This window comes from Mytilus edulis, chromosome 2 (assembly GCF_963676685.1).
Source record: "Mytilus edulis chromosome 2, xbMytEdul2.2, whole genome shotgun sequence".
Lineage (NCBI taxonomy): Eukaryota > Metazoa > Mollusca > Bivalvia > Mytilida > Mytilidae > Mytilus > Mytilus edulis.
In genome coordinates, this window is record NC_092345.1 from 67,421,833 (window position 1) to 67,493,921 (window position 72,089).

The window sequence follows — 72,089 nt, forward strand, 5'->3', positions numbered from 1 at the left end:
TGCATAAAGATGATAACTCTAACTTTAAAAAAAAACGTTCAGAAATATGAAAAGGAAAAGATGGACTTCTTTCTTGACCAAAATACAAAACTAGTAAACGGTGAATGTATATGTACTACTGTAGACTTTGTTATGATGACCTTTAACTTAATAAATATTTATTTTTTTATTATTTCAATCAACAGGTATACCTTAATTAAATTTTTTCCGGAATAGTAATTTCTTTTTCTGGAAAAGTAATACCAATTTGCGGAAACGTAAAAACGCCGCTACTTATTTCGGAAAAGTAATGCACGAAAATGCGGAAACGTGAAATTGGACTTTTGGAAAAAAATTTAACTACTAAAGGACAGTTAGCGCCGACATGAGTTGTAAGAAAAGATTTCCAAAACAACCATATCATTAAGAAGGAATGTTTACATGCTATACTCTCGTACTAGTATTACAGGGTTCTTGTGGCGTTCACCTTAGACACACATCTTTTTAACGATGTTTAACAAGAAAATCCCTATTTAGCGGACAAGCAATTTTTTTTCTTTCTGTTATTGAATATCGAGAAAGAAAATAAATCCCGAAATTAATTTTGAACTTTGATACTCAATAGTTTCCCATCAAAATATTCACAATTAGTGTTCGTCCAGTGGCATACATAACAATCTTATTTCTATATGCAATCAACAATGAGCAAAACCCTAACCTTGTAGTCATTTATAAAAGACCCGAAATGATAAATGTAAAAACAATTCAAACGAGAAAACTAACGGCCTGATTTATGTACAAAATGTGAAAATTCCTTGATAACCTGAATTGTCTTAATTATTTGCCTACAATATATAAGTCACTGTTTAAGAAAAATAAAAAATAAAATTCTGGGACTATTATATTAACGTTAGTATAATAGTCCAAGAATTAAAGTGTTGATAAAATAAGAGCCTCACATTTGAAAGTTTTAAAACATTTCGAAGATAAAAAAAAAAAGTAAAAAATATACAAAACAGACTTTTTCGTTCATTTTGTAACATGAATGAGGCAGTTAGTTTTCTCGACTGAATTGTTTTACATTGTCATTTCGGGGCCTTGTAAAACAGACTATGCGGTATGGACTTTGCTCATTGTTGAAGGCCGTACAGTGACCTATAGTTGTTTATTTTTGTGACAATTTGGTCTCTTGTGAAATGTGGTCTCATTGGCAATCATACCACATCTTTTTTATATATTAAAAGACATCAAATTGTTATTTTGTGTTACTGTTGCAGACAATTCTTTTCAAATATTAAAAATTATTTTAATTAAATGGAATTTTGCATTTGCACCCGCTTGAAAAAAATAAAAACATATAAAGAAGCAACATCGAAATTCTCTGTACTTTAAGCGGTATTTTCACATGAGTAAAATATAAGGTCAACGTTTGAAACTTTTTCAGTCTTGTTCCGTCTTGTTCCATAACTTTCAGTCTTGTTCCGTCTTGTTCCGTATTTTTCAGTCTTGTTCCGTAACTTTCTACCCAGTCGTATAAACGAATCGTCGACAAGTGCGTACATTTTTTGGAACAACGTCAAAATCGTTGTTTTATTAGGAACGTCGTGTAACGCTTAAGTGGCACCAATACCGTGCGTAACGTCAATATAAATCTGTGATTTTACTATGTCCACAACTTCGATGAACCAAAGCAAGTTAAACATCGACCTGTATCTAAATCAAATTGGTTCTCTTCTTCTTCTTCGTCTTCTTCTTTTGGTATACAATAGTCTATCGACATTCGATGATTACATACTGTTGGCATACGTGGACTAGTCTATTTACAAAACTTTTACCCCAATTTATTCAAAATATATGTTTTTTTCTTATGTTTAATGTATACATGTATATATTTTAAATTGCGCTATAGTTCCGTAACTTTCTACCCAGTCGTATAGACGAATCATCGACAAGTGCGTACATTTTTTTAAATCAATATTTCTGGTATGTTCCCATCTGTCCTTCACTATTGACATCGAGTATATATATAACATTTTCCCAAAGTCAACCTTGGAAAAAATATTTAAATAGATTGTAATTTCATCAAATCTTATTTTTTGGGTATTATTTATATTTTTATTTTACACCAGAAATGTTATTCATAAACAAGCGTATGAGTTTAGTTATGACAAGTAAGACAGAGTTGTATATTATACATCTGATAGTTCAAAAGTTATCGGCCGTGTACACTGAATATTACCGGCAGAAGTGAAACGATGCATGAACTTGCAAGTCCGACAGGAAATCGCTTAAATACCTGGAAGTGTCACCTCACACCCCTTACAATACCTTTGGAAGTAATGGGCAGAATCAATTTGCGCCAATTGCAGTTTTGAAAAGGTATTAATTGCGCCACTCTCTTTTATTTTGATAGTATTAATTGCGCCAATAAATGAAATGAAATTGCGCCACATTTACCTGTTAATATTTTTTACCTATATCATACCTGTACATGTTTTACCTATCAAGACAAGACAAGACAAGACAAATACTCTCACCACCGTGACTTGTTACATGTACATATGAAATATACAGCTTTTTAAAACACAAGTTAACAACAAGAGCCGCTCAATAAAGAGTTTTGAGAGACTATAAAACAATTTTTCTTAAAATTATAATACAAATACAAGTCAACTATCATGAGTATAAAATACATTTTCGCTTTATTAAAATTTCATAGCATATTTTGGCAGTATAAAATACCATATTTTCATTTGTAAAAAGAAAGAAAGAACTTCGTGCAAAACAAAAGCAACCGATATGTTGTCAGGGCGACCTTCAAAAATAATAAATTCAGAGCTCTTCAAAATTAAAAAAGAAAATTTAGAAAAGAAAGATTTAAAATATGTGCGTCAGTCAATGTATATATAGAGAGAAGAAAACTGATTCCGGCTCAACCTAAAAATCAAGAAGAATTTCACACAATATTGGATGATATTGGTGTTGTTACAAACAAAGATGATGACTTTGTATTATGTAACGATCCAGAAAGCGGGATGATTTTATTAGGATGCGAGGCTAATTTAAAATTTCTTTGTACAATGTAAGAGGATTGTTTGCTGATGGTACCTAGTCAATCATTTAGTTGTTATATATGAATAAAAGTAAATAGAATTGGCGCAATAAGATGATTATTTTATTGGCGCAAATGATACCTATGGTTTTGAAAATTAGTTGGCGCAAAAGAAGTATTGGCGCAAATAAGTTGTGGCGCAAATGAGTTACTTTTTGGCGCAAAAAGATATCGCCCGAAGTAATACCTTAAGCCATGCTGGTGATCAGATGAGGGAAGATCAGAATTTATTTGAAAAAAGTTTATTACTTTAAAGAATTATGAACAAATTATATTTTCGAAAACAATTTTCACGGAACACTTATTCATGATTTCAACTTTGACTCTTTACTTAATTCCAATATTAACAGTTTAAAAACAACAGACCATGGTAATTTAAAAAAAATGCAAAAATTTTCAGTATAAAGTTAGTTAGTCGAATAAAACAACAGTACGATTGACAAGATAACGACACGCAATTACGACTACATCCTTATTCTTTCAAAAAGAGATTCCCAGGCAACCTCAGAATATAAAGTTTCAGGTTTTGTAAATATTAGTAGACCTGTTACTATTCTTGCGGCCTCTAATTTGCAAGTTTTAGTTACGAATGATATTCTGGGTGTGTCTAAACACTGCTAAGGAGTCCTTAGTGCACTAAGGACTGATAACATGCCACTAAGAACTAGATGGAGAGCTGTTACATGCAATTTCTTTTTATATTATGGTAGAAATTGATATTTAATGCATAAATTTCAAATTTTATAGAAAAATAATAATAAATTAAGGAGATATTCAACATTATTTAGACACGTTCCTGTTTTTCTTTGATATGCCGAAAATCCATGAACCGTTTGACACGTGTCAAATTACATATTAATTGATTACACGGGAATCCTTTTGGTAAAGTTGGATACTAATAAATGAATAGTTGTTGAAATTTTATTAACAAAATAATCTGAATGAAGAAGTATTTTCTCAAGTGTATATTTCTTGTAAATAATAAATTTGTCACCAGAGAAATATATCTAATGTCGGATTTTTATTTGATGTTCATATTAATAAGTGACTGAAATACAAATTTTTATAGATATTTAATTTACATTTATATATATATTTTTTAAAGTACATGTTGAAGTTTGGATAACCGGTAGATGCTTGTTGCGTTTTCATAAAATTCATCTTGTTATTGGGCTGTGATAAGCCCGGTAGTACCGAAAAATTAATCTAATATTTCGTAGCGTTCTTTGTCTCTTGAACCAATTTTATTTTTCAGGTGGTCGGACACATTATCTATAATGTGTTTTGTACCCGTATCTCTATTCTGTTTATTTTTTCTTGCAAGCGTGCTTTAATGTGGTGACAGGCGACGACGGACATGCGTTTGAACAATAGACTGGTTTGGAGCTGGAACACTTTAGTTTGTTTCTTATGGTGCACTGTTCAAAATTTATTTTCATATATGAAGACATTTTAAGAAATGTATAACTGGACAAAACGAAACCAATAAGATAATGCATTTTTACTACATGCAACACACTAAGTTCATATATGACCCGTTTGAGTAATATATTTCGGGCCTTCAACAGTGAGTAAAACGCATAGCACATAGTCATTATTTCATAAATTATTTCGTACGATATGTTAAGCAGACAATTTGTTAAAAACAATACAAATCGGATTTCCTTCTGACATACTTGCCACAGGCATTTGTCTCAGAAAAAAATTTCCTATATACCTTTTCTGAGACAAGTGCCTGTGATACTTGTTCTTCTTTAAGAAAAGTAGATTTAAAGAAATTATAGCTGAAAATATTTCTGTCGGCTTTTTCTTTTTTTCGCGTGATATATTTAGGTTTAAATATTCTGATTATATTGCATTACAAAAAATTATTATTTACACATCATGTGGTAAAGGCATATTTTCAAGGCATTCATACGAAGCATTCTCTTTCTCTGTCAGAATTATATCTTTAGCTCTAAATTTACACATACTGAAAAAAAATTCGTGAATACTGTACTAAAAAATGTGGAACATTTTTAAAACATTTGTCTCTTTTATATATTTGAAAATGAAACTTAATCTGACTTAAAATCGGGAAATGATTTTTTTAACTTCTTTTACTTTTAGAAGAATAATAAAATGTCGAAATATACAAACAAATAAGTACCGTATGAAGCCTTTGTAAACAAATATCAAGCTGGTTGAAAACTAGTGGTTTGAATAAACCCCAAGAACGACACATAATTTTCTCTCTCTCAATTCCATCGTATTGTTTTAGTGAAACCATTTGTATATATACACGCATCTTTGTCGAAATTAAAATAAAAACAAAACACTTATCAATATATATATTTATTTTGTCTTCATATCTCTTACATAACAAGCTGACCACACTCTAACTTATTAGTCATTTAGTAGGCGCACATCAAAGTCGTGCACCTGTGGCAAATAACTTTGTCGGGAAAGAAGTAAAACAAAAACAAAATTATTTGTTCTGTAATAATTTTTCATAAGAACAACACATTTAATTATAAATATTAAGCATACATTTTTTTAGATACAATTGTTCATTACCTAAAATAAAAAGATTATGATTGTTTAATGAATTATTTTGTCATTTGGCACGTGTCAAACGGTTCATTGATTTTCGGCATATCAAAGAAAAACGGGCACGTGCCTAAATAATGTTGAATATCTTGTTTATTTATGATTATTTTTCTATAAAATAATTTGAAATTTATGCATAAAATATCAATCTCTAACATAATATGTAAAAATAATACACACAACAGCACTCCTTCTAGTCCTTAGTGGCATTGTATAGTCCTTAGTGCACTAAGGAGTCCTTAGCAGTGTTTAGACGTACCGTGATATTCTAGCCTAACGTGTTGATGTGTCTGTTGTCAGAGATGCACATAGACCTAGGTGAACAATACTGTCTTTAGTTACATCTAGTGTTTAGTTCCATAAAATTTCAGTTATTATCAAATTTTGTTGAAGAATTTATTTGTGAAAGTTAATGTAAATGTTCAGTTGCAAATACTACATGCATATTGAGAACACAATAGAAGAAGTATGGTTACTGGCAAATCTATCCAGGCATCTCCACAATAAAAATATCTTCACGGAAAGCAAGCTATACTAAATAAAAAAATAAAAAACACTTATGTACGATTTTCAAAGTTGTTTATGGAGCTACCATTTGATTTTTATGGGGGGGCTAGGATGAAAAATTTTGTCCTGCATTTTTTTTTAGTTGTAATCTCTGTCCTGCCTTTTTATTTTTCACTCTATTCGGTCCTGCTTTTTTTTTTTTAGTTTATCCTGACTTTTTTTTTACATAAATTGTCATCCTGACTTTTTTTTTTGCAAGTGTCTCATCCTGCCTTTTTTTTTTACTCAAAACTCCTGTCTTGCCTATTTTTTTCAAATTTCATCCTAGCCCCCCCCCCCCCCCCCATAAAAATCAAATGGTAGCTCCCTTAAGTAATTGTAGTGTATTGGATATACCCGTTGGACGCATGTTTCTGTCTTGTCATTACTTTCAATGAAAAGCTGGTGGTATTCTTAGCCCCAACACCATGTGTTGTTTTAAAATTGCTTCTGATTTTATTCACAGTTTTTGTTCAGATGGTGTCACAGTCATGTCTCAGTACCCAACAAGTCGGTTGAGTACAGGAACTCTGATGAGTTCAAAATGATGAGTCCTCTATGCAGAAAGAAAATTCCGCACATAGAGGTGGGCCTCTTTTGGTCACTAAACAATAATGAATAATAGTTCAGAGAAATGGTTGCTACACTAAACACTAAAATGCACTTTTGAACTTAAATTGAAATAAACAGCTGCGCCATGAGCGCATGATACGCCCGACGTCTTGTGTGGAAGTTTTATGCAATAATCATAAATAGTTTCTGAGAAAGTTTTAAGCAATAACCATATACTGTTTTTGAGACACGGCGGGACATGTGAAACCCCCAACCCTGTTTTTTTTTTACAAAAAACTAAATATCACTAAAATAAAATTTTGAATCAAAACCAAAAAGTATACAGATCTTTAGATTAATATAACAAAGAAGTGTGTATAGTTTTAAGCAATAATCATAAATTATTTTTGAGATACGGCGCAACATGTAAAAAAAACCCTCCCCTATTTAACAAAATACTCAATAACTCCAAAATAACGTTTTGAATCATCACCAAAAAGTATACAGATCTTTAGATTAATATAACAAAGAAGTGTGTAAAGTTTTAAGCAATAATCATAAATTGTTTTTGAGATACGGCACAACATGTAAAAAAAAAACCCTCCCCCTTTTTTACAAAATACTCAATAACTCAAAAATGAAATTTTGAATCATCACCAAAAAGTATACAGATCTTCAGATTAATATAACAAAGACTTGTGTAAAGTTTTAAGCAATAATCATAAATCGTTTTTGAGATATGGTGCGACATGTAAAAAAACCCTCCCCCTTTTTTACAAAATACTCAATAACTCAAAAATGAAATTTTGAATCATCACCAAAAAGTATACAGATATTAATATTAATATAACTAAGAAGTGTTTAAAGTTTTAAGCCATAATCAAGAATCGTTTTTGAGATACGGTGCGACATGTGAAAAAAACACACCCCTGTTTTAGTTACAAAGTGCCGTAACTCGAAAAGTTTTAATCTTATTTTCACCAAAAAGTATACAGATCATTTGACCATCATAAGTAACAACTATGTTAAGTTTCATGAAATTTGGATAAGTCGTTCTCAAGTTACGGTGCGACATGTTTACGCCGGACAGACAGACGGACGGACGGACAGACAGACGGACGGACACCGGACATTTGTATACCATAATACGTCCCGTCAAAATTTTGACGGGCGTATAAAAAAGCACATGAGATTACCAAAGGATAAAGGTTTCTGCTTTGAGACAGGCGATGGATGTATACTCATGACTTTTGATATCTCAACCGGCCCCTATTCCTTTAGCAAATGAGGAATAAACAACCACAATGCATTAAACAAGAGAAAACTCGATTTAAAAGAAGCCAGAGTCAAATGTAGAAATAGGTAACAGAAGAAACTACGCAAATGGCAATAATAAACATAAAATAACAAACGGACCAGTAGCAGTAACTCAATGCAAGCTCCATGTTTGAAGTACACTTATCGGTAATTTGTGTCATTGGTAGAAAAATTAACAATTCTTAAACAATAATATCTGGGAATATTTGGTCTGCTCCAATAAAATAATATCCTTACCTACTACAAAAACATATAAAACTATTCTCTGTTCTTTGGTTGAGTTCACAAATAGGTTTTTTCTCTAAGATATTTCATTCTCCCATAGGATATTTGTTTCTCCTATAGGATATTTATTTCTCCTATAGGATATTTCTTTCTCCCATAGGATTTTTTTCTCTCTTATGAGTTGCTTTGATCTCCCATAGGATTTTTAATCTCCCTTAGGATTTTTAATCTCCCTTAGGATTTATTTATTACCCTTAGGATTTATTTATTACCCTTAGGATTCTTTTTTATCCCACAGGATATTTTTTCTGTTATGAAATCCCTTAGGATATTTATTAATCCTATCGGATATTTTTAATCCCATGGGATTATTTTATTAGACTAATATCCTGTAGGATAAAAAATATCCTATAGGAAATGCTTTTATTTTTCCTAAGGGATTTTTTTTAATCCTAAGGGCGAAACTATATCCTATAGGATATTTTTATTCTCCTAAGGGATTATAAATCCCTTAGGATTTAAATATCCTGTAGGATATAAAAAATATCCTATGGGATTATGACTTTATCCTATAGGATTTCTCAAAATCCTGTAGGATTTTTAAAAATCCTATGGGAGAAAAAAATATCCTACAGGATTTTGTCACTATTTTCACTCCAGTTGCCGAACCGGGCGAGCCACACCAATTTTTTTTTTGTATTGTGTTATTTATCCCTAGAGGTACATTATTGCCACATTTGATGATTCTACGACAAACAAAAGTGTGGTTCCAATTTGCACTTATGAGAAGTGCAAATTAATCCAAGAACATGTTTAAAGTATCCCAACGTGCATAAAAATTTATGTGGGATATGATGCAAAATGGAAAGCCTTCATACATCTTAAATTCTATGGTATAAAAAAATCAAGAAAAGTAGTCTAACGTAACGGTACCCAAATTGCAACGAGTACCCAAATTACACCTATTCAGCAAAAATAGCAGCGGAAATCTTACAAGATCTCCTAGAGACTAAACAATTTATATTTTTATGATTTGATACTATACATGTCTTTCAAAATAGGTAAATATATTTAGATATACACAAAACGTTCATAGTATTTATCAACAGATGAAGTGTTTACTGAAAAAGCAAAATGTACTGAAACGTCGCCATGCGACGTCATCAAAACGTCATCTTTTTAAAATTAGAAAATACAATATGTTTCAAGTATTCATTTCTTTTAAAAAAAAGAAGAGTAAGCATGGACAAATATCCAATTGTTCAAAATATTTGAAAAAAATAAACAAAAGCTCTGTTATTCGACTTTTGACGATGCGAATTTAAGCATGGATGCAATTTGGGTACCCCTCATTACAGAATCATTGATGGTTTGGAGGTTAGTTCAGACCAATTTTTCTATGATTCCATATGAATTGAAAATCAAATTGGTGTACCAATATAGTAAGGAAGGATACGGCTACAAAATTAACACAAAATTGAAACTTTTGTCTTAATCATAAAAAAACGTAGTTGAAAAAACTGTCAAAATAGGTGCAATTTGGGTACCGTCACGTTACATAAAAAAAAATATTAATCACAGTTTAAAAATCGTTCGTAATTGTGTCCGGTGAGGGTAATACATAACCCATTATCATGCAAACATGCAACGTGAATGTGATTGGTTATCAAATAATACAGAAATAATGCATGTACAGTTTATGAAGAAATTAGTTCATCAAATAGATCGATTTTCACTTTTGACACGAATAGGTCGGGTTGACATTTCTGTCATCGGGGATAATATTGAGATAAATGGGATAAAACTGACCGTCAAAAAGGTCTAGAGAAGCACATCAGTAGAACCTTAACATTAATAAGTAATACTTACCAAAATTTCTCTAATTAATAAACTATATAACTGAAATTTTGATGGTGGTGGTGATGCTGGTGAAATTGGCGCGAAATAATATTCTTACTCCTATTGCTTTACGTAAAAAAAATGTATAGAATTGAATTTGACTAATTAAAAGTTGAACATAAAAAAACGTGAATATGCAAAAGCCTGGTAATAATTATATTAATGATAAAAGTGTGTATAAATTTCTGTAAACGAATTTACCCGTATACTTCACTTAGAATTACATTTGAGCGCAAGGAGATCTTTATTGTGAATCGGTTTATTAACTCAGGGTCGAAGTTTAACATGTAATTAAAATTAACGGATTTTTTTTGCTTTTAAATCATTGAGGCCATATCTATTTTTATTACGGGTTTCCACATCTTTAAATCGAAATTATAGAAAAAATGGAATGTTGTTAGCAGAATCAAAACAGAAATGACGGAACACTGCAACATTTTCAGCAAAACATAAATAGGATGGAGGATCTGTGTATTCACATTATTTGTAAAACTCTCCTTATTCCTGTGAAGCGTGTGCTTTACATCGAGGCTTTCTGTGCTTATCATCGACGCCACAGTACTTCAACCAATCATACAACGTTTATTTGGGGCATTCGACCTATTTTAACTCAGATTTTGGAATTTTTTAATCGAAATTATAGAAAAATGGAATGTTGTTAGTACATATAAAATAGAAAAAGATGAATACTATTAGTTAAAGCAAGTTTAGATGGGGTTCTGTGTATTTACATTGTTTGTACAACTCTCCTTACTGATGCCATATTTTTGAATTTCGTGACCTAAATGGTTCGCGAAAATTAATATTTTTATATATAGTATAGTAAAAAATCGTCATTTTTTAATATTAATAAATAGGTTTTATTTTTTTATATTAAAAAAAATCATTTTTAATATTAAATATTCGATTTATTAATATTAAAAAATAATATTTAATATTAAAAAATAGATCCTATTTATTCATATTAATAAATCATTTTTTAATATTAATAGAATGAAATTCAAAACAGTGTGGCTGTGGCCATTGATTGACACATTAAATTCATCCATTGACTGGGACAATTTAGGTGAACGTTTGTATGTAACGACCATTGCTCACTGTGTACTTTTTAAAGACACTTAAACTATGGGGTCACCAAAGGTTCTCACACCTTAATAAAGTAATTCGAAAAAATTAATCAGAAATAACACGATGTTTTGATTTATATCAATTATATAAATCAAAACATAAAGGTTATTCCTGATTAATTTTTCGAATTATTTTATAATTAAAGGCGTTAAGAAACCTTGGTGACCCCACAGTTTAAATGCCTATCGTAGGTACGTCGTGAACAGTGGTCGTTACAGACAAACGTTCACGTAAATTGTCCCAGTCAATGGATGAATTTAATGTGTCAATCAATGGCCACAGCCACACTGTTTTGAATTTCATTCTAAATCATTTTTTAATATTAAAAAAAAAAATTCTAATATCAATAAATGGTCTTATTTTTTAAATATTAAAAAATGAATATTTGATAATAGATATATATTCAGGTTGATTTTTTAATATTAAAAAATCATTTTCTAATATTAATAAATACGCCACCTATATACATGTATAAGAGTTGTTTGAGCACTTTTATTTACGATGATCATACCTTACTGCAAGCATGTAGCTGAATTAGATCAGTAGAAAATATGAATAACAAAAACATCTACGAAACACCTGCTTTTATCCCGCAATCAGCCAATTATTGTAAAAATAACAAGTTGAAAAATAAAGTTTTGTTTTTTCTTATTTGTACAAATAAAGTCTCTTGTTACTCCAACTCCATATTGAACAAAGATCAGCAAACGGTAATGAGAATATTTTTGTTTCTGCCGTGACCACTTCGGGGTCTGCGTTTCAACTATGTTGATTTCTTTTTGAAAAATGTTAAGAATCAGACACTTGGATTTAAAAAATAAACTTTAAAGCCCCAGTTGTAAATTGTAGAAAATATACAATAGATGTACATGGTCGGAAATTCTAAATGTATGTGTACTCGCTGAGAAAGAAGAGAAAACCACGGCAAGAGTAGCTTTTCGTTCTGTTTCTAAATCTTCCCGAAACAAAATTGTGTGATTATAACAGGTAAATGATTATGTAATTACAGGTGACCAGATTATCAAAGGTTTACTTGTGATATATGACTGACGTTTAATTTCTATAACAACTGCCCCCAATAACTGTTGACATAACCATGATAACAGGAAAAAGGCAATAAAAGTTATTTTCATGACTGTTCAAAACAATTATAAATTAATTCATGCACGAAAAAGAAATTTTGAAAGATTTATATTCTTATACGGTTGTTGTTTTATCTTTTTCCCTAATCTTTTATTCTGATAATAACCTTTTTTACTTGAAAACTTGCAAGACACAATCCAGTGATAAGAAAACTGTTTCGTTTGATTAGATTTAAAAAGGTACATATCTTCTTAGACACTCATTTTTTTATACGGAAATCTATAAAACATTTTGTTTATTATATTTAATGAAATTACTGTTAAAAATATTACTAAACATGAAAATATCAATAATAGCTGCCCATTTAATAGACATATGGTAAACAATAAAAGGTCATAGGAAATAATCTTTCTACAATAATTAATAGCTCTTTAAAAGGTAAACGGACAGAAAGTCACAGGACAAAAAGTCACAGGACATAAAGTCACAAATTTGATAGGACAAAAAGTCACAGGACAAAAAGTCACAAATAATTTGTTGACAATTGTTTGAATATATAAGAAAAATATTTTGAAATATTTACTTTTTAATACATATATTCATATTAAAGTTTAGGAAATGTGTCATTATACTTGAAAAATCAAGATTTATTTAATCTTAATCAGGCAAAAGATATATTTCTTGGCACCATGAAGCCATTTAAGTGCCAAACCACTTTGACATTTTGTTTTTTTAACAATTATTTGATCATCTTAAATCATGTTATTATAACAAAGTTGGTTTATATACAATAGTTCAAGAAAAATACAAAAAATATTTTTGTAGAAATAAGCGGCTTTTATTCAAAGAAAATAATCAGAAAAAATGAATTGTGACTTTTTGTCCTGTGACTTTTTGTCCGTGACTTTTTGTCTGTGACTTTTTGTCCTGTGACTTTCTGTCCTACATTCCTTTAAAATAGTCGAAGAACACTTAGAAAAGAAAGTTCAGTGAAAATGGACTTCATACTAAATTCCAAAACACATAAATGAAATAAAATTAAAAAAAAAAAAAAAAAAAACACGACTCAGAAACAAAAGCCAGAGGCTCCGGATTTAGGACAGACACACAAATGCCATGGGGTTAATAGGTATAGGAAGATGTGGTATGGGTGCCAATGAGACACCTTTCCATCCAAATAACAATTTATAAAAGTAAACAATTATAGGTCAAGGTACGGCCTTCAACACAGAGCCTTGGCTCACACTGAACAACAAGCTATAAAACATAATAAAGGGCCCCACAATTACAAGTGTAAAACCATTCAAACGGGAAAACCAACGGTCTAATCTATATTTAAAAAAAAGAAAAACGAGAAACAAGTATAAATTACATACAAACAGCAACTACTGTACATCAGATTCCTGACTTAGAACAGGTGCAAACATTTGCAGCGGGATTACACGTTTCAATGGCACCAAACCTTACGACTCCCTTTTACTGAGACAATAGTATAACATCACAACATAGAAAAACACATGATAAAATATCAATTGGGAGGCTTAACTCAATCAAAATACGTAGATTAATTTAACACACTATGAACAAATAAATTTGAGATGCGATACCTGAATGTATTGTGAGATCTGAGATCAACCCTTCCCTATACCTCTAGCCAATGTAAAATAAAGAAATGTATGCAAAATATACTAAGTCTAGACCACACAAGCGGTGACCAAAGACATCGGTCATCGTTTATTAATGTAAAAAAAAAAAGAGAAAACCATTTCATCCTAAATTTTATCAGAGGGTATAAAATAAGCCGAGAGTTTTTTTTATTATAATACATTCTGCAAGGCCATACATTTCACGGAATGATGATACACTTTTATTACAATAACATATCGAAATTATCTGGACTGCAATAGATATATTTTCATTTTCATCAAACAGCCCAACGAAACATATACCCAAAGACAGCTTTACAGTCCTCTTTAATAAAAATAAAAGATAAAGCAAAGCATGATATATTGACATTTCTGAAATAGAGATTTAAACACATATTATTTCCTTACAAAAAACGTGATTATAAGGTCTTTTGTGCTTTTTTAAACTCCTTTGTGGTCCTTTTGTGCTACATTAATATACATTTTTTTTTGCTCAAAGGAAGTCCTTTGTGGTGTTTTAGAGACAAAATAATATACTGCCATAGTGAATTGGAATATAGAGAAATAAGTATCAGAAAAAAAAATGCGATTTCTTTTAATTGAAATTTGTTTTATAGTTTTTAAATGTATAAATGATTTGGTCCATATTAGAGGTCTACCTCCATATCCATGGACCATGGTGCGAATCACTTACTTTGGTCAGCAGGTAATAGTTCAGGTGGTCTTTGCGACAAACCAGACACCTCATACCCTATCCACTCTGTCTATCTGATGAGTTTAAGCCTTTTCAACTGATTTTTATAGTTCGTTCTTATGTTGTACTGTCATACCACTGTCCCAGGTTAGGAGAGGGTTGGGATCCCGCTAACAAGTTTGACCTCGCCACATTATGTATGTTTGTGCCTGTCCCAAGTCAGGACCCTGTAATTCAGTGGTTGTCGTTTTTTTATGTGTTACATATTTCGTTCATTTTTTATATAAATAAGGCCGCTAGTTTATCGTTTGAATTGTTTTACATTGTCATTTCGGGGCCTTTATTGGTTGGCTATGCGGTATGGGATTGGCTCATTGTTGAAGGCCGTACAGTGACCTATAATAGTTGTTAATTTCTGTGTCATTTTGGTCTCTTTTGGAGAGTTGTTTCATTAGAAATCATACCACATCTTGTTTATATTCAAAACTTTTACAAGTCTGGTATTATGGGTAATATTAGAGACCATGCCTACCTCTACTTCTGGTCAACATGGAAAATATCTTAGTGGATAATAGGAAAGTTGGCATATTTGCCATACCAATACACCCAAACTCCCATTTTTACTGATATATACGTATGGTCTAAGCTTTAATTGCTTTAATTGCTTTGGGAAATGCCATCCTCCCTCTCTATTTCCAAGGCACACGTAACAAATCTCTTAGTTTGGTTATTAAACTTTGCTGATAAACTCGTACAGTTGTAAGGTTTAAATTGCTATATTTCATTTAAGAGGCCATTACCATTTACTAGTACCATGGCCCAACTGGAGAATCTCTTAGTTTCCAAGCGGATGTAAAGATGAAAAAAAATTGAGTATTTGAAGTACAGAAAACAGCCGATAGCCACCAATGGGTCTGCAACACAGCAAGAAAATCGCGCTTCAGCTAAGTGCCATACCAGAATACCCAAATTACATACTCTTTTCTAACACGCTTATAAGGGTCTACGGTATAAGTGCTATAGACCATTTTAGAGGCTTAACCTACCTATGTCTGGTAACACGGTCCACGCGAATAATGTCTTTGGCCAGCGAAAAATAGTAGAGATGGACTTTATGCCATTCCAGATTACCTCACCCCACTCTTTGCCTTCATATTATTAAGAATCTAATATGTAATTGCTTTGGGACATGTCTACCTCTACCTTTATTACCATGGCCCACGTATATGAAATGCTTCGCTGAGCACAGCCTTATACGACCGCAGAGGTTTAACTCCGAACAGTTGTGGCAAATTTATGCACAATTAAAGCTTGATTCTGCCTGAGTTTGGATTGTGAATTTTTTTTGGCATAGTATAGGTTTCTGACACAAAATAAAGGTCAAAATCTTACAAATCTATTGCACATTACTATGCAATAAAAGATTCTTCTTGAAAGTTTAAAAAAAATTGAAATTTAAAAAAAAATGAAGAAAAAAGTTGAACCCCTTAAAAAAAAATGGAACCCCCAACCTTTTTGATCCCCTCCTTGAATCAATTACCCCACGCTCAAACCCAGCTTTTCCTTTGTAGTATGGAACCTTGTAGTACGATTTCAGAGAGATCCATATTCTAAGGTGGTACCTAACACTACAGGGAGATAACTCTGTAAAATCAGCTTAACGTTTTAAGTACGTTGTGTTGTTTATAAAGGAGTATTAAGCTTCTCAATGATCAGAATTAGTGTTTGCCAAACTGCTATATAACCAGTGTAATTTTTCTGATAAAATGGTTGGTTCAATTTTTTTGAAATTTTTATATTTTTGTCATAGGGTCAAAGTAAATCATTTATCAAAATTTTAAGAAAATTAAACGAGCCAAACAAGTTATTGTCCAGAAACTACAAAAATGCTAGTTTTTGGTCCCTTTTTGGCACTTAACACATAAACTGTTAGCACCATAACCACCAAAATGAATCCAAACCTTCTACTTGTGGTATTAAACATTGTGGAACACTTTAAGAGCAATTGAAATACTTAGACACAAGTTACTATACTGAAAGTAGAAAAATGCTTGTTTTGGGCCCTTATATATAATTCCTTTATAGTTTTTAAAAATTTACCGCTAACATGACTAAGATAGGTATATTATGACTTTTTTCTATGCATTCCAAAACTCAAGTTTAATAATTTATTGCATAAAAAAATTATATGTACATAGTGACTTTTCACGAGCATTCCAACTTTTTATCCTGTGATTTTTTTTTCCTGTGACTTTTCCGTTTACCATTAGTTCAGAGCTCAAAATAGACGAAGAACATTAAAAAAAGAAAGTTCAGTGAAAATGGACTTCACACTAAACTCCAAAACATATAAAAGAAACAGATTAAAGAAACATACAAAACTCAGTAACAATGGCCAGAGGCTTCTGATTTGGGACAGGTGCAAAAATGTGGCGGGGTTAAACGTGTATTGTGAGATCTCAACCATCCTCTACACCTCTAACCAATATAGGGAAAACGGTAGTATTTAATTTTCCCAGCATTAGGTTGGCCTTTTGTGTACCTAAGGCAGGTGAAGGAAGTCAAATTAGGAGCGCTGTGATTGGATGTAAGGGTACAATATATTTTTTATTTATCTATGAATAACTGCAGTGTGTATATTTACAATATAAATTTTAAAACCTATTGAAATATTTTCTAGAGAATTATTCGAAAAGACTTGCAAAATTTCATAAATTTGGTGCAAAATAACGGTGGGCATGGATAACATAAACAAGCTCCGTTGGAAGTTGGTCATGATACTATTTGGCTTTAATTTTTAAAACAGAGTAATAAAGTACTAACACAACATATAACTTTTTTATCCAGGTTTTTATCTTAAAAAGTGGTAAATTTAGAAAATGTTAACATTGTCGCCTATGGCAGAATAAATAGTACCGTTTTCCCTATAGAATAAAGAAATGTATGCAAAATATACAAGTTTTCTAAGTCTATCCCGGTCCGTCTATCCCACATAAGCGGCGACCAAAGATATCGGTCATCGTTTCTAGGTGTAAAAAGGGAGAACTAGAAACCATTCCATCCAAAATTTAATAAGAATGTATAAAATAAGAGTTTTTTTATCAATACATTCTTCAAGGCTATACATTTCACGGTAGGATGATACACTTTTATTACAATTACGTATCGCTGCAACAGGTATATTTCAATTTCATCAAACAGCCAAACGAAACATCTACTAGTACCCAAAATACATCTGTACAGTCCGTTTTTACTACACCTTTTTTATTGCACCATATGCACTTTTTGTTCCTCATAGCAATGTATGATTTGTAAAGTAAGAACGTTTCTGTAGATATAAAAAAGAAGATGTGGTATGATTACCAATGAGACAACTGTTCACAAGAGACCAAAATGACACAGACATCAACAACTATAGGTCACCGTATGGCATTCAACAATGAGTAAAGCCTATACCGCATAGTCAGCTATAAAAGGCCCCGAAATGACAATGTAAAACAATCCAAACGAGAAAACTAACGACCTTATTTAAATAAAAAAAAAATTAAGATGATTTGTTTTTGTTCAAAATGAAATTTGATAAAGCGTTTATATAAAATTGAGAATGGAAATATACTATATATTGACATTTCTGAAATATAAAATATACATATTAACTCCTTTGTGGTCCTGTAGGCTCTTATAAAGTCTTTGTCCTTTGTGGTGTTTAAGGTAGTTATATAGAATGAAGGACAGAAAGTCACAGGACAAAAAGTCACGGACAAAAATTCGCAGGACAAAAAGTAACAACTCATTTTTCTGATTATTTTCTTTGAATATAAAACCCGTTTATTTCTACAAAAATATTTTTGTATTTTTTTTGGAACTATTGTATATAAACCAACTTTGTGAACAAAATATTTTTTTTTTTTTTTTTTATCATAGATGATGAAATAATTGTTAAAAAAAAATGCCAAAGTGGCTTGGCACTTAAATGGCTTCATGGTGCCAATAAATATATCTTTTGCATGATAAAAATTAAATAAATCTTGATTTTTAAAGTATAATGACACATTTCCTAAACTTTAATATGAATATATGTATTAAAAAGTAAATATTCCAAGATATTTCTCTTAAATATTCAAACACTTGTCAAGAAAACTTGCTGATTTATTGCATTAATAAAAATATTTAAACGAGCACTCGCACCTGCAAAGTAAAAAGGTATAAATATAAGTTGCAATAACTTGTTTCCCAATTCACTATAAATAATTATGTTTAAACTAAACATGGGCCACATGAAAAATATCTTGGTTGTAAATAGGAAAGTTATATTTGCCATACCAGGATACCCAAAACCCCCATTCTTTGCTGATATACACGTATGTGTCTAAGCCTTAATTGCTTTGGAACAAGCCAACTTCTACCTCTATTCCAATGGCCTGCGTAGAAAATCTCTTAGTTTAGTAAGCAGGCAATATCAAAGTTGCACTATGTGACATTCCGGTCCCCCATTAACCTTTGCTGACAAACTTGTACAGCTGTAGGGTTTAAATGCTATATTCTATTTTAGAGAGCATTACCATTTTCTAGTACCATAGCCCAAATGGAAAATCTCTTATTTTCCCCAGCCGGCAATAGTAGAGATAAAAAATAAATCGAGAATGGAAATGGGGAAGAGACAACAGCTCGACAGAAGAGCAGAAAACATCAGAAAGTCACCAATAGGTCTTCAACACAGCAAGTAAATCCCGCTTCAGCTATGTGCCATACCAGAATATCCCAAATCCCCTACTCTTTTCTGACATGCTCATTAGGGTCTATGGTATAAGTGCTATAAACCATGTTAGAGGCCATACCTACTAGTTAACACTTTCCACGCAAATAGTGACTGCGTCTTAGTTTGGCCAGCGGAAAATAGTAGAGTTGGACTTTGTGCAATTCCAGGTTACCACAACGCCCACTCTTTACCATTAAATGCATACGAGTCTGATGTGTAATTGCTTTGGGACATGCCTACATCTACATTTATTACCATAGCCCACGTAAAACATGCGTGAGTATATACACCAGAATTTATCATATTTGGACAACTAGTACGTGATATACCGCGGTACCGTCTTCTGACTGATTGATTCTGAAGAACTCAAAAAGAAGCCAAATTTGATGCGACAATGAACCAACAACGGAGCGAAACAATGACTAAAGAAAAACATCGAAACTTTACATATAAGCTTTTTAATAAAATCTAGTATTGACTATATGACATTCTTGAGTACCTGTCTTACTGTAGGACATTCAACAGCACCTACTATACAAATAGGGTATCCAACAAGTACCTGTCATACTATAGGAAATTCAACAAGAACCTATTATACCAATAAGATATTCAACAAGTACCTGTCATTCTGTAGGACATTCAACAAGAACCTACTATACCAATAGGACATTCAACAAATACCTGTCATACTGTATGACATTCAACAAGAACCTACTATACCAATAGGATATCCAACAAGTACCTGTCATACTGTAGGACATTCAACAAGAAACTTCTATACCATAAGGACATTCAACAAGTTGTCACACTGTAGGACATTCAACAAGTACCTATCATACTGAAGGACATTCAACTAGAACCTACTGTACCAATATGATATTCAACAAGTACCTATCATACTGTAGGACATTCATCAAGAACCTACTATACTAATAGGATATCCAAAATTTCATAAATTTGGTGCAAAATGACGGTGGACATGGATAACATAAACAAGCTCCGTTGGAAGTTGGTCATTATACTGTTTGGCTTTAATTTTTAAAACAGAATAATAAAGTACTAACACAACATATAACTGTTTTATCCAGGTTTTTATCTTAAAAAGTGGTAAATTTAGAAAATGTTAATATTGTCGCCTATGGCAGAATAATTTCCCTATAAATATGTAACAGCGAAAATATCTGTACAGAACAAAACATTGGTTTCTTTCCCCCTTACTTACTATATTCCCTATCAAGAAATGTTCGTTGTTTGCCTCCAAAAGTAACATGAAGCGCAGAATTGCATTTTCATTTTCTTGAACTATATGTTGAACATTGTTGCAAAATAGTTTTTAAGTATATGATAAAATCTCTTTATTATCCGAATTTCCGACAGTATAGAGTTTGCCAACTGTGCGAGTGAAACAAATATAGAGGATATTGACCCTGGCCTTGTCTTCAATTTCAATTCGGGTTTCCATGAACAATCTGGGAAAAGATTTTGACATAAAATGAGTTCGTAAGCTAAAACAAATACTAATGACATGTATACTGAATATATATTTTGTGAGCGTGAGATATTTTGGTCTATATTATGAGCATGACCAATGCATGACGGTTTGAACTGAAAATTGTTGAATCAAATTTACATTTGGGCAATTTTTTTTTAACCTGTACTGGTAAGTTGCAGGTATAATTCAACATGGAGTATTTAAGATGTTGAATACAAATATACATGGAAATACAACCTCTATAAAAATCCGGTTATTGTGAAACTACAAAATGCGTATGCTAGTTTGAAAAGAAAAGAACTGACGTTTTACGACATTTAAAAGGAGGTTTCGTTGAAGTATTGAAGTACCACAATAATACTGTGTTATTCAAATTTAAAAGGTTGTAAACTAATATAGAGAAAAATGTATTGTTTGTAATTTTTAAAACTTAAAAAGGCTGTTTTATACATTTTCGTAACTTCACGTTGAATATATATCAAACTGTATTTGGAGCAATAACGACTTATCTTACTTACAATTGAATGTCAACGTATGCGGTGAGCCTGGAGCTGACCGTACACGGTCTTGCAAACGGAATGGGTACACAAAAAAAGAAAATGTTATAAATAGAATGGCATTGATATCAATAATGTGGTCATTTTTATAAATTTCCTGTTAACAAAAGTTTGAATCTTTCTAAAAACTAAGGATTGTTTAAACACAGGCATAGATTACCTTAGCTGTATTTGGCACAAATCTTTGGAATTTTGGATCGTCAATGCTCTTCAACTTTGTACTTGTTTGGCTTTATAAAAACTTTGATATGAGCGTCCTTGATGAGTCTTATGTAGACAAAACGCTCGTCCGGCGTACTAAGTTATAATCATGGTACCTTTGATAACTATTTTTACAAAGCGAATATTAGTTAAATTATAGATATTTAACAAGAAATTTACCTTAACATGTCAACTTGCCATTGTCCCAAAAATAAGCAGGAACATTCATCTGTTCCATATACTGTTCACGTTGTTAATTATATAGCTATCAATTGTTTCTTTCAAATTCATATAATGTAATATGTGTATTGGTCTCCGTGTATTGTAAAATTGAGAAAAGAAAATGGGAAATGTATCAAAGCGACAACAACCCGACCATAGAGCAGACAACAGCCGAAGGCCACCAATGGGTCTTCAATGTAGCGATAAACTCCCGCACCCGGAGGCGTCCTTCAGCTGACCCCTTAAAAATATGTATAGTAGTACTGTGATAATGGACGTCATACTAAACTCCGAATTATACATAAGAAACTAAAATTAAAAATCATTCTAGACTAACAAAGGCCAGAGACCCCTGACTTGGGACAGGTGCAAAATTGCAGTGGGGTTAAACATGTTTATGTTCTCAACTATGTATACCATACGTTTATAAATAGATACTAAAAGCGAATAATCATGAGGGTATTTTGTCTCCATGCAATATTTATTTTTAAAAAGTAAAAAAAAGTATTACATTAACTTAGCATTATCAATCTTTTATAAAAATGAGGTCACGGTCAGACGAATCATGCCAGACAGACACATACACCTTGATAATCATTCTATACACCAAACATAGTGGTCCGGTCCTATCGCTATCTGTGAAAAAGATCAAAATACAAAATCTTAACATTGATCAATGAACCATATAAACGATGCTAAACGGACTTGTCTAGTGACTACCTCACAATTGTTCCATACACATGTATGGTATCTGATACACATAATCAATGTAAGGAAAACTTATCGTTGACCTGTACGCATCACAGGATGAATCGTTCAAATTCCATACATCATACATACTTGACCTATTGCTTATGGTATTCGAGAAAAAGGCCAAACCGATAAAAAAGAAAACCAAAAAATCATGCAAAGAAATCAGTTCAGTCATGTATCATGATTGCATATCATTTAATAAAGTTATTGAACAATTATTGTTTATCTTTCTCTAAAATATGTCTGTAAATTTCAATGATTGTACTTTTGACATTTTTACCTAGTAATATGTTTGTTTGTTTTGTTCATGCATCGTTGTCAATATAGTGGAATTTGATTCGACTGTCATACAAGTGAGAGGTTTAGCTAGCTATAAAACCAGGTTAAATCTATCATTTTCTACACAAGAAAATGTCTTACCAAGTCATATCCATTCATTTGACGTGTTTGAGCTTTTGATTTTGTCATTTGATTGAATTTTTCCGGGAGTTCATTAGTTTTGTGATATTACTTTTTTAGCTCACCTGGCCCGAAGGACCAAGTGAGCTTTTCCCATCACTTTGCGTCCGGCGTCCGTCATCGTCGTCGTCATCGTCCGTCGTTAGCTTTGACAAAAATCTTCTCCTCTGAAACTACTGGGCCAAATAAGTCAACATGACCAAAATGGTCAGATGACCCCTTTAGGAGTTTTTGCCCTTGTTAGTCAATTTTAAACCATTTTTCGTAAATCTTAGTAATCTTTTACAAAAATCTTCTCCTCTGAAACTACTTGGCCAAATTAATCCAAACTTGGCCACAATCATCATTAGGGTATCTAGTTTAAAAAAATGTGTGGCGTGACCCTGCCAACCAACCAAGATGGCCGCCATGGCTAAAATAGAACATAGGGGCAAAATGTAGATTTTGGCTTATAACTCTGAAACCAAAGCATTTAGAGCAAATCTGACATAGGGTAAAATAATCTATTAGGTCAAGATCTATCTGCCCTGAAATTTTCAGACAAATCGGTCAATCTGTTGTTGGGTTGCTGCCCCTGAATTAGTAATTTTAAGGAAATTTTGCAGTTTTTGGTTATTATCTTGAATATTATTATAGATAGACATAAACTGTACACAGCAATAATGTTCAGCAAAGTAAGATCTACAAATAAGTCAACATGACCAAAATTGACAGTTGACCCATTAAAGAGTAATTTCCCTTTATAGTCAATTTTTAACAATTTTTCGAAAATTTTAGTATCCTTTAAAAAAATATTCTCCTCTGAAACTACTAGGCCAAATTTAACCAAACTTGACCACCATCATTATTTGGGTATCTAGTTTTAAAAATGTGTGGCGTGACCCTGCCAACCAACCAAGATGGCCGCCATGGCTAAAAATAGTACATAAGGGCGAAATGTGGATTTTAGCTTATATCTCTGAAAGCAAAGCATTTAGAGCAAATCTGTCAAAAATAAATTGTTTATCAGTTCAAGATCTATCTGCCCTGAAATTTTCAGACAAAACAGACAACCTGTTGTTGGGTTGCTGCCCCAGAATTAGTAATTTTAAGGAAATTTTGCAGTTTTTGTTTATTATCTTGAATATTATAATAGATAGAGATAAACTGTAAACAGCAATAATGTTCAGCAAAGTAAGATCTACAAATAAGTCAAATGAGCAAAATTGTCAGTTTATCCCTTAAGGAGTTATTGCCCTTTATAGTAATTTTTTAACAATTTTCATAAATTTTTTGTAAATTTTTAGAAAATATTTTCAACTGTAATTACTGGGCCAAGTTTATTATAGATAGAGATAATTGTAGCAACAAGAATGAACAGTAAAATAAGATCTACAAACACATCACGATCACCAAAACACAATTTCGTCATGAATATATCTGTGTCCATTGTTTAATATGCACCAAGGTAAGCGACACAGGCTCTTGAGAGCCTCTAGTTTTTAGACAGAAAAGCACACCTAATAGTCATTGTACACATTTAGAAAGTAGTTTTGGGACCAAAACATGAATTGTAATGTGCATTAAGAACTATGAAATGAGGCAAAGATAATTGGACTGACAAACATATTGATCTTGCAATAATTCTATATATATTTTACCTATTACTAAAACGATTTTGGAAACAATCCTATCATATAAGACAAATAATAAAAAAATTGATCACCAAAACGTCATTAAAGAACAATAACTGGAATGACGTCAGACGATTTCCTCTTCATTGTAATCATTGAAGATCTTATTTTCTGATAATTGTTTTTGTTTATTCAAATTTCTGTCTATTTATTAACTGTAAACTGTAAGTCCATAAAAAGCTGTGCCACGAGAGCATGATACGCCCGTTGTCTTGTGTGTGAAGTTTAATGCAATAATCATAAATAGTTTCTGAGATATGGCGCGACATGTGAACCCCCCCCTTTTTTTTTAACCAAAAACTCAATAACTCTAAAATAAAATCTTGAATCATCTCCAAAAAGTATACAGATCTGTAGATTAATATAACTAAGAAGTGTGTAAAGTTTTGAGCAATAATCATTAATTGTTTTTGAGATACGGCGTGACTTGTAACCCAACCTTTCTATTTACAAGAAACTCAATTATTCTTAAATAAAATTTAGAATCATCACCAAAAAGTATACATGTCTTAAGGTTAATATAAATAAGAAGTGTGTACAGTTTTGAGCAATAACCATAAATTTGTTTTTGAGATACGGCGTGACAATTGACCCCACCTTTTTTTTAACCAAAAAACTCAATAACTCTAAAATAAAAATTTTAATCATCATCACCAAAAAGTATACAGATCTTAAGATTAATATAAATAAAAGTGTATAAAGTTTAAAGCAATAATCATAAATCATTTCGAGATACGTCTAACATGTGAAAAAACACCCCTTGTTTTAGTTAGAAAGTCCCATAACTCAAAAAGTTTAAATTTTATTTTCACATAAAAGTATACAGATCATAAGAAACATCTGTTTTAAGTTTCATGAAATTTTGATAAGTCGTTCTTAAGTTACGATGTGAAATGTAGACCCCGGATAGACAGACAGATACCAAGCATTTGTATACTATAAAACGTCCCATCAAAATTTTGACGGGCGTATAAGAATCATCATCAAAGGGCAAAAACTCTAATAGTAAGGAATAGGTCATGAAAACTTATTTGTAAAACTTGTCTTGCTGATTTATCTATCCTAATTTTTAAGATATAAGTCAAACAGGCAAAAAAAAAAAAGGCAAATCATCATCAAAGAGCAATAGCTCTAAAACAAAAAGAGTCAATTGACGATTTCGACTATTGCGGAACAATTTGTAGAACCAGTCTTGCTAATCATTTTTGCAATTGAAAGTTTCTCAATATCTGATATAGTTTTCAAGATAAAAGGCAAAAAGGAAAAAAAGGAAAATTATAAGGGCCATTGGAAGAGCCCATCTTTCTGAACATTTATGTTTCGGTCAGATTTTCTCTATTCATATCAGTTTTCAAAATAATTAGACAACACTTGCATTTTCCCTATGTTTTTTTAGCCATTTCAGTCATCTTGGTTTGCAAACGTGATCATCGAACACTTTTTTTAAATAGATGCTTATATTTCTCAAAGTAGTTACAGAGGAGATAATTTTTGTAAAAGTTAGATGAAGGCAATGGACGACGGACGCCAAGTTATGAGAACAGCTGACTTTGCCTTATCGGCCAGGCGAGCTTAAAATATGCTGGTATAGATAGTTAAGACATCAACACAACGACAAAAAACAATCAAAACGATATATTGAAGGTCCACTAACTGCAACAGATTTTATATACTTTTAGATAGTTTACTAATGATAAAGATCGAACTAGACGACAAGACTTCTAATGACATTTGTAGTTTTTGAATATATATTTCTTTCTCATTGACATATATATATATATATATATATATATAACACACATAATTTCATTTTTCAAGCTTTTCCCATTGACTGCAAAAACATATGAACTGTACATCGATTACTGCAATAGTTATGCACTTTTGTAATATTTAAATAAGCATTTTAATCAATTTTCTCACACTCTCTACATATAGATTTGATAATTGTTTTTGTGTACTATTTTCTTAAATTTCTATCATTGCTATTATATAGTTTATGATGGTCTCTTGAATTGTTTTGTTGGGAGATTTACTACACATATAACAACGAAAGATTTCCCCTTGCTTTTAAAAAAACCCAGATATCCATGTTCATAGAAACAGGCATGATTCATCTCATAGAAACAGGCATGATTCACCAAGAACTTGCTTAAACATTTTTTATTACATGGATTTCAATATGCTCAGTTTTCAACTTCAAAACACAATCCACATGTGTTTCTGCAATTATCTCGAAGATTTGGTTGATTGCACAATTCATTTCTGTCTGGATAACTACTGCAATTTTCCCATAGGTCTATACAACCTAAAACAAAATGAACATTCAATATATTCCTTATACTCTGATAACTACACACTGATTTCATTAAATAGACAATGTACTGCATACGGTTTAAACATTTTTATATATTGTAGCTTAAATAAAGGCAACAGTAGTATACCGCTGTTCAAACTCATAAATCCATGGACAAAAAACAAAATCGGGGTAACAAACTAAAACTGAGGGAAACGCATAAATATAAGAGGAGAACAACGACACAACACCACAATGTAACTAACACACACAGAAACGGACCAAGCATCAGACAAAATACCACGAGAATAACAAATATAACATCAAAACCAAATACATGAATTTGGGATAGACAAGTACCGTGACACGTCTTATCGCAATGTCAATTTACACTAAAAAATAAGAGAAAACAAACGACGCAACGTTAAATTGTAACACACACAGAAACTAACAATAATATAACAATGGCCATATTCCTGACTTGGTACAGGACATTTTTAAAGGTAAAAATGGGTTGAACCTGGTTTTGTGGCATGCCAAACCTCGCACTTTAATGGCAATGTTAAATATAACATAGAAATAACAACATAATATTACAGGACTACAATACAAATAAATAGGAAATCGTATTAGACAAAGAAACACATGATTAATGAATAACAAAAAGCATCAGGTTTAAAATTTAATACGCCAAAAACGCGCCTCGTCCACATAAGACTCACCAGTGACGCCCAGATATAAAAGATCGAAAGCGAAAAAAAGTACAAACTGTTGTACAGCACTGAAGATCAAAAGTTGAAAAAGGTTGTGTCAAATACGGCTAAGTTTTTATGCTTGGGATAAGAACATCCTTATTATTTAGAACAATTAATGCTATTACAAACAGTAAATTTTATCAAATGAATATGTAACAGATATACATAATGAAACTGAAGTATTAACTCATTACATAAAACAAACACGAATACATAATGAATGACCAACACAGAATAGACACACCCGACTCAGTCCAGGCCTCAACGCAGTAAATTATGAAAATGACGTCACATACGATGGTGAAAAAGCATTAAAAATTACGTCACATACGATGGTGAAAAGGCATTAAAAATTACGTCACATTTGAATATATGAAATTTCTGAAACAGCAGAAAAATTACGTCACATATGAAAAACTATATCTCAAAAGTAAGATAGAATTAGGATTGATTAAAGATTAAAATAGAACTAAATACTGATATTGCATTTAAACACAATGCATATTGCAATACTTATTAATAGCAATTAACTATAATATATATATGTGCAGTTTGTTATGAATCCAACTTCAAACGTAAAATATCGTACAGATTATGTTGACCAAAATTAAATCTAATATATGATGGCGGTGATTAATTTTTGTTTCCATAACACATAAATATAATAGAAAAGACGTCAACACATTTGACAAAATCCGATGAGAATTACAAATATAACATTAAACATTTAAACTAAATACATTAATTTGGGATAGACAAGTACCGTAACCCGTCTTATAGTAATGCGAATTCACACTCAGCAAAACAGTCACAATCGGGAATAAGTCACGTTTGGTAATTAAAAGATTAGACGACATAATGACAAACCACAATCTACCATGTGGTAAAAATGTCCTTAGCTAGTTTGGTTAAACACACATCGTATGGATCCACCAATTCGTGATGGTGTCCATAAAATTTACGGAGTGTCAATTTTAATCTGTCCTCCTCATAACTTTGTTGGAGAAGTTTCTGCGTAAGTAGCACACTCCTGTATATGAAGTCCGTATAGTGTGAACAAGCACGTGAATAACGTATCAATTGTGATATGTAAACACCATACGAAGGGGCAGATGATATGTTACTGCTGAGAAATGGGAAATTGATAATTGGGAAGTTGAAATCGTCCCGTTTGTCATAGATTTTCGTGTGAAGTCGTCCATCTACGTCAATATATTCGCTTAACATGGACGCTCAAGACTCGTTTTTTTTTAAATTAAAATTAAGATCACTATGATCAAATGTGTTTAGGTTAAATTCACAGAATGATATTCAATCTCAAACATATGATACTATTCGCCTTATTCATACCACTGGTACATATAATCGTATCTCTGCATAACTAGTTGATAGAACCTTTTAAGTGAATTTTAAGGTATAACACAACTCGATTATCAAAAACAAAGTTATTTATGTTATATATAAAAAAAGACAACACATTTATAAAATATATACCTAGATCTGTCCAATTTGGTTGTGTAGGTGTTGCACTATCTACAAAAATGTATTGAAACGAAATTAGATATCTGAAATACTGTAGAACAAAAAATTGTCACACTGTCCAAGTCAAATGTATGGTTATGCTCTATAGTTAAATGTACATCTTCATCAAGTGAATACTATAGTTGATTTGTTTTACGTTTTATTTTCTCAATTGTTTGATAACGTAACAGATTATTTCTCTAATTCTTCGTCAATTTATCGCTTTCTGCACCCATTGAATAAAAAAATTTAATCAACGTGTGGTTCGTTTGATCTCAGTACTACATTGGTTAAAATCCGATTATGACGTCGAATTTTCTTGCTTTCCTCTGAATTTCCTATTGTGACGGCATGAAAAAAGGCGACCATGCCTGATGACGTCACATAGAAAGGACACATCTTTTTGCAGATCATTCGAAAAGAAGGAATAAGTTTGCCTGCATAATATTAGAAAATCATTAGAGAAACAGATTCCACCACCAAATCTCGTGTAATACGATATTTATCCTCTCTCGACAGTTAATTTTTAAATATTTAAAACGCTCGGGCAAGCCTCGCGTTTTGAATTTGAAAATTTAACTGTCTCGAGTGGATATATATCGTATTACACTCGATGCAGTGGTAGAATCTATATATAATACTGCACATCAGCCAATTTACCAGACCTTGTCACTTAAATGGCTTATAATATGTCATTTGATAAAGTTACTAGAAATATACAAAAAAGGCTTAAAAACCTTTTGAAAAAAATGTAACATTACAACAAAACATTAATACATTGTATACATTGCTCTGTCGAAGCTGTTGGTGTTGTAAGATATGCAAATATGTATAGAAAATAGACCAATTACACGAAACACCGTAGAATCAAATACTCAAAATCATTTAGCCATGTTTTATAGTTTAAGGATTGACCTATTTGATTTTTATAACCCGATCGTCAGTGTAGAGTCTTGTGAGGACGAAATTTCAACAATGCAATTCATCCTGAACATGCATGAACTATTGACCTCTTACCATTAACAAACCCAAAATTAATCAATCATTATTACGACATAACAGTTATAACATATATACCTTCCTCTGTCGAAGTTGTATTTGTTGAATGATCTATAGAAGTGTAAAAAAAATTAACCATCTAAAACACATGAATTAAACATCTAGATATATTACATGTTTCATAGTTCAATATTCATCGTCAGCAATGTAATGCTACAGTTGAAAGGTTGTCAATTTATATTTTGTAATAGTCAACTTCCCAAATTCTAAATTGAAACTTAGATGGGGTACTAGCTGTCCAATATACGTTCACTGATTTGACTCAAATTCTCTTATTTGATTTAAAAACATGAGAAACATTTTTTTTTTTATTCAAATTAAAAAAAAAAGACTGAAATAAACAATTTAGGGCATAGGCTAGATAATATGTCACTTTGTTTCATGTGTAGTCTAGTTTTGACACCATATAGTTAACTACTGAATTGACACCCAAAGATCTCCGACGGTCATGTAACCGATATAAAATATTTTCTAGTTTCTAGTTCAGTGTTTCTAGTAAGCAATATAATACTATATGTAAATAGTTTTCGTAATATATTCTCAATTATCTAAAAAATTATTATGGCATGATAAGAATTCTGCACATCAGTCAGTAGTCAGTACTTTGTCAGTGACCTGACTTGTAAAGGCAGTTGTAGTATAGCGCTATTCAAGTTAATACTATAGTTGATTTAGTTGTCGTTTCATTTCCTCAGTTGTTAGATAGAGTATTATTGATTGTATCAATACAACACAGCAGCAAAGTAGCTAGACATTGTCACCTAAATAGCTTATAATATGTCAGTTAATAAATTTACAAAAATTATACAGTAAAGTCTTCCAACAACTTTTGAAAATAATCTAAAATTACGACAAAACAATAAAATGTATACCTTGTTCTGTCGAGGCGGTTGGTGTTTGTGTTGTATGATCTAAAATTATAAATAGAAAACAAATCAACTACACGAAACACAATATAAATAAATACTTAATATATTTATTAATATTACCGGAAGCACATGTCTGTGTTTGTTTATGTTCAACACGTGTTGATGAGCACATAGTTGCATACCTGGTTTGTTATTGTATGTCGCAATGCAGATATCCTACTCGCAAGTAGAGCTCATTCCTACAGTATACATGTGTTGAGTTTTATTGCCTAAATAATTTATGTTCGGTTAAGCTTGGCGAATTAGAACATAAAAGTCGTAAAGTTTTGTTTTATAGTTCAATGATAGGCATGTTTGACCATCATGTTTCGAGCCTCACTGTTGAGTTTTTTTTATACGAAACGAGCGAATTGCGTAAAACTGTTTAAGTCTGGTATATTTGATAAGTTTTCCGTCAATCCTTGGGTCGATGTCAAGACAGGTCAACGTCCCCCACCAAAGGCATCACCAGTCATGTAGTTAAATAATATATAAATTAAGTGTTTACAAAACATTTATTTTTTCGAAACACCAAGGATTTTCAATCAATTTCATCTTATCATTCTTTGAAATGATTATGCAGTCGATAAACGTTTGAACAGCCTAAAGTTATATCACCTTATAATATTGCATCTTCAAATTAAAATTGGACTTCATATTAATGCGTCACTGGACTGAATACATATTTATAACGTAACGTATGATGTCACCCATCCGACAACACATTTATGAATTAAAAATCCTTACCTAGATCTGTCAAATCTAGATGAGTTTGTGTTGCAATATCTACAAAAATGTAAAGAAACGAAATGTACTATCTGAAATACTGTAGAACTAAAGTTTTTGTCTATAGATCAATGTTCATTTTTATCAATATAATACTAGAATTGAATAAGTCATCGTTTTATTTTTTCAAGTGTTTGATAAAATAGTTAGACAAATATAACCATAAGACAAACCATTATAAAAATATATATACCTTGCTCTGTCGAAGGTGTTGTAGTAAGTGTTGCATTATCTACAAATATGTATAGAAAATAGATTAACTACCTGAAACACCAACAGAATAAGATATTTATAACCGTTAAGTTATTAATTATAGTTAAATTATTGGCCTGTTTGACGATTATTAATCGAGCGTCACTTCCGAGTGTTTTTAAGACGAATCGCACGTCTAGCATTTTAATTGTTTAAACCTGGCATATAAAATGATTTTATTTTCAATTTCTAAGTTGATTCATCTGTTCGTCAAATTTCCTCCCCGAGGGTAAAATAAGCCTAGTAGTCAGCACTTCTGTGTTGACATGATTTATTATTGATATGGTCAAATTCATAGTTATTTTTTTTCGAAATACGAATGATTTTCTTTCAATAGAATTTTATCATGCTTTGCAGGATCACAGATAACATTCTTCCAAATAAAGAACAAGTTTACAATTGCAAAAGGAAACAACTTGTGTTAAAATTGTGTGAAATCTATGTGATAATAGACTTAGTTATTGATAATTAGACTATTGCCTGAAAATGTATCACTAATTATCAGAATACTGTACATCAGCTAAATAGTCAGTACTTTGTCACTTTTATAGTATGTATTTATTAAATTTCAAGTTGCAAATTTTATATATTTTGAGAAGCAAGGAAATGTTATCCACATATTTGAGGTTTTGAGCATTTAATTTCATCGTTTGATTAAGAACTAGGCAATTAGGTTATTTTCTGAAAATATGTCAGTGATTCTCATAGCATCAGCTAAATAGTCAGTATTTTGTCACTTTAAGAGTACGTGTTCCTTAAATTTTTAGTTGAAATATAAAAGGAAATAATTCTCAACCTTTAGACAAATATAACAATATGACAAAACATCTATACATTTATACCTGGCTCTGTCGAATCTTCTTTTGTCAATGTTTCTTGATCATCAAAATTATATAAAAATAAGTTAACCATTTGAGATTGTAGAATCATATATTATATATATATTATTCTGAATTGATAGGTTTAAAAAAAATGTTTTAACAAATGTTTTGGAATATTTGATCTAGCAATTTGACTACATATAAATGCGTCGCTGGATTTAATACATATTTAGAACGTAACTTTTAACCATACGACAACACATTTATAGAATGTTTACCTTGCTCTGTCCTTTCCGGTTGTGTTGGTAATGCACGATCTACAAAAACATATAGAAAAATATAATAACTGAAACACTTTTGAATTAGATAATGTTTTATTGTTGAATGCTTTTCTTCAGCAAGATATCACTGCAGTTGAATTGCTTGACGTTTTATTATCTTAAAGGTTTGAGACTGTATTATTGATTATTGGAATACCGAAGATAAGCAAAGTGGTCAGAACTTTATTTATCGTGCATTTCTTAATTTTCAAGAACCTCAGGTTAATGTGTACTTAAATAGAAAATCGGAAAATATTTTCTAAGCAACTTTTAGAAAAACGTTCAAAACTTTGGCTATTCAATGTTCTTTAGCTCTGTACTTTATCTGGCTTTCATAACACTGATGAGTCTTTTGTAGACGAAACGCGAGTCTGGCGTAGAAAATGTTAATGCTGGTTTGCATAATGAGTTTATTAAACTTTTGCGGCCAATTTCATCGATGAAGTTTATCATAAAACTGTGCACGTATTTTGATATTGGAGGGTGTCAAAGTTTAGCATCATATTTTTTTTAATACAAAATTCGTGAATATTACTTGCATTTCCTGTGATGACATCACTGGACTTAATGTATATTTAGAACGCTAATTTTAATAATACTACACATTTGAATATATAATGTATACCCGACTCTCTCCAATCTGTCGACATTGTTGGTGTAGGTGTAGCATGATCTACAATAATGAATCGAAAATAAATTATATATATGTAAACTACTAAAGAACTAAATACTGAAAATCCGTGTGTTACTTATTCTGGACGATTTATATTCACATTATTGTTATGCTTGCGAAATTCGCGAAGAAAGTTCGCAAGGAAAAATAAGTTGGTAGCGTGTTTGATAATAAAACATCTGAATGGATTGTCGTTTTATTTTCCAACTTTATTGAGATATTACTTTATCTCCAAAATGATTTCTGACATGCATTTCTGAAATAGTCTTTAAAGACATATCTATGATTATCGTTTAAACTTATCTATATAAGTCAGCAATTTATAGTACTTGGATATTATTTCAATTTTGAAGACATATTTTTATATTTTAACAATTGCCGAAACACATAGATATTAGAAGATGTGTTAGAGTGCCAATGAGACAACTCATTATCAAAGTCATAATTTATAAAAGTTAACCATTCTAGGTCAATTTACGGTCTTCATGCATACACTCTAATTAAAGTAATGAGCTATGTTGAAATATCACAAAACTAGTGACATAGCTTGAAATACCATGATAAAATATTTTTAAAACGCATACCTAGCTCTGTCGGGGCTGTGGTTGTTGGTATAACGGGATCTACTAAAATGTATAGAAAATCAATTAACTCTTTGGGAACTGCACTTGGACATGACGTTACTAAGTTGTTAAACTTGTGTCTGATGTATTTGTCATTTTAAACAAGAAAAATATGTTATAAATATAAAAAAAAACTAGCGCCCACAATCGGCAATGTTAATCTTTTCAAAATTGAGTTACAATCTTATAATATAAACTAATTATTAAAGTTACGTTAGCTATTTTCGACAAAACCTTTTTAAATTTAAATATGATACAGAAAATAATATTAAAAATAAGCGAGACGAATGTCATACACATCACTTTGTGGCTCAACTAAGGTTTCTTTGACATTTGACAAAGGCTACATTTCAAGACTTAGGTTTAAATAGTTTAAAATTTCTTAATTCCAAAGTTTTGGTTACAAATAAACCGTCTGAATGTTATTCCAGAAACACATGTTGTTTTCACGGGAATGTAATCATTTGTTGTAACTACTTATGGGTAAGTATAGCTTCAAGGAACCGTAATTAAAAGTATTTGCGTTTTATAAATAATACATTTTGATGGTTTATGTCAAGTTACTTTTATAATGTACATATTTTTGAATCAAGGTAGCACTACAGTCAGAATTTTTTGACTCCAATCAACAGTCTTTAAAGATTAATTTCTCCAAAACTACTCAATGGATTTTTAAAATCTTTAACTCATTTTAAAGCTGAAATATAACTCTTTCTTAATCTATATATAAATTAATTTTTGGTTTGATTAATCTCAAAATATAGCAACTCCTTCAAAGCAGCTGACATTAATCCGTCTTCTCTCTTAACGTTGACAATTTTATTAAAATAATTCTGATGCTTACGTTCTTTAGGTATCTCGCATGTATGACCACATCCGTTAAAACAACATTTATCTTGTCCCCAACAATCACTGTTACTTGAACAATGTTCAACACATCTTGTTAATAACAATGATGGCACAGGACATCCAACAGAGGAAATCACTGCAAAACGATATGAAAGATACTACATTTATTATATACAGGTAGAACTAATGCGTTTTTCTAGGTTAAATAATTTGCTTCAAATTTAAGCTATAAATATATATGAGTCAACCAAACAATTAAACATAACCAGAATTCAATTTACTACAAAAGTCTTTGGAAATAAATTAACTGAAATACTGTTAAATGACTTAAAGTTATGTTTAATAATAAAATGTTCATCTTTATTACTGTAATACTACATTCATTTTGAAGTGCTTCTGGTCTTGATTCATACCTATTAAAAGGACCTTCGAAACAACAAATAAACAAACTAAATAAAATAAAACAACGTATCCTTAGCAAACGCCTTATTGAAGTTTTACACTTGTTTCTTTCTGCTTCTGGTGCACATCTAAAACGTTACTATAACCAAAAAAAAACCTTTTTCTACGGAAAATAAATTTTGATAGTTCGAAATTTATATTTTCTTATGGTAATTTTATTTGATAATTGCTTCCTTATAAAAGAGGCACGAAAGATACCAAAGGGACAGTAAAACTCATAAATCGAAAATAAACTGACAACGCCATGGCTAAAAAATGAAAAAGACAAACAGACAAACAATAGTACACATGACAGTCACACAACATAGAAAACTAAAGAATAAACAACACGAACCCCAACAAAAACTAGGGGTGATCTCAGGTGCTCCGGAAGGGTAAGCAGATCCTGCTCCACATGTGGCTTGCTTATGTGATAACAAATCCGGTAAATAGTCTAATTCGGTAGGTCACATTCATGAGAGGGAAGGGGATTGTAGTTACGACGTAAGGAACATATCCGATATCATTTGTGAAACGGTTATTCCATAACGGCCAACCAACTTGTGATGGCGTCCGTAAAATTTACGAAGGGATGATTTCAACTTCACCATTTGGAACTCTTGGTTTAAAAGCTTCCTTGTGAGCAGCAACCCTCTATCAAGAAAATCATGATAGGAAATGCAAGCACGGGAATATCGTATCAATTGGGAGATATATACCCCGTATGCAGGTGCTGCTGGAATGTTGCTACTTAAAAATGGAAAGTTCACAATTGGAAAGCTGAAATCATCTCTTTTGTCGTAAAGTTTTGTTTTCAACCGACCCTCATTGTCAATTTCTAGATGCAAGTCAAGATATGAGGCCGACTTAACTGTATCTGTAGTATCCTTTATCTCTAGTTCGATGGGATAGATGCGTTCCACATAGTCACCAAATTTTGAATTATTTAGTGAAAGAACATCATCTATAAAGCGGAAAGTAGAGTTAAAGGATATCTCTTTCTTCTTATATTTCTTCCTAAGAAGTTCCTGCATGAATTCAGCCTCATAATAATAAAGAAACAAGTCGGCAAGTAGAGGGACACAATTAGTTCCCATTGGAATGCCGACAGTCTGCTGAAAAACACGTCCTCCGAACGTAACAAATATGTTGTCAATCAAGAATTATAAATGATCATTGATTCTGACAAACAAATGCCGATAATTCACGTTTTGACCGCCGAAAAAACATCAAACATGTATTACAACTTATATTAATTGATTGATTCTCAGAAAAATAATTGCTAAAATTGTGTCACGTCTTCTTTATTTACAACGGTTTCAACACCAGCATGCACCTTTGACCATATATCTTCGCACGTAGTCATACTTTCCTGTCTTTTAAGATTGTCCTAATTGATAAAGGTTGATTTGGGCTTCGAATGCACACAATGCAATAGATAAAATTGAGAATGGAAATGGGGAATGTGTCAAAGAAACAACAATTAGACCAAAGAGCAGATAACAGTCGAAGGTCACCAAAAAGTCTTCAATGCAGTGTGAAAATCCTGCACCCGAAAGCGTGCTTCAGCTGGCCCCTATTCAAAACTGTATACTAGTTTAATGATAATGGACGTCATACTAAACTCCAAAATATGTAAAAGAAACTAAAATTAAAATTCATACAAGACTTACAAAGTCCAGTGGCTTCTGACTTGGGACAGGCGCAAATAAATGAGACGGGGTTAAACATGTTTAAAAAAAAAATCTCAACCCTCCCCTATACCTCAAGCCAATGAGGAAAAACAAACACACAACAATACGCACAGTAAAACTCGGTTTGAAAGAAGTTCGAGTCCGATGTCAGAATAAATTACAAAATAAACTAAACAGAGAGGGGCGAAAGATACCAGAGGGACAATCATAGATCGAAAATAAACTGACAAAGCTATGGTTAAAAAAAAAAAAGAAAACTAACAGACACATAGTAGTACTTAGGAAACAACATAGAAAACTTAAGACTTAGCAACACGAACCCCATCCAAAACTCGGGTGATCTCAGGTGCTCCCGAAGGGTATGCAGGTGTGGCACCCTTCGTGTTGTTAATGTTATTACAAACCTGGTAAATAGTCTATTTCGGTAGGTCACATTCGTGAAAAGAGAAGAGGGGTGTAGTTACGTCATAAGGAACATATCCGATATCATCTGTGAAACGGTTATTTAAAAAAATGAAACGCCTATTATCAAAGGATTTATTCATTACTTACAAGTATTGTCTGCTTCACATGTATGCCCGCAGCCGTTGTAACAGCATTTGCCTTGTCCAAAACAATCATTGTCATTTGAGCACTGTTCAACACATCTTCTTGTTAAATGCAATGGACATTCACCAGGTCTATTGCCTGTGTGAATATAACATAGATTGAACAAAAAATGTATTTTTGAGATCGAACATATGCAATGAGACCAAAACGGTAACAATACATTCAGCAACATGAATGTACTAATTACGTATGGTGAATCGTATATGGAAGCACGCAAATTAATACGTATATATTATTTATAGTACATAAACTGAAATACAAATAATTGTGCATCGTTGATTGTGTTTTAAGCATACAGTATACTATCTATGAAGAAGACTAATTTGCTTGCTTTTAAATAATACTCACAAAGATATACTTTAGTATCGGATATGCAGTGAAAGTTTTAATGTATAAAAAATTCCGACATTGTTGTCAATATAATATAATTTCATGCGATTGTTTCACAAGTAAAATGTTCAGCTAGCTTGAAAACCAGAATTAAATCATCATTTTCAGCATAAGGCAATGTCTGTCAGGAATATGTCAGTTGTTTTCCATTCAATTGATGTGTTCGAGCTTTTTGTTTTTCCATTTGATAAGAGACTTTCTGTTTTGAGTTTTCTTTTGTTTTTCTTGCTATTTTTGTATATTTTCTTTTCATTAATTGCACATACAGAGCTTTTCTATCAAATTTAATAAATTACTAACCTGTCACTAACGGGACATTGACTGGTGTCCTATACCCTGTGAAATATTATTCGAGATTTGAAAATATAAATAAATGTGAGCTGTTTTACTTTGTAATAGTTTCTATACAGAGATTATCATGGAAATACAGTTAGAATTTAATGAATTATTTAATGGAAGTGTGCATTCAAAAGGTTGCTATTCTACCAAGCACAGCTGACCTTTCAAGACTTATGCTCTTATGCATTTTATGATCCGAAACGTTTTGTATGTTTGGTTTACAGTGATTGGGGATACGATTGTAGCAAATGATTGATTAGTATTGAACGGCAATTCAAAGCTCAATGGTGCTGGTGTTTTGCGTTCAGAATCTATGTTTCTATTGGTCGATTGAAATGATATGAATTATTTATTTTGTAGGTTAATTTCCAGTTGCTTCTATTCTAGTTGTGATTGAACAACCTTTGCATCCTTTAAGCAACTGTAATAAAAAAAGGACATTCAAGCTCATAAGTCAAAAATAAACTGACAACGCTATGGCAAATAAAAGACAAACAGATAAACAAAAGTACATTACACACAACATATTCAACTATAGACTGAACAACATGAACCCCATCAAAAACTCTGGCAATTTGAGGTACTCTTGAAGGGTATGCATATCCTGTTCAGCACGTGGCACCCGTCGTGTCTTATATGTTACATTGATAATCAATGTTTCTGGTACTTACATGTTCTAGATATTTCGCATGTATGACCACATCCGTTAAAACAGCATTTCGCATCTCCACTACACTCGTTGTCTCCCGAACACTGCTCAACACATCTTGATGTTAACCACGATGGGGATGGACATCCAACATAATGTGGTCCTGAAGAGGTTATTTTAGATTGTATTATACACTGTTATTATTGTATTTTTCCAAGTTAAACGATTTCTTCTAAATTTATCTGATAATGAACAGAAATCAACAAAAACATAAGATCTTCTTAGTTTTTTACATTAAAGATAAAAAAAAAAAATTTCTTTGCAAGACTAAAAATGCGTTCCTTGATGTGATAAAGAATTAAAACATTTCATAACTGAAACATTTTTAATGAATACTGTGAAATGAGTCATAATTATTTGAACATGTAAAACGCCGTGTGCTATCGTAAATATCCGTGTCAACAAAGATAAAACTGTAGATCGTTTATATAAAATGAGAATGAAGCAATGAATGTTCCATTATATGCAACATATATAAAACTTGATAAGAATTTCATGTTTTGCTAGAAGTATATTTGAGATGCAAATGAAAAGAAGATTTATAACGTAGTGTTTGCTTTCAAAGTTGTTTAAATGATGATCTATGACAGAAAGGGAAACCTAATACTAAGAACGAATAACAAAAACCGTCAAGTGCAAATCACATTTAAATCACAACACGAATTTCATGATTTCATTGTCCTGTAAAGTGTAAAGCACAATTCTTCATATACTCTGATCCATATGTTACCTTTATGTTCATGTATTTGTGTTTATTTTACTAGCTTGTCTTTCCTACCTGATTGTATTTCTGGCTGACATTGAGGAAGACGACATGGTACTTTCTCCCAACTGTCTCCTGGACAATATTTTGAATTACTGTGGTCGTTACACAGTCTAAATCGACTTTTAGTTCCTTGTCCACATACACCTGTACACTGTGACCATGGAAGCCATACGCCCCAAACTCCCACTCCTTTAAAACATAACTACAACACTTGCAATACCATTATAGAAAATAGTGACAACAAAGGATAATTCAAGTTTTACACTTTTGTCTTTGTTAACATAAATCATATAACACATCTGGTATGGTTTCGGTGGACTACATAGTCCAGTTTAAAATTTATTCCAAATCTGTTTTTTAACCTACTTGACTCTCTAAATCTTCTGCTCTTATTTTGACATGAAGAATATTGTTCTTTCAGAAAAACGTTTTTTGTACACTTATATCAGTACCGTATGATTTTATTTCATCCTTTTGTGAAGAAGTGGAAGAGGATCCTGATGGGATCAAAAATAGTAAGATTGGATTTTTTTCATGATTTTATTAGGATCATTCTATATTGTTTTAGCTTTGTAATACAGTTTAGTTTTCTGTTACCAAACATATTACACCGTAGGCATTTAAAACACAAATAAATGAATACGCCCTCCATTTAATGACAGCCATCTAATCGCCAATACCATATATTAATTTCGGTTTTTCTGAGTGGTCAGATAAAAGGTAAAATCACAAGAATACTGAACTCCATGGAAAATTTGAAAAGGAAAGTGATAAGTGATGATGACACTGAATATATCATTTGTACAACATATGATATTCAAAATGGTCTTTATGTCCGAACAACATCTATATGTATTAACTAAATATATTTTTACAAGTCGATCTTAATGGTTTTGAGTTTAATTAATGTGTCATTCCAAAGTCCGGAGCTAGATATCCAGTGGTTGCCTATGATTATTGTCTGCTGTACATATTTTTCGTTTGCTGTTTAGAGCAGAATTAGAGACATCAGCAGTATACTCAAATCTCATACGTTCATTAAGAAGATCAACATCAGATTCAAATCTGATTAACCATGAGGAGTTACAAATCAGAACAAAACACACACAAAATTGATGGAATTGTATTAAGTAAAAAAGAAGCAAGTCCGGGTGAGTTGCAAAAGTAAGCGTTTCCTTCCATGGGCCATACAGTATCCTAAATCATTTAAGAATGTGCATAAACAAATGTATAAATTTTCGATTGATTCATAGGGTTTGCTGTGAGCCTCGTCAAAACGACAGGAAATTTGTTCCCTATCGGATGAATGTTTTTCTCCTTACATTATATAATAATTCTACTCTTTAATTATTACTAGTATCCATCAAATTACGTTATCTATTGTTTAGTACACAAATATAAATATCCTTTATTTAACTCACATACGAAAGATTATTTACCTTGTTCAGCAGCTGGCAGACAGTCTTCAGGACGGGGACACTCATATCCATGAATCGATATGTTTACTGATTCTACATTGCCGTTATCTAAAATAATAAATAAAAAATATATGCTTATAATTTTAATTTAATATAAAATAGAAATCATTGGTTGTACACACAGAGAAACAGAAATTACAAGTCTCAATGTTGAATTTGAATCACGTTAATATTTTACTTTCAATAATTTTGGTTTAGGTCGAACGTAAATTATTTTTTGGGTAAAACAATGCTATTTAAAAAGTGTCGTACTTTGAGATAAAATACAGTCCATATCACGATATTTGAAAAAAAATGTTAAAGATATAGATCACAAAGCTTGTTTTCAAGTAACAAAGTTTATTAAAATTGATTTATTTGGTAATTCTATAGTTTTCAATGAAGAATTTTTCTATGGTAAATAACAATAGATATAAGTTTTGGTATTTCGGCTAGGGTTGGAACAAAGATAAGCACGCAAAGTGTAAACCGATTTATTGTATTTTTTATACTCTTATATTTGAGATCTATAAAATTCTTATTTTGAAACAATACTGCAACTGGAATAAAATTCTTTCTGTTTGTTTATTTTTTGTACAACATTTGGTAATACAAATATAATCATTATTTAAAAAGGATGGAAGAGGGAATAATTTTGTGAACCAGGTATCAACTGTAAAGTATAAAATTGAAAAAGTTTCAACGTTGTCGTCTATAATTTCCGTAGTTTATGATTAAAAAATTGATTTGGATAACACTGTGACACCCAATGACATATTAGCTTTTGAAATTAGAAATAACCCACCAAGTGTTTTACCAAACACAGCTGTTGGTTCTATTTTCCAGTATCCATTAGGATTTTCTCCCCACATTTGAACAGTTAAGACAGTTATGTCCATATATGAAGCTGGATCGAGACCTCTTCCAGGCAGAATTGTAGATTTTGTGCCATACGGAGAAACGAGATCCCAATTTATCTGTCCGGCATGTTGATGATTTACTTTTAAAGATATTTCAACATGTTCTATATAAGTAGTAGTGCATCCGGTGATTTCGACCACAAAGTAATTAGAGTCACGAGTTAGTCTAAAAAATAAACCTAGTTTATATATTTTGTCATGTATTACTTTTTACATTATCAATTTATGTGTTCCCAGTTTATGATTATACACATTTTTATATATTTAGAAATATTCATCAGGTCCAACATTGCTTACTTTAACCTAGAATTTGTAATTTTTAATACAAATTGACTTGGATTGAGAGTTGTCTCATTTGCTCTCATACCACATCTTCTTATTTATAGATAAAAAGAACAAACAGACGACCGATCAATTTTCAGAAATATTCTTTTTCTTTAAAAACTAATTAAATATTTACAGGGAACCTACACATCTATAAAACTTCAATATATTTTGAGGTCAAACGAATGTATTGTGTTAATAAAATGAAGTATCACAAAATGGTGAAATACTTGCATAATTAATTTTCAAAATGTGACAATATACATTTATTTGATAAACAATCAATCTCATATTTTTTTTAATTTGTAAATTTGCTTAAATTATTTACTTTAATATATTTCTCCTGAAAAAAATTCTTCATGTGAGGCATTGGAACATTACCCATGAACTAATATTTATTTAATATCTAATTATCAAACATTAAATTACTTACGGACTGTTAAAAGTTTTTGTTGCTGTACAATTTTGTCTTTGTGGGACGTTAATCCAGGTTTTACTCCTTTCAACCAGAGTGCCAATATCAAGTAGTCCGAATCCAAAATATGATGACACTAAATTAAAAATTATTTTCCAATTATAACAATATATATTAGTGTTTGCAACTTAAAACATATCGATTGAGTGCCTTTTGCCTAACGTCAAATGAGATTATTTAAGACATCTAGCCGAAGTTGGTTTTTCACTTTTAGATGGAAAGCGGATTAGATTTTGTACTGTTTTCCGTAAGGCTACGTACACATTCTCATTAGCTGCGTGGCTTCCTGTTCATACCTTACACACAGTATTCACACTTTTGTATAGATTTTACTGCTAGACCAAAGGAGTCTATAGGATTATAATTCATATTCTATGTCAACCCATGGGCTTATGTTTAAAATATTGAAACATGTCCACATATTTGTAGAACTGACTGGTTTAAAAACAAAAATGTGCTTTATATGGATCTATATGTTGAAATCGAATATCTTATTTCCCATTTATTTGAATTGACCTTTTTTAAATGAAAACGAGAAGCTTTTATTCTTTTATGTACACGTTCTACACATACTATTTATTTCTTCGTATTGTCAATTGTAAATTACCCATACTTTTTGAAAGTAAGTAACGAGTAAAACAATATTGAAACGTTTTCGTCAACATTGGAATTTAGAAGAAAAGCGAGAGAGCTTATTTGATGGAGTTCCGTTAAAAGTCTTGTATTGAACAATGAACAAGGAATTTTCAAATTTGACAGAGGGAATGACTAGAAAATGACAAAAAGCCAAACCCAAAACAAACGCCAGAAGGCCAACACATGTTCAGACTGAATAATACACGTTTTTGATTGTATTTTTAATCAAATGTTCATTTCGATATATAAACGATATCTTATTTTCTTAATGACTACCTCGGATTCCTGCAGCATTTGTTATGAAATTTGATCTGTATATGTTATCTGGGAGATTATTTCTTGACGTCTGTACCAGTAGATGCATTATGTCCCGATACGTTAGAGCAGGACTGAGAAAAAAAATGTTATCATTAGAATGAAATGTAATGTATGATAATGTAATTAGAAACAATGAATGTATATCAAGTATTTTCGTATACTAAACTTTTTTATTCATTTTTGTAGGTGTTAATTTTAATGTTAGTTTTAGTTGAGTTAATGTTTTGTGTCAAGATTTTAAAATGTTGCAATACATAATTTTTTTTCTTTCTCGAAACTATGAATTAAATATAATATAGAGTTTACGTCAATATAAACAACACGTAAGCTTTGCCATATGTAAAATATTAAAAAAAGGATAGAAATTTATCTTGTTATTTAAAACATACATTTGTTTGTTGGTCTGTAATTCTATAAGTAACTTGGGTACATTATAAATGCTTTAATATTGACACATTTTTGTCGTATTTGCTACTTACTTGGCACTTAAAGCAAGAGCTACAGCACCTGATACCATAGACACTGCTGCTGCGTTCTGGTTAAAATTTGTGGTGATTCTGTTTCCAATATCTGTTGTAATCTAGAAAAAAAAAGAATGATGTTTTTTCCATATGTTTATCAAAGTTATATTTCGCAGTAAAACTTGTAAAAGAAGATTTAAATAATGGAAAAATTCGCGTTGATTCACAAGAACAGAAGAAATTGGAATTAAAGTTGAAAATGAATCCTCTTATATTCTTGTTCAATAAGAATAATACGAATCGTTTAAAATAACTTTAGAAAAGGAAATAAGTGAGCAAATTAATTCACAAAGTGCTATGATCTAATGTTATGTTTAGGTAAATTTAAGACATAGAAATGACAAAATTCACAATTCATATTTTACTTATACGTATACTTCAAAATATTTGTTTGAATGTACATAATGCTATGATGCATATAAAACGTTAACAAGAGTTGCATTCACTGTACGTTTTTGTGTATATGATTAGTAAAGTTTATCCTTTGCCGATAACATCTTTTTGCTCATTTTCTTGAACGTTATTACATCATTGCTTATGTAAGGAATATTCTAGTAGTATTACCTAATGTAATTATATCTAGAATATTTTAAAGGGTCCTGATAACAAAGAGTGTTCATTTTCGAAATTATATACTTGGTTTCCATGAAATAAGGATATGTGAAGTGTTATTTGTTTAAGTTTGAGCATTCAAGAGACAGGTCAAAGTTTTAATCGTCTAATTGCACACCTATATCAAATAAAAGATATGGATCCATCATGAAGACCTAAACTTCTTCACTTACTTTCTATGACTAGCGATATAATTTACAAACTTTCAATCAGGAAATTTCTGCACGAAAAGCACATATCTAAATAGTTTGTTGATTATTTTGTAACTGTAAATAAATTCATCATAGAGGGATTAAATTTTTTATTTACGCCAGACAAAAGACGCATCAGTGACGCTCGAATCCAAAAAGTTCGAAGTTAAAGAGTATTGATTTTACCTTTACCATATTGTTAACATTACTGATTTCGTAAAAGGTCCTTTATATACTTTTCCAAGGCCCGAATTAAATCATACCAACCTCTATAAAACTAAACGAAAAGTGTCAGAGTTGAAATTTAGGATAACACAATATGAAGATATTGACTTTTTGGGGGTCTCATAGGCATAAGGGTAAATTCATACTAACCACTCTTCTATTACTCCTATCACCTGCTTTTTCAGTAAAGGCTGCAACCATCATAGCACTACAGGCTTCGCCATTAGGAAGTTTTCGAAGATTATGCTGAATACCTGAAAAATTTGATTATCAAATATTAACTTTATAAATTTACGTTATTAATCAATGTTGTTTTTTTTTTAAATATATGACTTACAAAATAATTATTGTTGATACTAATTGTCGATTTTGACGCCATTACAAATTTTGTGCTGAATTTTTGTATTTTTAAATTTTCTAATTTTAGCAAACGATTTCAATTAATTTTGTATTATCTTTCAGAGATAAAATCAAACTAACACTTCATAAGTTAGTCTTATCAGAAGCTTCAAGGAATCACAGTCTTCGGATCGCTTAATGCCATAACAATATTTTGCTGCTGATTTTACGAACGTACTTTGGATTTTGTTTGGCTATTTTCATATTACTCTCGTGTGGATCAATTTAGTTAATTGCAAAACTCACCAAAGATTAAAATATACAGGCTCCGTGTTGAAAACCGTACATTGACCTATAATGTTTTTTTTTAATAAGATTGTAACTTGGATGAAGAGTTGTCTACTTGGCACTCACGACACAACTTCCTATATCTATAACCCATTTATGTTTTGATTTGAATTCTTTTACCCTTTTCTTATGTTTTTAACAAGTTAATTTATGGCTTGAAAGTTCTAGTAGAAATCATTAACTGAATACCTGCTACAGATATCACATATCTATTGGCAACCAGTCTGTCATAAGAACAACTATCACGAAAGACATCTGTTTCTTCTCCGCCACTATTTCCAGTAGTAGAAACATAGACAGATCCAAGACCACCCCTTCCCTGTTCATATAAAAAACCAAAACATAATTTATTACTAAGGCCAATATATTTTTAATTGTAACAAACATATAATCATAATAAGTGTAATTCTAAAGTAAGTTTATAAATTATGGTTATAAAATCCAAACAATACCATACAAGGATAAAAAAATGTTAGCACTAATACAAAAGGTGAATGGGTTCTCAATGTTTCTTGCAGTACATTTCCATACTTTACCTAAACGTTTAAGTCTCAAACACACATATAAAAGATACAAAAACGATTACTTGAACAAGTTAAAGTCAGCAATTCCTTATACAGCAGTAATTAATGTTTCTTAGGTAATTCTTAAAGACTTTTACTGTCTTGTTATTAGGTGAAAAGCATCACAGAAAATGCAACCATAATAATATGTATTAATTCAGATATTCACACGACCATCTGGTTATTCAGAGGTAAATGCATTTTAGTTTTGAAAAATTATCCTAATACTATCTGCTAAGTCTGACTCTTAACCCGTTGTGTCTTGTTAGGCATTCAATATTTTATTCAGATAATTCAGTTAGACAAAATGTTTGCAAGACTGAAGATGAATTTATAACTGTGCAGGCTTCCAAAAAACAAAGACTACAGCCAAACATGATAAACTAAAATGATTGGAAAATACACCACTTGTCCGATTTTTTTTTCTTTTCGAAAAAGTTAATAAAGTGAGCTAGATTTCGATTGAATTATGGTGCCGAAAAAACAACATTATCGTTAACAGTACTCCTAACACGGCGTAAATATTAAAACAAAAAGATATGGTACAATTGCCAATGAAATAACTCTCCACCTTAGACCAAATAACGTAGACGTTAATAGCTGTATGCGAATGCCACACCGCAAGGCAAGTTACAAAAGGTCTCGAAGTTTCTTTATCATCTATATGATCTAAATAACCATAAGCAATATCAACTGTAGTGCACAAAATGTAATGTCGACAATTCATGACTCTTTGATTGGCTCGACACCAAATTTTATAAGAGGTGGATGATACCAGGAGGACATTCACAAGTCAAATGTCGAAGAAAAATGAAAAAGCCATGCATAAAAAAAGGAAAACATATTGTATAAAAATATTTACTATCATATAAGTTTTGCTTAACAAGAGCAATTGTTCTTTAAGAAAGTTCACTAGTTAACAAGTAGGAGTAACGATTATATTTTGCTGTTAATTTAATATAGTTACATAAGTTGTTCCGTATTCCAATGAACTTTCTTGATTGGAAAGCAAAGGATATGTCTTTGTTCCGGTATGGAAGTTAGCAAAGCTACAACTGTAAACATCTATAACATCACTACGATGTCTGAGTAAATTAGCATCAAATGTTTCGTATACTGCTGTCGAGGCTATTTTAACATCTGTCAAAAATAATTCAACATTAACACATACATTGTAGTTTAACTCATAATATTGTAAAGTGTCCTTTTCAAATCATTGGTCGTCAGTTGCTTTCGTAATTTGATTTTAAAGTTTTTTTTTCTATTTATGTTTTCAATACGATAGGCAACATCGCAAAGTTTTGCCAATACTGTCAAAAAAGATCAGTTATTAAATGGCAATATTATTATTGAAGTCATTTGAAGATTGATGCAAATGAACATTTGATATATCTTAACATTAAGAAATGTTTTGTGACTGTCAGATTTTCTCTATCAATCGCAGTTTTCAAATACCAATCGCAACTTTCATTTTACTATATATTTTCGTTTTTGATACGATCAGAAATGTTATAGCCTTGATTTTTTAAACATATTTCAAGAAACAAGAAAACTTGCCAGCAATTTCAGCTTCAAAGGCAATTCCAATTATACCCTGCCGATTCTTCTTCGCTGCAATAATACCTGCTACTCTTGTACCATGTCTTTAAAATGATTGGTTACAAGAATGTATTAATAATCATCTTAATATTAACAATGACAACGCAGTGTTAACAGTGACTATCAGATTAAAATAGTTATAAAGCCAAACAAGTACAAAGTTGAAGAGCAATGAGAACCCATACGTTTGACGTATATTGTAATGATTTTTTTGGGTTAAAAATAAAGCATATGCTGATGTTCAATTTTATTCTTATTTCAGAGAGGCATAACGCCAGCAAATATATTTGTTATATAAATGTTCACACTTATTAAAGGGTTTAATGGGTGGTCATTGATATTGATGCACATTTAAGGCCTTTTTTTTTTTTTTAGAATTGAAGCCAATTTCTTTTTGACTTACTTTAATGTTTCTTGATCTTCTCTATTCCATGCGTTGCCACCAAACTTGTATCTGGACTTCAAGAAGAGACAAATCACGTCTTTAAAAACTTATAAATGTGAGACCGACTCCTCTTGGTTAGTATGTAATTTAATGTTTATGTTTGTTTGTTCATATGTGCTTTTATATTAAGTGTAATTGTTTATTCATATATATTTTCTGTAACTATGTAATTTGTAGTTAATGAGAAATTAAATTCATTCAGTCAGTCATAACGTATATATTAAAAGCATTTTAATTACTATAGAAAGTTCCTATAATCATTCAGTATAAGAAAGATGAAATTATAATCAATTGCTGATTGAGCAAAAATGAAATCAAAAATATTTCTAATCACATAAATGTGTCATAATATTTATGAATTTGATGGGAAAAAAATATATTAAATACTTTAATAACATTTTAGAAAATACTGAATGATTATAGGAACTTTCTATAGTAATTAAAATGCTTTTAATATATACGTTATAATAGGTATTATTATCTTTATGTAGCAGGATTTTGAAACTCGAACAAAAGAAGAAAAAAAACATTATTCATATCCTTTGATATTAAAATAAGTCAACGATGCAGCTAATCACAAGTACCATCTCAAAAGGGTCTTTAGTTGATATACAAAGGAAAGAAAATTCTTTGAGGAAAGACTTCATTAAAGGAGAAGGTATGATAAGGCAAGTACCTTTGTCAACACTAATATTAATATTGTTCATTAATGTGTAAAATACATTTTTAAGGGTACCAATGTTCGTTGATTAGGAAACACTTGCATGACCATGAATATTCAATGTCATGGTTTTGTCGAAGTCTGCGTACGAGCCTATATGAAATGTGTCATTCGTTAAAAATTTAATTTCCTGGATCACTTGTATCCTAAAAAATCCACGAAAATTGGTATCCAACGAATACTAAGGAATCTCTATTAGTTAAAACGAGAAAAACTGACAACATAGTCTCGGTTTGAGATCTTCTTATCAATATTTATATATGTGCAACAGACAAATAATGATGTAATTTAACAACCTCTTGTGTCCATTTAGGTTAGATTAATCTTAAAAGAGAGTAAACAATACACAACATAGGAATCTAAAGACTGAGCTATATAAACCCAACCAAAAACAAGAGTGATCAAAGGTGCTCTAGAAATGCAAGACGATCCTGCTCCATTATTGGCACCCGCCGCGTTTCTTGTTGTTAAACAGGCTATTACCACCGTCTTACACCTATATATTTTGTTTACTGTCATGCCAATTGTATCGCATACTATTTTTGTCTTTGCTGTCTTTCTGTGATTTATAAAAAGATAAGGTTTATTATATGTCTTTATACACTGAAAAATGATCACTGAAATAGTAATATAGGTACAGAAAGTATGTATTTAGCGTAGTTTGTGTCATAATCATGTCTTCATCGAATGGATACGATTATGTTTGTCTAACATGTCTTATCTAAGTCATTTAGTTTAATTGTTGGAGCATCATTTTCGAGCACGCTGAGACCAATTTGTGTTATGTGCACGTGGATGTTTGTGTGCATTTTTGCATTTTGTTTTTTTTCTTATTAGACATTTTTGAACGAAGTTGGAATTTGAATTATAAGCATTACAATTTTATATTGTTCTCCTCTTATATTTAATGCGTTTCCCTCAGTTTTAGTTTGTTACCCCGATTTTGTTTTTTGTCCATGGATTTATGAGTTCTGAACAGCGGTATACTACTGTTGCCTTTATTTATAAACATTTTCAATTCCTTTGTGAGAAAGTTTGTATGCTTACCCATAGCCACCGGCGTGACCTGAAAATATATATGCAAACATTAATGCTATATGTTAATTGATGTTGAATGCACTGAACTAAGTGTACATCATGATAGAAATGGAAAACTGTTGTCACGGCAATGTTCATCGTCTTACTTCAATTATACATCGTTATATTTATTGCGAAGCTCCTTTTTTTTTTTTTTTTTTTTTTAAATATCTCTATATTTGTTATCATCTAATACGTGACAAAACTGTGAGGACATTTCAGTTGTGTCGGCGAGAGTTGACTTACCAATTTTGATATATCGGTCTACTAATGCGTGTATATCCAGAATCCACCGTCCTTTCCTGAAACAAAAAATGAATTACTATTTTTAACAGTGAGAAAAAAATCTAGATTTTGTTAAGTACTATGATATAACAAATTTATAATTTAAAACGTATGTTCTTAAGACTAAACATTTTCATTGCATTGCATGTTTCAAGACAAAATGATTGCCTCTATTCCAAATGACTTGGTTTCTATTAGTGATAATGTGATCTCCTTTTTGCAATTTCAGTCGATTATCTTTGCAAGAATATATGTATTGCACTATTTGTTTATTTGTAGTCGTCCTTAACATGTATGGAATATAAGCAACTGTACACTAATCGTTAGATTTAAAAACAGCAATGCTGAAGATTTTGTGGCATGCAAAAAAAAACCCAACATTTTCATTGATATAATAATTTTATGCTATATGAATGAGTTAAAAGTATGCATTAATCTAAAAAGTAAAATCACAAAAATACTGAATTCCAAGGAAAATTCAAAAAGGAAAGTCCCTAATCAAATGACAAAATCAAAAACTAAAACACATCAAACGAATGGATAACAACTGTAATATTTCTGACTTGGTACCAGCATTTTCTTAGGTAGAAAATGGTGGATAAAACCTGCTTTTATATCTAGCTAAAACTCTCATTTGTATGACCGTCGCATCCAAAACCATTGTATTGACAAGATGAGTGAATAAAACAAACAGACACAATAAGTAAAAAATCGCAAAAATAGGGGTACAGCAGTCAACATTGTGTTATCAAATGTACCAGGATTATAATTCAGTACGCCAGACGCGCGTTTCGTCTACATAAGACTCATCAGTGACGCTCATATCAAAATATTTAAAGTTTCAAACAAGTAAAAAGTTGAAGAGCATTGAGGATCTAAAATTCCAAAAAACTTTGCCAAATACGGCTAAGGTAATCTATGCCTGGGATAAGAAAATCCTTAGTTTTTCAAAAAAAAATCAAAATTTTGTGAACAGGAAATTTATAAAAATGACCACACTATTGATATTCATGTCAACACAGCAGTGGCATCATTGTGTTATCATCTTAATCACTATAAAACGAACAAATGTAACAAAGAAGCACACAAAGCATCCATCAAATTTAACATCCTCATTTTGCTGTTTTATTATAGTTTATTTGTAAATCCACTAATAAAGGATTGAAAGATTTCAAGTACTGGAGTAGAATCGCGTGTTTGACGTCACACAGGTAGATATACCATTATTGTGTCGTCCAATGTATTACGGGATAAATAAGTACAGAGTCACGTCAAATAAATATCCCAATAAACGAACTTAACAGTAAAAGTAATTTTAATAATATAAAATAATTTTGTCACGTCAAATGGATTTCCCCCAAAAAACCCAGACCTAACAGTAAAAGTTATACCAATAAAGACAAATAAACAACTGCAGTTTTTTTTATTCAGCTAAACAAAAGAGGAATATGTACTCACAATATTGATGTCTATGTGGTCTTGGACACCTGTATCGACCACACCAACTGTCACTCCAGTACCATTTACACAAATTCTCCATGCTGGCAAAACATTCATGTCATATCCGTTTGGTCTGTTCTAAAAGATAATGATAAAAAGATATAAGAAAAATATCGTTTTGTAATCGAGACATCTGAATTTCCTAAACTTAACTTGAAAAATTAAAAACAGGAAATATGTCACAGTTTCATCAAAAGTAAAACCAATGACTTGTTAAGTTTAAGGACTGTTTGTGTTGCATATACGTTAACATATTAAGTTAGATCTTAGGTATATACTTCTTGAGATAGAATTTTCTTAAACTTTGTCAAAAAGAAGATTTTACTATGCATTTTTCATAAATATAATAAAAAATATGGGTCACCGCGCTATTTTCCAAGCTATGAGTCGTTAAAATTGCCTAAATTTTGTTAAAGTTTTCACGAAAAAGCACATTTGTGTGCATAAAAAAATCTGTGAGATAAAATTTTGAAATGAATTGTGAGAAGATAAGTTTCAAAATATGTTTTAAGGAAATAAAAAGAAAAATGTCACCAAACTTGTTTTCTTGCTACAAGTAAAAATTTAAAATTTCGCTATCTAGTCTAGTATATATTTTTTACTAAACGAGTTATCCCCCCTTGAAAGGCTTATTTGAAAAATGTTTTTAAAAACACAAAATTTGGTATTTGTTTAAATATTTTGAGCTATACCTATACCATAAATCATCAGGTTTTCGTTATATAAATAAACAGTTTAACCAATAAATTGCAAATCTGTCTCTGAATTTGCAGATTGGGCAAATAACTATACCGTTGTTGTATACTGGGATTGTAAAATCCAAGATTACGATATACATGCACGAATCTACCTTAAACTTTCAAGAAATACGACATTTAGCAATACAATGCCATTATATTTTATTTAAATAATTTTCGATTTAAAATCTGTTATTTCATCTTTGGAATGGTATGAAACTCAAGTAGAATTATTCTTGCTAATAGCTATATCAAAGATTCAAAATTATTTATCAAAACTTATCAATATAGAGTAGTTCAAGGTTGGCAATCTGCAATGTCAAGTTATACAACTGTCAAATAGATATTGTTTGATATGTTCACTTACAAGATACCACATTGCGTTCCATTCTGGATCTTCAATTCTTATGGGGCAATGGTCACATTCTGTAAACTTGAAAAGAAAATATTGTATCTATAGTGCGTTTATTAGTTTAATGGTAGTATATGGATAAGATATTAAAAAGACCAGATAATATATACATGGTGTGCAATCTTTTTTCTTAAAAAGACATTACTTTCTTTTTAGCTTGCTGTTCGGTGTGAACCAAGGCTCCGTGTTGAAGACCGTACTTTCACCTATGATGGTCTCCTTTTATGAATTGTGACTTGGATGGAGAGTTGTCTCATTGGCCCTCATACCACATCTTGTTATATCTATTCAAGCGTTTTCCTTGTATGAAAGTGCGTAAAATTACTTTCTTGCTAAAAGACCGATGTCACGTTAGGTTTGAGTATTCTCAGTTCCCTGTTCCTTTAGGAAAGCGCTTCGGTTGAATTGTTCTTTTTTGCCAATTCAAACATTTCTGACTTTGTATTGAAAACTTAATCAACAAACAACAACTGAAAAGATGAGAATGCAAATTGATAAATTATCAAAATGGCATATATATTTGGTCTTTTTTATTGTTATTCAAACCTTGTTCATTTGACATAGTGGTAATACGACTTGCTTATTGCACGGCGCCCTTAACTACTCCACAAACTTGGTAGTTGGTAAATTATGCTTTCGTTCTTAGAGTAATGTATTTTCTAGTCGGCTTTGTTTACGATTGTAGCACAGTGCTTGTTGTATAGTTGCAAGAAGATAATGAATAGCTTGCAGATCAACTCTTTTTTGTCCATCGTAAAGATTGAGATTTTGACAAAACAGCTGATCTCTAAGATCTACCATCGTGTATACATAAATATACTTGTATACTATTGTTTTTAATGCTTTTCTTGTTTTATGGTTCAAAACATGTAGCATGAGGAGACTTTGTATTTCTTTATTTTATGCGTTACATAATAATATTTCTTACCAATAGAAAATTTGAGACCCTGAAAAAAAATTTGAATGTATATTTATATCAAAACCATAATATTAGGAAGAAAAAGTTTACATGCATTGATTGGCGCATGAACATGATTATTATATAAACAAGCTTAAAATAGTCATAACGTCTCGAAAGTATTTATATATCACGTATATTTCTAAGGTAGAAAAATACTGAGAAAAGCAATGATTTTTTCGGGAATCAGTTTATCTTATTCGTTTGCAAGATTGAGTTTGAGATTATTTCGTCGTTTTTTCTTCTTTTACACATATTCATGAATAATGCATTTATCTGAACGTAAGGCGGTGATTCCTTCAGTCACAATTGTCTTTTTTATTGTTTTGTTTAAGCCGTTGTAGTGTCTTTATCCCCATACCCTCATACGAATCATATCAAGGTTTTACAAACATCATAAAAAATGTTTAAGAAGCAAAGTGATTTTGAGCATTTGATTAGATCGAAAATGCTGACTGCACGTGCGTCTGATGTTTTTTAAATAATAAGCCTGGTACATGTATTTTTTTTCAACCGTTGCAATGACCGCTTAGTCCCTCGGAGAATCACACGTCAAAGTATCAGGACTTCTGATGTGACATGAAATCTCATTGTAACGTCAATTTCTATAAAAGTTTTTTTTATATAAAATGTTAAAAGATTTGAACCATTAAGGGTTTTAAACCAGCAGACATATATTGCTGAAGAAAAATATTTGTTACTTATTTTTCGGAGTTTTTGGTTCGAAATGGTCTGTTTCATTGAATAAGCCTTTTAAACTGTTATAGATCGAGCGCCCCTGATGCTTTCTCTCTAGACGGAATACCAGTAAGACGTACTAAATGTTAAGCCACGTAGTTTTTTCTTTATATACGATAGACGGCTGGATTGATAACCATGCTGACAAACATTTAAGTAACTTACCAAATCAAAACAACTCCAATGAACTGTGTGTACTTCATTGTTGAAAGAAGGAACAGCATCTACAAAAAAGAAGGCCTCTATGTTTAACGATATATAGATAACACTTATAAGAGAATTTTAAGTTTTTGACGTACGTAATACGTAACATAAGACATAAGACATAAGACATTTTATTTCACTAAAGCCCCCACATGGGGTATGTTAGTACAACATTTTTTAACAAACAATAAAAGTGTGAACATATTTACATTAGAACAACATGGTTAACAAAGGTGCAATATTAGTATATATAATTAGTACAGATATTTGACAGAAAGTACAAATTATAGTAACATGATTAAGCACATGTATTAAAAGGTTTTAATAACACTTTTGCAAAATTTTGCTATTCCAGTAAGTGTAAATAAATCTGATGTATTCATCAATTCTTTAAATTTTAAAACATTTGGGTTATTACATATATTTAAAGGTAAAAATTTAGCTCTTACATTGTTGAAAAGGTACATTTGAATAAGTAATGAAACTCATCACCAAGTTCATTAGCATTACAAAGATTACAATGTCTTTCAGATCTATCAATATTTAAAAATCTGCCCATTTCAATGGTCAATTTATTACTAAGGCAACGGAATTTACATAAAAACATTCTTAGATCAGATGGTAACACCGATAAATATTTCTCAAAACAAAAATCAGACTTGAATATTCTGTAATTAAGACATTTTGCAGAATTCTTAACATTATTACTCCAATTCATCATAAATTTATCACTTAAACATTAAACATACCATAACATTTCAAAAAATGTTCATTGTTATCTCCCGTTGACAATTTAACTTGTAAATTAATTAAGAGTCATATCGTCGCTGTTATGCAAAAACCTCGTATCTCAATTTTTTGCGGAAATCTTTTTATCGATTATTTAAGATTAGATAGGTATGATCCACTGTATGCGAAAATATCTGATCTTCTAACCAATCATTAACTCGAATTCTGACACGAGACGAAAAAGTGTAGTCGGATTGGTGAGACATTTTTTTGTGCGAAAATATCGTATCTCAAAAGAAAACACATGGCACGGCAGATTATATTATAACAGGTACAGTTTTATCAATTTCAGGTTTTCAAAGCTAATATAGCTTAAAAATAATGAAAAGCTTTGAAAAAACAATATAGGTGCAGAAATATTTGCTCGTCTTGGTAATTGATTGGTTAAAAGATCAGATATTTTGGCATACAGTTGAACATACATATTTAATTCTAAATAATCGATTAAAAGATTTCAGTTTTTAATGCCTGGTGAAAAATTATCAAAACCTTAGATACGTGGTTTCTGCATAACAGCGACGATATATTTTGACGAACGTAATACACCTTAACTTGGTTGTTGTAAAATTGTGTTTGTCTTCCTTTTTCCGTTAGTTCAAATCTATTTAAAAACGCGTATTCCATGAGCGAGAGTTTACACTTGTCTTATAGCTGAACATACGAAAAAGCAAATTTGTTCGCAGGGGACACAGGTATATTTTGAATGATATACAGTTAACAATGTTTCCTATTTTCGTACAAAAAGAGTTTCTTTTCAACTAATTTGTGAATATGGTGCGCCGCGTTTAGAGAGTATATGGGAAAATGAGTTTTTGAACATATTCATTCTAAAGAGGATAAAGTTGATCAAAGATTAAGGACATTGTACAAGTTTAGGTAAATATTTACATGTAGGTTGTAGTGTTTTTCTAATATTTAGGCATATTAAAATACCCGGAATTTAGGCATATTAAAATACCCGGATTACTTGATCATCAGATGTTTTGGGTGTTATTTACTTTGATTGCCATTAATATGAGTAAGGGCTTTTGTTAATATTTGTAAAAATACCAAACATGTTTTTTTTGTCTTATTGATAACTCAGCTTTTATCTATTTTTCAATGACTGATCTGTGTCGTGGTGCCACAATTTATCAAGAAAACTTTTACCTGGAAAATTCATTGTGGCAAGTGAAAAAAAACCATATCGCTTTGTGATAAATGTCATGTTTAGAATCCCTTGACGGATGCAGATTCAAGAGTGTCAACAGGGGTGTTACGAACGGACGGACCTACGGACCAACAGCGCGATTGAAGGTATCATTGTGTTACTATTACCCTTCGAAGCATCCCTGGCGAAAGTCGCAGTAAAAAAAAAGGTCAGCGTATCGAAAAAAGAAATCCAAAGCGACATGTATGTTATCCAAGGCGAGATCCGGTATCAAATGATGCAGAATGGGTTATAATGTCTCAACCATTTATGTCAACGAAGTGTGACTTGATTGGACCCTTTTACGACTATCAGAGTATAAACTTACTTTCTTGTCATCAATTGACATTGATGCTCAGAGTTCCATAATTGATGACCCTGACCTTTGCCTTTTTGAGTTTGTTTTTATGTTCATTTTCTTTTCTGAGTCATAATTTAATTTTTTTTTTTTTATAAATAATATATCATTATTGTCCAGTATAACTTTTTTCCTCGATGTGTCTAACAATTATTGTTTTTCAAGTGATACAAATTTTAAAAAGACAATCATGAAACAAACGTTTAAGTCAGGGGCGGATCCAGCCATTTTAAAAAGGGGGGGTTCCCAACCCAGAGTAAAAAGGGGGGGGGGGGTTCCAGCTATATGCTCCCATTCAAATGCATTGATCGGCCAAAAAAAAAAGGGGGGGGGGTTCCAACCCCCGGAACCCCCCCTCTGGATCCGCGCCTGGTTTAAGTTATTAATCATGTTTATTTTAAATTAAACTTGATGCACAAAAATGTTGCCACTAAATACCAATAATCTGACTGAAAAGGCAAAATCGAACTGAAAAGTCTTAAACATAATAAATGACTGAGAAACAAATCTTTTAGTTTTCACAGTCCAATTTTCAGATCCCAGTCCGTGCTGTAATGTTTATCAGTTGAGTCTGTTTAAATCTCACTCACCTACGCGAGTTGGTATAAAAAATATAAAAGGAATCGTCCTTTCTTAATATACCGCAAGGACTGTAATTTGAAAAATGGACTGAAAAGGTTTTTAAATATTGACAATTCTATCTTAAAAACGAAATAAAAACAAATCTTGCATGGCCTTATTCTGCAACCGTAGGAACATCTTGTTCTTCATCAAGATCATTTATAAATTCAGCCCTTCTCTTTGCAAGTCCAACACATTATTCAACAACACACGAGAGATAACCTTTACACTTGTCAACGTGTCGACCTATGCATTTTTCGACTTTTCAACATGTCGATCTGTCAACCTTTTAACTTTTACTTGCACTTGCACTTGCAACCGGTCAACCTATCATGCATTTATCGACTTTTCAAGATGTTGGCCTGTCAACCTGCCGACCTTAACACTTGTCAACCTTGTAGAACTTTTTAGGATCAACTTGTCAACCTTTCTAGTGTAAACCTGTCGACCTGTTACTCTTTTAACTAATGTACAAACATGACTAAACCGATTTACTTCTTAAGATAAACCGATGGAACTACAGTACCGTTTATCTTAGTGACCCGACCTTATGAATTAGAGTCAGATAGTTGAACTTCTTTCTGTCAGTTCGATACAATGCCGACCATGCAGACTTATTTGTATTCTGGTATAGTGAGGTCGATATCATAAGTCCCTCAGTCCCCAGAAGACGAGAGACGGATTAAAAGGAATGGGAAATATTGATATACAAATACCAAAAACGTTTGTGGTTAATTATTTTTCTGTAAATGTGTTGTTTTCTATTTTTTTGTACACATTTTACTTTCGTTCAGCTAAATAAATGTCCATATTGTTTTTGATAAGGATACAACCCATTTATTTTTAGGGGAGGGGGTTGATGGATAGACTTTTAAGGCGAAATTTTGATTGAGCCTATTTTGTCCAAGCTTGCCAACATATGATTTTTTTTCTATTATCCAATCATCTTGTGTTGCGGCCATTTTTTGGTTCTGGCTTTCGGTTTTGTAAATACTCTTCCAAACTTGGTTTCATCATAAATTCAAGGGTCCTGTCTATTTATTTCAAATTTGATCTAGGCCCCTCCCAAACAAATAGATATGATTGTATAAAAAAGAACCTTATAGTTGACGCATAAATATAGAATAACCATGCATGACTCGAAATATTAATGCTTAGAAACAGCCTCGCTTTCTACTTGTTTCTAAGCCTTGTACAAATAACATTGATATTTCGAGACAATGTACGGTTATTCTGTAATTAATTTGTAATTAAGTGATCGAACATTTAGATTGGGGGGGGGGGGGGGGGATGATTCCGAATAATTATCAAAATTTCAGGAATAAAAGGAGAGAACATCCTTAAATTCGTTATTTTGAATTAAAGATTTCGACTCACTCTGATATGTTAACTTTGTTAATCTTGAACATTGACCTTTCGCGAATTCTTGACTTTAAAATTTTGACTCCTTGCAAAACTCAAATATTCGATTTCAAAAAAGATATTTCTCATCTTAAAGAAATTGTTTAAAGTGGATGGTCAAAATCAATTTGGTTATAGTAAACTACATACTATGAAATACGCTTTTGAAATAAAAAGGTTTATAGCAGCATTTATTGATACCAGAATTGTTTGATAGAAAAATATATAAGATGTTAAAATAGACGATAAAAAAAGTTGAAATTTGAATTATTATTCGAGTTAGGGCAGATAATACTATGATAAAAATTTGTTTTACCCCTCCACAAACAATCAAACAATCAAACATAGGAGCACAAGACACTGAAATGCATAAAAAAACTAAGGTTGATAGCTATAAAAAAAAAATTCGTAGAATTTTGGAAAAGATTGAGATGCTATCAAATAGCCCGTGTTTATGTATGTCGACGTTTATTTTTGTAGCAGATTAGTGTTTTTGTTGTTCTTTTTCTTTCTTATAGTTGATGCGTGTCCTTCCGTTTTTGTTTGTGACCCGTTTTTTTTTTCTTTGAATCGATGACTTTTTAACATCAGTATACTTCAATTGCCTTTCTTTATACTAAGGTATATATTCCAGTTTATAATAGAACCAATCCTTTTATAAATGTGGTTATGAGTAAAATTTAACCTCAGATTCAATTCTAGTTTAGCATTTGAGGATACAATGTTCATTAAACTATCAATGTGATGTAAGTTATATCAGACTACAAATGTATATCAAGGAAAACAGAAGAATAAAATGGTCATCTAATATAACAGGTAGAAACGATGCTTTGGCATGTCTTTGACAAAATACTGTTTGTACATGGATACTTTAGTATAGAATGGTTATTATTTGAACACAAAAAAAAATGTTGATGACAAGAATTGATAATCATTTATATTAAAAAAAAACGAAGTCGATAAGTCAATGATTAACGTACTTACATGCACTTGTCAGAAGACACTTTGAGCACATACGTTTGTGTAACTTATTTTATATCAGTCCATTTAAGTGTTCGGAGAATAGGCATACGTGTATACTTTGTAAATTCTTAAAACTAAGTATGTTAGTTATCAAGTTTTCTTAAGAGAAGTCGATACTTTTGCATATTGTATTTCCATTTGCATAACTTAAGAATACATGTCTATGTTGCAGCTCAATAACAGCTCTAAAAAAATCATAAAATAAAACATAATTTACGATGTGCAGAAAAATTAGTGAAATTTGTTTTTTGTATTAAACTTCGTTAAAGTATTATGAATTTTTGAGATAAAAAAATAATATTTAAATTGTTTACATTTCAAACCCTCTTAGTAATATAAATTTCATCAATGAAACATCGAAATTACACGCATCAATGATTATTTAAAACAATATGATGGAACTTGCGTAAAGCATGATAAAGTAAGTTTTTTGCGGCCCTTTTCAGACAGGATTCTTGCATTGACATTTTCTTATATATTTCTACACGTCGATATTTCGTCGATATTTATAATGAATTTGAAGTAAATTCATAAAAAGTATCTGTATTCATACTTTTCCTGAAAAAAAAACCAAAAAAAAATTGTTCTTGCAAGCTCTTTTTTTCTAATTGTCATCTCTTACTTTGAAATTATTATTGGTATTCTGTTTCTTTTTTAAACGATTAGAGCTCTTTCTGAGCTCACGTGATGGTGGCACGGTAGTATTTGCATTCCAGAATTTAGGTTGCTCTTACTTAGGTAAATGTATCTAAATAATGTGATTGGACAAAAAATACAGTATCAACTGAACATACTTTTCCAAACTGAGGGATGAATCAGGTGTAGAAAAATATAAAATAATTTTACATACAGATGAAAATGAATTTTTGAGAATTTTTTAAAATTTTGTATTCACTGCACCGTAAAAGACCTAAAAGTATTAATGGCCTTAGGTTTTTAAAAATAGCAAAAAAAGTAAACGGTCATGATACATATTCAAATTCATTTCTGAATAGTAAAATGAAAGTACTTCAGTTAACTGTGAATGTAGAATTTTTTGCAGTGTTAGAAAGTGGTGAAAATTTTAAAAAGGCTATCATTATCCCTTATGGGCCAGGAAATACTACCGTGCCACCTTAAAGGTACTTTTGCACATTTATTCATTCATCCTAATTGAAGAAACCTGATAAAATTCCGTCATTACGAATCAATTGATAAACAAAAACTAGTGACAACAACAATAATATATTTCACATTTTGCATACATTAAAAAAGCAGCATTTATAATACGAATTCAAATGAGAGTACAAAAAAAAAAGAAAGGAAAAGATTGCAAATATGACGAGTATAATGACGAGGTGAGTTTAAACTTTTTTACGCTAATAGCCTTTTTAACCTATCGGAACTAAATTTTGTATCTTAAAAAAAGCCTTATTATGTTCTAAGAGAAAACCTCGACGATATTCAACAACGGTAAATTTAATAACTATTAACAGTGGTATCACTAAAAAGATATCTGGTTACTTTTATTGTAAACGAATGATATTTTATAAAAAAAAAAATAAACAGCTGCGCCACGAGTGCATGGTACACCCGTCGTCTTGTGTGTGAAGTTTTATGCAATAATCATAAATAGTTTCTGAGATACGGCGCAACATGTAAAAATCCCCCTTTTATACAAAAAACTCAATAACTCTAAAATAAAATTTTGAATCATCACAAAAAAGACTACAGTAGTTAACATTATTATAACTTAGACGTATGTAAAGTTTTAAGCAATAATCATTAATGGTTTTTAGATACGGTGCGACATGTGACCCCCTCTTTTTAGCTCACCTGGCCCAAAGGGTCAAGTGAGCCTTTTCAACACTTGGCGTCCGTCGTCTGTCGTCCGGCGTGCGTCCTCCGGCGTCGTCTGTTAACTTTTACAAAAATCTTCTCCTCTGAAACTACTGGGCCAAATTAAACCAAACTTATCCTGAATTTTCATTGGGGTATCTAGTTTAAAAATGTGTCCGATGACCTGGCAAGCCAACCAAGTTGGCCGCCATGGCTAAAAATAGAACATAGAGGTAAAATGTAGATTTTGGCTTATAACTCTGAAACCAAAGCATTAAGAGCAAATCTGACATGACGTAATATTGTTTATCAAGCCAAGATCTATCTGCCCTGAAATTTCCAGATGAATCGGACAACCGGTTGATGGGTTGCTGCCCCTGAATTGGTAATTTTAAGGAAATTTTGCCGTTTTTGGTTATTATCTTGAATATTATTATAGATAGAGATAAACTGCAAGCAGCAATAATGTTCAGCAAAGTAATATCTACAAATAAGTCAACACGACTAAAATGGTCAGTTGAACCCTTAATGAGTTATTGCCCTTTATATTAAATTTTACCATTTCTTCTTAAGTTTTTGTAATCTTTTACAAAAATCTTCTCCTCTGAAACTACTGGGCCAAATCTAACCAAACTTTGCTACAATCATCATTTGGGTATCTAGTTCAAAAAATGTGTCTGATGACCCGGCCAGCCTACCAAGATGGCCGCCATGGCTAAAAAAAGAACATAGGGGTGAAATGTAGATTTTGGCTTATTACTCTGAAACCAAAGCATTTAGAGCAAATTTCACATGGGGTAAAATTGTTTATCAAGTCAAGATTTATCTGCCCATAAATTTTCAGATGAATAAGACAACAGGTTGTTGGGTTGCCGCCCCTGAATTGGTAATATTAAGGACATTTTGCCGTTTTTGGTTATTACATGTATCTTGAATATTATTATAGATTGAGATAAACTAAAAATAGCAATAATGTTCAGCAAAGTAAGATCTACAAATAAGTCAACATGAGCTAAATAGTCAATTGACCCCTTCAGGAGTTATTGTCCTTTGTAGTCAATTTAACAATTTTCATAAATTTTGTATATATAATTAATATAACTATGAAGTGTGTAAAATTTAAAGCAATAATCATTAATTGTTTTTGAGATACTGTGCGACATGTGGAACCCCCCCCTTTTTTTTTTTAACAAAAAACTGAATAATTCTAAAAAAAAATTCGAATCATAACTAAAAAGTATACAGATCGATAGATTAATATAAATAAGAAGTGTGTAGTTTTTAGCAATACTCATAAATCGTTTTTGGGATACGGTACGACATGTGAATACCCCCCTCTTTTTAACAAAAAAAACCTAAATGACTCTAAAATAAAATTTTGAATCATCACCAAAAAGTATACAGATCTGTAGATTAATATAACTAAGACGTGTGTGAAGTTTAAACAATAATCATTAACGGTTTTTTAGATACGGTGCGACATGTGAACCCCCTCCTTTTTTTTTTTACAAAAATCTTATTTACTCTAAAAATAAAATTTCGTCTCATCACCAAAAGGTATACAGATCTGTAGATTAATATAACTAAGAAGTGTGTGAAGTTTTAAGCAATAATCATAAATCGTTTTTGAGATATGGCACGACATGTGAAAACAATACCCCCCCCCCCCCCCCCCCCCCCTGTTTTAGTTACAAAGTGCCGTAACTCAAAAATTCATGGAATTCGGATAAGTCATTCTCAAGTCACGGTGCGACATGTGGACTCCGGACAAAAAATCAGACGGACAGATGGACGGACGCCGGACATTTGTATGCCATAATAAGTCCCGTCAAATTTCGACATTCAACAATGAGCAAAGCCCATACCGCAAAGTCAGTTATAAAAGGCCCCGAAATGACAATGAAAAACAATTCAAACGAGAAAACTAACGGCCTTGTTTATCTAAAAAAGTGAACGAAAAACAAATATGTAACACATAAACAAACGACAACCACTGAATTCCAGGCTCCTGACTTGGGACAGACATATACATACACAATGTGGCGGGGTTAAACATTTTATCGGGATCACAAACCTCCGCCTAACTTAGGACAATGGTATAACAGTACAACATAAGAACGAATAATAAAAACCAGTTAAAAAAGGCTTAACTCATCAGATGGACAAAAATACAAGTGGACAAATACAATGTTCAGGATATTTCATCATCCCCTCATTATTAAATTAACAAGAATTAAGAGGGAGAAGTTTTTGCTGTTGATCACGCTATAATTAAGAATAAAGGAAGTAAGTAGGAGAAAACATTTCCGTTTTATCAAATACGCCCTTGTTTGAAGTAGACACACTTTAGAAAACTGATTCCAAGAAAAAACGGGGATTTTACGCAAATGACCACAAATCGTGGTCATCATTATTTTTTGGTCAAATTAGTGTCACAATGTCAATGGAGGTTGAGGGAACATGACTAAAAATGGTTTTCTATAAAGTGTTAAATAAAATGATATGCCAAAAAATATCATTATATTTGTAAAAGATCAACTTAAATCGTTGATTTAATTGTACAGGGTCTACCAATACTCACTCCGGTAATGCTTCGAGATATCGCTTTGTAGTTACTGAGGACATTTGTAAAGGGAACCAGCCAAAATCAATGATAATTCGGCCCAAACCAAACTTTTTTTTTATCCGTTAAAAAACTGATGGGAGATGTTAAAGACTTTGCATTTATTTATATTAACTATATAAATATCCTTTTGGTTGCAAGTTTTTATAATAATTCCATGTTCTTAATTGAATGATCAAGATCATAAAACTCTCTGAACAAAAGGGTAACTATCTAGTTATACATTTTGAGAACATTTGTTTAGTTTAGTTTGTAGATAGATATTATACTGTTCCATTTCTTTAACCAAAGGGGAATCAATTGAAAGCAACCTTTAGACAACTTACGTCTAAAAATCAAAACGGAGTTATTCATGAATATCAACATATATTTACTTGATGTAAGTGTCAGATATCAGTATACAAATGTTCTTTTTTTTGTGTAACATTTTTCTTTAGGGTTTAAAAGTACATTTATCTGATACAGTACTCTATCAAATATTACAAAGGTATTATCATGAGGCCATTTGAAATGTATGCAGATCTGTTCCTAGTGTCTTTTTGTTGTCGGGATGTATAAGTACCCGGCCACGTCCACTTGTATTTTTTGTCTATCTGATGAGTTAAGCCTTTTTCAACTGATTTTTATAGTTCGTTCTTATGTTGTACTGTTATACCACTGTCCCAGGTTAGGGGGAGGGTTGGTATTCCGCTAACATTTTTAACTTCGCCCCATTATTTATGTATGTGCCTGTCCCAAGTCAGGATCCTAAAATTCAGTGGTTGTCGTTTGTTTATGTGTTACATATTTGTTTTTCGTTCATTTTTGTTTTAAATAAGGCCGTTAGTTTTTCTCGTTTAATCTGTTTTACATTGTCATATCGGGACCTTTTATAACTGACTTTGCGGTATCGGCTTTGCTCATTGTTGAAGGCCGTACGGTGACCTATAGTTGTTAATGTCTGTGTCATTTTGGTCTCTTGTGGAAAGTTGTCTCATTGGCAATCATACCACGTCTTCTTTTTAAAAGGTATGGCACAGCTTTATTAATAACAAAATTCTGCAACATCATGGTTTTTTAACTCAGGTATTAGATTGAAATGTTTCAGTTGTGAATTTTATTACATCAGTGAATTCACAATTTCACATATACTAGATAGATATAGGAAGATGTGGTGTGAGTGCCAATGAGACAACTCTCCATACAAATAACAATTTAAAAAGTAAACCATTATAGGTTAAAGTACGGCCTTCAACACGGAGCCTTAGCTCACACCGAACAACAAGCTATAAAGGGCCCCAAAATTACTAGTGTAGAACACTAAAGCATTATCCGTATACTTGTTTCTTCCTGCAAATAATTGTCACTCATACGTTTAACCTGTACATTGTATATGAATAACTCAGAACTGGATTTTATGGAAAATGAATACAGGTACGAAATAGCAATGAAATATCTAACAAATGCAGGATTTGTATCGAGACATAAGTCTAAACAAATATCCGGAAGACCTAATAGGTGTAATACCACCAAATCATGGTACGTCACATCTGGTTGTATACGAAAGTAGGTCTAAAAACATATTCCCTTGAATTTGACAGTTGAAGAAAATTAACCTTGCATTTCAATGCACTTAAATTTTTCTGAGTCATAAACATGTATGTTGAGTGTCTGAAAGCATCACTCCTTTTTGATTTGATGGTCGTATAAAATATTTTGGAAAGTTAAGGTTACATAGTTACCAAAGCAGGTAACCAGTAAATAACAGTGTAAAAATTGGGTTGTTTACTTCCGACGATGGTTACTTTCTTATATGCAATGAAATGTAGTGTGAAATTTTCACTGTAGAACTGGAAAGGATTAAACTTTATACATGCAAAGTATTTCTTTGGTTGAAATTAAGGTAAATACTGTACATTTTTTTTAAAAGTGCCAATTTAACAAAGACTTATAGGGGAAAATCAATGGTGGTATACCACCTAATAGCACACCCTACTTTTGATATTGCTGTCATCTATGGTCCTCTATTGATTAAAGATGCTTAGCAAACAAAAGAGAAGTTTGTTCATGGAAACAATTTATTGTTACAGTTACTTTTGTAGTTTGTATGGCAGATTGGGCATACAAGACATAATGCAATATTAGTTACGTATAGTGATATTTGGCATACGCAAGAAATTTCAGAGTTGTCTAATTTCTTACAATAATCATATACTGTTACTTTAATCATACTTCTGTTTACATAACCTTTAACATTTCTAACGTCACATATCAAGAATAATCTTATAAGTGTTATGCAGTGTTCTAGCTTCATATAATGCATTACGACAGGAAAATAATACTACGAATACTTCAAATATATTTATTTATCAAGTGTTCTTACCAAATAGTACGACCATTAAGACGAATACTTCAAGTGTTCTTAAAATCCATTCAAACTATCAACACTACTCAAATATAGAGTAAAACTGTTTTACACTATTATACATTAATTTTCAGTGTCTTTGTTCATCCAAGAAAATTCATCATTTACGAGAGCATAGAGGCCCAAGGGAAATGTGAATTTTCAAGGGTGAACAAATCTTCATATTTTCGTAAGACCAGGGAAACGAATGCTTTTTCCACTGTCTTTACTTTTAAACTAACTGACCATAGGGTATTTATTACATTATTTGTCTTATTTCGCTTGTTTTTATAACTAAGCACGTCATACACAATGATAATCGATCAAAATTAGTTGTTTTTTCTTTTTTTTTCTACTTCGGAAACGAAAAATTATATACTCTCTCTTTTAATATGAGGCAGGCATTACCTGTGAATGGGGACGAAGTTTGTTTAAATTAATTTTTGTAACTTAAATATTTGTTAAAAAAAAAAAAGAAACGGAAATACCGTAACGTTTCCGATTTTGGTTCTGTTGTTAGGGATTTTACTTGTGACGTTATTTACGTTATGACGTCATGTTCAATGTAAACAAAGAAACGCAATGCATCAGGTAACGTTTATTCATACCAAAGACAAAGAATGATTAAAAATGAAATATATTGGTATTGTGTTCCTTGAGTTCCTATATTTTACTAGACTAATCAAAGTCTCACGACAACAAGACCGGAAGAAGGAAGTAGAGTTATGTGTTCTGCGCAGATCCGGAAATTAAAAAACACGACAAAAAAAAAATTGAACGATTTTGAGTTCATTAGTACAATGAAAAATTCGGGAAATTTTCCCGATTTTTTTTTTAATTATTTTTTTTTATTGAATTTTCTACTGTAATAGGGGACTTCGTCCCCATATTATAAATAGCTCAAGACAGCAGATCATTTACCGCGCGTAACATCCCACAGTGTCGTTACGATGGTTCGAAAAGGAGGGCTACGCTACTCAAAGAGGAATATGAAGTTTTGTTCATAGTTTCGTGAAATTTTTTCAACCAATCAAACATTGATTAAGCTATCAATTTTGATATGCAATTTTATTAATATATATGTTCTGAGGCGAATGAGCATTTGGACTATACGCGTATGTTCATGACCTTATGAGTATGTACGTGTTTCGTCATGAAAGGGCTGGACCATATGAGTAGTAAGATCATATTTTCAAAATTAAATTAAAACGTCGTTTGCAGGTTTCAACAGTCCATTCGCCTAACCCAACACATTTAAACAGTTACTGAATAAATTCCTGAATCTTTGACATTAATGTAATGTTGTTACATTTTAGTGTTTCTGTTGTGTCGTAGTTCTCCTCTGAGAATTGATGCGTTTCCCTCAGTTTTAGTTTGTAACCCGTATTTGTTTTTTTCTCAATCAATTTATGAATTTCAAACAGCGGTATACTACTGTTGCCTTTATTTATTATTCAAAGAATCAATATAATCTGTAAACAAAACAGTTATGTTTGTGCGCATTTTTTGGTTATAGAAAAGACAATTAAATACTGTCATCATTTTTTCCCGTTATATCTTTCAAGGATTATTTTCCTCTTTTTTGTTGATGGACGATTTCTTAAGCAGTTGTAATCTTTAAGAACTGTCTAAATTTAGATTTTATCAAACACTTTATTGTTTTAGTTATTTTCTTTAAATTGTGACATTGTTTTTATCCAATGTGCAATGTTAAGATATTGAGTAGTAATTCTATGGACCTATATTATTTACAAAGATAAACTACATATATCAAATTGATAATAAACGACGTCCACGCGTCAAAGCATGCACGTCTCGGAGCATAATTCATTTAAAGGAATTCACTAACACGTATTTTATCAAATTGATTCAACATGTTCAATGTTCAATTTAAAAATTCAACTATTTACACAATCCACTTCTTCTGGGGCAATACTTGAGAGGATAGTTCATTTCATAAATTATATATGCCGTGCATATTGCAATTTCCCCAATGTATATTTCACATCCTAAAAAAGAAATATTGAAATAAATAAGCAATTTATTATTGATTGTGTATCATTTCATTATGGACGAAATGTTTCTTTATTATATCAATACGTTAACAAAAGTACAAAATGATGTATTTATTTTTCAAAATTACAAATACCGTATTATTTATTTATAACAACAGAATGAAGAGTAAAATAACAATTAAAATAACATTAGTTGGTTCTTCTATGTGTACGTGTGTAAATGATGTTTCTGTCACGTGTATGGTCTCGATATCACAAATTCATAAGTACACCCGATATGAAAACATTTTATAATCAGTGTCTGAACTAAGTTTGCTACTCTCTTAAGCAAAGTTTGTTTTGCAAGACTGAGGATCTTATTTGTTCATGATATGAAACGTTGATACAAGTGACCTTTAAACGTTTTAATTACAAATGTTCCAAATGAATCTTATTCCAGAAACACATGCCTGGAAATTTAGTCATATGTTTTTACTATCACTAGGCCAGTAACGTTGCAGCAAACTGTAATTCCACGTATTGTACGATAAAATTGGTAAATATCGAAGGTTAATTTTGAGTTTCTAATATTCTGTATGTATTTTTGCATTAACCACGATTGCAACCTTCTTAAAACAAATTGACATATGATGCTCCTCTTTTAAACGTATATATTTAAAGTTTTAATGTCTTGGACTTACATGTTCTAGGTTTCACATGTATGACCACACCCGTTATAACAACATTTTCTTTGTCCTAAACAATCACTATTGCTAGAACACTGTTCAACACATCTCCTGGATAACGATGCTGGCAAAGGACATCCAACAGAACTGATACCTGAATAATGATAACATTAATACTGGTTAAAAATAGTATATATTTAGCTAGAAGTGTATTTAAGATACAAGCTAGATAGTAGTTTTTATCATAAAGGGGTTTGGGAAGTTGTTTCAGTTATAACCCATGAACGAAATTCACAGCGAGAATAAGTATTAGAGGTACATTGTACGCTGCGTTGAATGTAATGGAATGTAATGGAATTTGATGCGACTGTCATACAAGTGAGAGGTTTAGCTAGCTATAAAACCAGGTTCAATCCACCATTTTCTACATTAGAGAATGCCTGTACCAAATCAGGAATATGACAGTTGTTATCCATTCGTTTGATGTGTTTGGACTTTTGATTTTGCCTATTGATTTTTGATTTTCCTTTTTGAATTTTCCTCGGAGTTCAGTATTTTTGTGTTTTTACTTTTTTTTGAAATATGATAAATGCTATCACACAAAATTATTGTTTTTTTCTCAGTTGAATATTTCCTATAAATCTATGCAGATAATAAAAGTAAATCAACGAACCCTATATGCTTTTTTCCTTTTTTAAATTACAGACAAATGGACAATTTTTTGTAGGGTTTAAAATGTTAATTGATATAATTCAAATAAAAACATTTTAATTATTGAAATATCTCAAATAGATAATATTAAATAAATCATCATTGTGATTAAAATGAGCTAAAGACCTTGTGTTCTTTCTTTACAAACATCAGTAAACATTCTCTGGAAGTTGTGTATAAAGCATGTAGGAAGA

At 31.4% G+C, this 72,089-nt stretch overlaps 2 protein-coding genes across 4 annotated transcripts in view; both read right to left on the minus strand.

The window, feature by feature from the left end:
• Positions 1-27,031: 27,031 nt before the first annotated feature.
• On the minus strand, positions 27,032-56,313 carry LOC139512744 (neuroendocrine convertase 2-like). The gene is made up of 30 exons (XM_071300608.1): positions 56,261-56,313; positions 55,328-55,346; positions 54,355-54,420; positions 53,209-53,328; positions 51,712-51,767; positions 51,436-51,454; positions 49,626-49,681; positions 49,181-49,266; positions 48,591-48,763; positions 47,250-47,379; positions 46,524-46,627; positions 45,304-45,404; positions 44,783-44,895; positions 43,829-43,946; positions 42,957-43,237; positions 42,134-42,220; positions 40,707-40,883; positions 39,891-40,031; positions 39,181-39,216; positions 38,434-38,568; positions 35,742-35,882; positions 34,859-34,900; positions 34,227-34,274; positions 33,560-33,598; positions 32,402-32,440; positions 32,170-32,208; positions 31,387-31,425; positions 30,533-30,565; positions 29,429-29,467; positions 27,032-27,191 (listed from the first exon to the last, which is right to left on the minus strand). Exons 1-30 carry the CDS (start codon positions 56,296-56,298, stop codon positions 27,070-27,072), a joined length of 2,637 nt encoding a protein of 878 aa, XP_071156709.1. The 5' UTR covers positions 56,299-56,313; the 3' UTR covers positions 27,032-27,069.
• Positions 56,314-68,972: 12,659 nt separating this feature from the next.
• LOC139512747 (thrombospondin-1-like) overlaps positions 68,973-72,089 on the minus strand; it is a 12,313-nt gene continuing 9,196 nt past the window's right edge. For all 3 annotated transcript variants that reach the window (XM_071300613.1, XM_071300615.1, XM_071300616.1), the window contains 2 exons: positions 71,200-71,338; positions 68,973-70,513 (listed from right to left, as the gene is read on the minus strand). In XM_071300613.1, the coding sequence (XP_071156714.1) occupies positions 71,205-71,338 (134 nt within the window). In that variant the 3' untranslated portion in view covers positions 68,973-70,513; positions 71,200-71,204. The remainder of the gene's footprint in view (positions 70,514-71,199; positions 71,339-72,089) is intronic.

Excerpts from the sequence above, each read along its gene's own strand:
- LOC139512744 (XM_071300608.1), bottom strand. The coding sequence starts at position 56,298 with ATGAAGTACACACAGTTCATTGGAGTTGTTTTGATTTG. Across the intron at positions 49,267-49,625 it reads GAAGATCAAGAAACATTAAA|ACATGGTACAAGAGTAGCAG; the intron begins GTAAGTCAAAAA and ends ATCATTTTAAAG. Across the intron at positions 40,032-40,706 it reads TCAGCCAGAAATACAATCAG|GACCACATTATGTTGGATGT; the intron begins GTAGGAAAGACA and ends TAACCTCTTCAG.